Below are 72,089 nucleotides of genomic sequence, written 5' to 3'. Positions count from 1 at the left end.
AAAAAATGCAGCGGGTTTTAAACGTTTTAACAGGCGTCAACCGTCACCCTAACCTGAGACAGTAGTATAACATTACAACATAAAAAGACACACTATAAAATATCAATTAAAATTGCTTTACTCGATCAAAAAGACATTTAAACAAAAACAAGTAAGCATAGTTTACGCTGAACGAATAAGTTTGATCTATGACACAATGTATGTTTGCTTTATATGAACTCTTGCTTTCTATTTTTGATTGTATGTGTACATAACTTGATATGTATGTTCGGTGTTTGTTATGCTTAAGTTTAGTCGGTTTTAAAAGCTCTTCAGAGCTTATGTTTGTAATTGTATTGCGTAAACCTGTCACGAAATAGAAGTTCCTTCATAATATAAGTTCCAAATGGAAAAATATATATCTTATTTCCAATGGAAAATATATTACAGTATATGTTCCTAACGGAATAAATGGTATAGAATATTTGTTCCAACAGGAACAGATATTATTACATTGTTTATAACAAAGTTTCCAGTGGAACGTCTGTTAGGCGGAACAAATATACCTTGACATACCGACTTTAAATAAAGCTTCATGTCTTATGTCTCATTTTTGTGATTACGACTAGAAATTGCCAAAATCTACCAAACTGCAGTTTTGAGCTTTCTTTGGTATTTACATTTTGGTAATATTTTCAGATGTGCTCCCTTGTATTGTTGCAATTTCAAACCTGGACGTTAGGCAACCAACAATCAATCAATCAAAGTGTTCATATTAATCTGTTACACGGTGATTGAGGAAAGTTTGGAAGACATTTTGAAAATGACTGGTGTGAAATAAATTCAAAAGGAATTGGCCCAGTTTAATTGGTAAATTTTGCAATGGTGTATTAAACAAATTCAAAAAGAGTTGGCTTAACCTTTTCTTATCGCTGTCGGTTCACATTGTATTGATTTTCAATCAATGTGTTTTTGTTCTAAATATGCATGAAATGCTTGCCACTGAACGTTAATCAAACAAGAAACTATCAATCTCATCATGATGTATATGTGGTAATATGTCAATTTGGATACTTTTGCTTTTTGTATCATATTTTGATATTTGATATTATATATTTGATGAGTTAATAATTCTAATTCCAAGTACCTATTGAATAGTTTCTAGTCATGTGTAAGTGGTTATATTTATCGTAAGACTTTGATTGGGTATTTGTTTACTCTCTATGTTTTACTAGTTTGTGTTATGAAAATTCCCTTTTCTTTGTGATAATTGGTTAATGAAGTCAAATGTCTTTTTGAAGGGAAATTCCTTTATTTGGTTAGAATTTGCTTATATTTTGAACTGAATAGTGCTGTGCTGTTCCTTGATATAATTGGTATTAATATTTGGTGGACATGTTTGATTTTATCAAACGAGGTCAGTTTTCCCACATTCCTACTAATATACAATGTACTGATATGAATGAATTGTAAAGATGATTTTGTATGAATATAATGGTCAAAATGAATGATTTCAGATTAAAAGGTGCATTTTAAAGATTAAAACATATAAACATATATAAAATATTGGTTAAATTATAAACTAATTGACAAAGTCAAGATAATCATTTTGTAAGTATTTAAGCCAAATTATATGAATATCTCAGTTTTAGTGAAAAGAAGAAATAGTAATAACCTTATAACGTAAAAGTAAATAGATAAAATGGTTTTTGGTATCAAAATAATAATTTGTATGTTAAGACATATTTTTGTATATACACAAACTATTATTAACAAAAACAGTTAATATTATGTTTTAATTACAGATATTGAACGATACTGTTCCAATATTGTACTTGATGTAGTACCATAGGTTCCCGAGTTTGTTTGTATACAGGACCCTTTGTACCTCATACATGGTATGTTTTGTATTCTATTCATATGTGTGTGTGTGTTTTTTTGTTTGTTTGTTTGTGTGCTTAACATGGATCTTAAGTTCGGCTATAATATATTTTTAGCAAGCTTATTGTGTTATGTTGTTGTACGATTTGCTTTATGTGTACTAATACAAATGCAATGGTGTTAGCCATTATTGTTAAAATTTACATCAGTAGAATATTTGGCAGAACTTATTGTGAAGATGTATAATTCATGATGAGTTCAAAATTTCTCACGGTTTACATTTTTATACATAATTGTATAAGTCCAAAACATGGAGAACAACAGTTTTCCAGTAGGAAATAGTTAAGTACTGAATTTTTGATATTGTCAACTAAATTGAACAGATACTTTTCATTTGATACCTAACTTGCCAAAATGTATTCTACATAGTTTGATATTTGCGCCTATGTGTGGGTTCTAATTGTTTAAAATATGTACTACTTTCCAGTTCCAGTATGTTCTTTTTGACAGGGCCCGATTTGGTGTTGGTCTATCCGAATTATTTTGCAAAGAATTGTTATAATAACTTTTATAATATTATATTATTACAATGTAATTTCATTCATATTTCTAAGGTACAAGAGAGACGAAAGATACCAAAGGGATAATCAAACTCATGAGTCAAAAATGAACTGACAATGCAATAGCAAAAAATAAAACACGACCAAGAGACAAACAACAGCATACAAAACACAACATAGAAAACTTAAGACTAAGCAACATTAAACCGACTAAAAATCGGAAGGGTAAGCATGTCCTTCTCCAAATGGTGCACCCATCATGTTGCTCATGTCCGTACAAACCCGTCGATGAGTCGTATTCGGTAGGTCACAATCGAGGAAAAGAGGACAGGTGGTTACGACAATTGGAATATATCCGTCATTTCAAATATAGAAACGTCAAAACGGTCAACCAACTCGTGATGGCGTCCATACAAATTTCAAAGGGATAAGTTCAACTTCACCAATTAAAAATCTTGGTTTAAAAGCTTCCTTGTAAGCAGCAACCCTGAATAAAAGAAATCATGATATTAAATACAATCTTTGGTATTGTATCAACTGGGAATATATACACAATATCCGCGCGCTGCAGGAATGTTGCTACATAGAAATGGAAATTGGGAAGCTGAATTCATCTCTTTTTGTCGTAAAGTATTTTTTTTTCTCAACCGACCCTCATTATAAATTTCTAGATGTAAGTCAAGATATGCGGCAGATTTAACTGTAGATATTGTATCCTTTATTTCGAGTTCGACTGGATAGATGCGTTTTACATAGTCACCAAACTTTGAACTATTTAATAAGAGGACATCATTTATATAGTGGAACGTTAAACTAAAGGATAATTCTACCTTCTTTTACTCTTCTTAAGATGCTCCTGTATGAAGTCTGCCGTATATGAATAAAAGAACAACTTGGCAAGAAGAGGAACACAGTAGGTTCCCATGGAAATGCCGATTGTTTGTTGAAAAACACGTCCTTTAAACGTAACAAATATGTTGTCAATCAAGAAATTAAGTATCTTGATAATGTCAGTTTCAGAGATTTTTAGTTTGAATCCGAGCGGTTTTTTACAAAGTCCGATTTATCTCTCTCTAAGACAAGGTGGCTATTCTTTTTCATGAAACAAAGCAGGACCCATTTTTCAATTTGTCTGCTACTTTGGGATGGGGAATACTTGTGTAAAGAATAGAAAAGTAGAATGTTTTAATACTATTGCAAGAGGAAAGAGATTTAGATTATACTCCAATAGATCTTTGGATTTTTTGTATCATCAACATCTGGTTCACACCTTACCGAGAGTAGATAGTTTCACAATAACTCAGAAGTCCGGCTTTGCTTGCTGATACAATTGGTGTCAATAATTATCTATAATGAGGTTTCGTGAAGCACTTGGACAACCCAGCAATATAACGTTGTTTGTCAGGACACTGATGTAATTTAGGTATCCGAAACAGTGAAGGAAGACCCAGTTCTTCATCTTTGGTTGAAATTCCTAAATGCAGTTTTTAATGTGATTTCCTAACAAAAACGATGTTGTTTAGGGCTCTATATAACATATTTATCATGGAGGTATGACAGCAGTATTTTAGTCTTTAAAGACCGATGTAGCATGTCGTCGTGTGAATCTTATGCTACTAATGATGTACTTCTTCTAATAGTGGTAAAAATTTAGATTTAAGTTTAAAAGAGGAATATCATAATTATTTGAATGAGACATAAAAAGTTACATAGGAATCGAATTAACGTACATGAAGAGTAACTCATTGTTCGATTGTTCTTTTTTAACAAACCTGCAACTAAGATAACCTTTTCTGGAGATACTTCACTTCACTACAAATAATGTTGTTATATGAATTTATCCCTATTTTCATGGAGATAGACCATGGATTTTTCCACTGTGTAATATTCCTAATTCTGGACTGCTGGAATTTGCAAGGATTGCTCATAGATTGAGCTCAAACCATGCAAACAATTTAAGCATAGTACTACTAAGATAACAAAACTTTTGATAACAATTATTTTACAGCAAAAATACCTGAAGAATAGTGGAGATACAACACCACAAAATATTTTTCTCTGAACAAACTAAATAAATAGACAAATTTGAGTGTGGAGATGGCTTAAGGTTGTGTGGTCGTTTTAACAAATTAGAATTAAAACTGAATGGGTCACGATGTGTATTCGTCGTATGAATCTTAAAGTGTTATATGTCCACTTTTGATAAAAATGGAGATAGCTACATGTATATGTTTGATATCCAAGTGCAATGGTCCATCTCCCTATACAACAGTAATACGAGATTTCTATACCCTCATTCTGAAAGAGTGTGTACATTTTTTTTTGCGTTAAGTACATTGCCAGTCTCAATCTTCTACTGAGTTAAGTTAGTATTTTGAAGTTGTGTTTCCAACTGACGGATTTAGGCTCATGATATTTAGGGCCTTTGGATAACACATTTCGCATAGAGTTTTCAGGTCACCAGTAATAACGTGGTCAGCCAGATTATATATGAAAGGGGAACTAAAACAAGTGCAATAAGGAGGTTTAGACTTGAAGTAGTTAATATTTAGATCCTGCAATACGTGTTTTAATTGAAAATTTTAGCCGCAATTGGTTTGGTATATGTATATGGTACATATGGATCTTTAAAAAGGGAAAGTATTTTCGAGTGATTTATGAAGAAGGATATTGCCAAAGTTGATAACATAGAGACCTTTGTTGTTTAGTGCGACTTAATTCTTTTTTTTTAAACGGCACTATTGTAAAATACATTCAGGGGAAATTGTCCTCTATTCCTTTTACTTTCTAATTCTTTTTATAGGGTGATACTCGAATTTTCTCGTTTTAGTTACATTTTGAGCAAAACTGTATCTAGTGCCTTTTTAAAAAGTAATCTTAGTCCGATCATGGTACATGTACATGTGCTAAAGATGATGTGTAACATTGTTCGATAAAAGCCCTTGTGCCAAATTTCACTTCACATTCTGAAACATGTTCTTGGGGTAAAATAAACTAATTCTCCTATCTAAGTGCACGCGCCGAGCTTAATAGACCGTCTACGGACAAATGCATATATTTATTCAAATGTTTCAACATTATTCCTTTAGAAACCCACAACATCAACCTTTAAACACTTTTGTGTTGACACGATTTATCATTGATATTGCCGTATTTATAAATTCGCTAATAACAAAACTTTAATTTGTTTGAAATACTACGGATTTTCTATCCAAGAAATATATTACCTTAGATGTGCTATTACGTGGTACTTTATTTGGCCTCTCAACTTTTTTTATTCGAGCGCCACTGGCGAGTCTTTTGTGGACGAAACTCGCGTCATTGGGAACTATACATAAGTCAATAATATTTGGTAGGTAAATGGTTTATGTAAAGATAATAAGTCTATCTGACAAATTTTATATGACCCTAAACTTTATGTCCATATGATATATTCACATCGTCTTAACCTCATTTACATGCTCCAGTCATCTGGATATTTTTTCCGGATTATGTCAATTCTTTGGCAATTAAAAAGACAGGGAATTTGGATTTGGTTTGTGGGGATATATCAGTCTAACATGCCATATTTTTACAGCACTGAGTCGATACCTCTGTTGTCTGACTATCAGTTCCCGAAGGTATCATTAGCTCAGTGGTCAGTACTTAGGTACTGACATGATTTATGTTTGCTCAGTCTTTGATTTCCTATGTTGTGTTGTGTACTCTTGCTTGTCTGTTTGCCTTTTTCTTTCTTAGCCATGGCGTTGTCAGTTTATTTTCGACTTATGAGTTTGAATGTCCCTTTGGTATCCTTCGCCTCTCTTTTATAACAAATCTTTCTAAAATTGTCCGTTTAAATTTTGAAATTACAATGAAACTAAGGTTTCATCTCCAGTAGGCAAGGTTGGTCTTAGATGGATTTGGCTATTTGTTTAGGTCCTTTTCGGTCATAAAGTTCTTCAACTGTTTCGGTTCTTAAGAATTCTTGGCTTTCAAATATTCGGCTTTGAGCGTACCTGATAAATTTAAGTCCAGAAAAGCGCTTCGGACACATGACATTTATGACTTGTTGTTTTCATATTTTATATACATTTTTAGTTGGGCAAATTTTTTAGCTTGATTTGCAAATACTGGTACATGATATTATCAATATTTTGTATGGGAATTCATGAAAAGTAACCTTGCACTCAAATTCAAAGTTATTTACCTTTAAAAAAAATATTGTATCTGGAAAGAGTTTAGTGTGTCAGTTATATTTTGATGGGACGTTATGAACATGATAGATCATGAGGCATTCAAATTTATCAAATTTGCGTGAACTCTTTACAGTTGCTATACAAACTACATTATCCAGCATTAATAGTCCTATAATGTTCGTTTCTAATATATATTTGTGTGTAATAAACAATTTACATTGTTGTTATTAGGAATCCTGTAAATGATGCCAGTCTGTTACCATGGAGTCGTTCTGTCTGTTCATTGCTGTTTGTTCTACGGGTCACTTCAATGACATCACCCTTCTTTAGTTCTAAAATAGCTTCCATGTCAGCAGTGTTATAATTTTGTTGTGCAGTGCTACGGGCGACTTCAAACCCGTTTTTGTTCATTTGCAGATGAACTATATCATTACTTTGCGACATCCCTGTACTTCCGAAACGATACAATCCATCAAAATGCGCAATGAATTTTCCTGTTTTCGGATTATAACCTTTACCAATGTTAGTGTATACATGATCAAAAACTATTGTTTGGCTATGCTCGAGGTCGATATCTCTGGTTGAAATTGCGTAAAAAGCGATGATTCCTTGGTTAATCAAAGCTAAAAAGAAAAAAGAGAGAAAATATCAAAACAAAATTGACAGTTAACGGCAGAAATATGAAAAATAAATCATTTAGATTTATACGTGAAATCAGCCGATCATAATGGTTTTACTTTGTCAACAGTATGAGGAAATCAATATAAGGCCACCGTGCTAACTAGAAACACGAGACAACAGGGAAATATGAGGAAATATCAATCAATCAATCAAACAGCTTTTTTTCTTTCTTTTTTTTTTTTTGCCATTTATCTTCTGAATCACGGACACTGAGAGAACTGAAACAATAACCTACACCGAGCAGTCCTTTCTATAACTACGTGATATTCTGTAAAATTCACCGATAACCACTGCAAATGTCTAGAGTTGAATGAATAATTTAAATTGAAATAGTTTATTAATTCTGATATTTAAAATAAATAAAAAGTTAAGTTGGCAATAATTTATATGGATAGATTCAACAGTGTGATCACTTTTACATCGAACTTGTACGGGTTTCTTGAAAAATGAGACCTGTCATATTTAGTTGAGGAATTTCGTTTTGTAAAATCACCGAAAAGGGAGCATTTTCGGGAAGGATGGCACACAACATGAAAATTTGTTTTGTTAACTGGTTTTATAACTGATTATTTTCAAATGAACTCATTTTAGCGCTTTTGTTCTGGATTTAACTTCTTTAAGAACGATTAAATCCAAAGATTTATAAGCTAAGGCCGAAAAAATACTTGAATATTTGAGGTTCTATATGACCAAAAGGGGCCTAAAAAATATTGCTAAATCAATCTGAGGTCAACTTTGCCTATGCCTGTTGAAGTTGGAACCTCAGTTTCTTAGAAAATTCTTAGCTACTAGTAATTAACCGAGAATATAAGAAAGGTACAACTGTTGTTTCTTACAAGATTATAATATCTGTCTAATATTCTTACAGTAGTCAATAAATAATATTTAGTAAAGTTGCTGTTGTGAAATCTCTTACCGTTAGTCTTTTCATTGCTTGTTGAGTTCCTCGAGTCCATTATGACATCCAATATCTCGTCTTTTGAATCTTTTATAAGTTGAGTTAATGCTAAATGTAAACATAATGTATTACAGTACAATGATAGGATTGTGTAAAAAGATTTTGTGTTACCATACATAGAGCCTGTGTGTTTCAAATCAATTATCACAATATCAGTGAGAAAACAATACAGTTATTTGGTTTGTATTCTCATAACCCTAGAGTCATAAACACCTAGTTTTAACTTTATCTATTATTCAGTATAAAATACAATACTATTATAGACGAAATCAGGTTTTATGGAACCTTGTCTTTTGGATAAGAAAAAAAATTATCAAACGGTTCTGTGGAACCTTGGGGCTTGCCTGCGATTGCTGCTATCAGTTTAAAAGTGTAAACCTAAGTCCATTTATAAGTAACATATACGGAAATGATGCTATTTCTTGATTTTATAGAAGTTTATTTCTAAGTTTAAAAACATGAAGATTTAACAAATGTATTGATGTCTAAAAAATGTAATTCGAGACTGTATGTAAATGTTAATTGCAAAGAGAACAGGGCCCACTTATCAATAAATTATGGAAATGAAATATATATTTTCTAAATTTAGATTTGGTTATTATGTCTTAATCATAAACAGAATTCTGCCAAAGCTTCATAAAATTCTATAAAGATTGAACTAAGTTATTGATGTCTTTATAACGAAAAACATATTTTGAAAATTTTGCTGTTTGCTGTTGATACTGTCTGCTGATCATTAAAATGTGTCTACCCATTTTTCATAACATTCCGTAAATGTTGAACAAAGTCTTTTGAAAAAAAAACTATGTCCAAGTTTCATAAAATTCCATTAAGGTAACACAAAGATATTAATGTTGAAAAATACCTTTAACCACAGACTGAACTTAGATGTTAATAATGACGACGCTGGCAAAGTTTACTTTTACGTTTACGTTGTAAGTCTTTCTTTTGGCTTATGAGCTAAATTCTATATAATAAAGTGTATAAATTCCGCTTTTTTCATTAACTTTGCTTGATCGATATTTATATCCTCACTCTTTACAACACCAACTCCCTGAATGTTACTTTGAACGTGCTAACTCAAAGGGTTACGTATTCAAGAAGAAATTACAGCCTACCCAGCTTATATTTAAATCTAAGAGCCGACAAGTCCTCAACATGCCTTACTTTTAAATTCCGCCTGCTTACCAGATGCATTAAAAAAACTATTTTGAAAATCTTTGGTTTCATCTGGACGTGGACAGAAATCACGAATTTCAGCACTCAGAGCATATACCAGCAACACCCCCACCCCCGTCCTTTACGAGACCACATTTTTACGCTTACCAAAAGACTGGATATGCCCTCTTCCTTTTTCTTGTCCTACAGAAAATAGAAGATAGCTCATTCCGATCGCAAACGAATATCCCAGAATTAATCCGCTGACTGTATATACCAACGTACGATTTCTGCTCCAAAATGTCTGTAATCGGCTCATGCTTAGTGCGTTTACAATAAACTATCTGTGAAGCTTAAAGATGACTTCACACATTTATCCAATTAATCAGGGTTTTTCCCAAATAAACCTGTGCCACATAAAGACAGGCACAAAAAGTAATTAGAGTACTGTGTACTTCATATGATTTATACAATTTTAAGTAGTTTATAATATCAATTTCGAGTGCCAGAAATTGTCGTTTATATTACACTCGACAATTTTCTTTATTCTATGTGCATACTATTTGAAAATCGGCTGTCTTTTTAATCTACATATTTCTACATGTAAAAGTTTATTTCCAGATTATTCAGTACCAATTCTGCTTTCAAGGAATTATCTAGCAGACCAATTAGAAGTAATCACCAACATTTGTTCTATTACGGTAGCATAAAAGGTGGTTATGATGCAACATAGTACTTATTAACTGATTTTTTTTATAAAATGTTATAAGTCATCTCACTTTTGAAAAAAGATGCTCAATAATTTGCTTGCCCTATCAAAACATGCTAAATTTGAGAAAATGCCTTCTTTGTTAAAACAATTACTAGTATGGTAAAATTAATCTCATAGTTTTGAGGGATGGTAATAAAGAAATTGTTAATTAAAATAATGGGTATTTAATCTCTTTTCCACTAAGATTATGTGCAAAACAAGAAATTTCTCTCAACTGCTACCTAATAAAAATGAAATGAAAACAAGAATACATTCAATGTACATGGTAAAAAAACATACAATACATTAAAAAAAAATGTTCAAATAAACTCATCATAGATCAAAATTATACAGGTTTGTTACTTAAAACAGTATACATTCCTTTCCAAGGACTAAATCAAAAGCCAGTATACCGATATTTAGGTAATGCTTATGTCATAAATCCGGGTATAAAACGTGCAAATAACGAAATCAAAGCAATCTACTGTTATGCATACATCACTAGTCATACCATTTCAATGTCACACTATGCACACATCCTATAGTAAAAGTCAGGTGCATAACAAGACCGGTTCTGATGTTCAGTGAACATGTTTGATGTCAGAATAACATAAGTGAACATGTCTGATGTTAGGCCAATATAAGTGGACATAACAAGCAAAGGAATAGCGCTTTTATTCCTGTTCTTCATTTAAAAGTCACAGAGAAGCCTTCATCGCGGAGCAAAACAACTCTCACCTCACTGCAAGTTTAAGACGACCCCTAACACCGGCTTGAGCGGAATTCTTTGAAAAAATAAAATAAAAAAGTATGTTAATGTAATCGACTTGTGCAAATGAATATTTGTCGATATGTTAGTAGTCCAGTCATACTATGGTTATACCTCAAACTAATTGCAGCAGAAATGGTTTTTGCGGAATTCATCGAAATAGGGGAGAGTCGTCAATTTTGGCGGGGAAAAAAATCAAGATTTTACTTCAAATATGGCAAGATATGGCGCCCGTAGATTGAGAATGACGATATGGGAGACAACTCGTAATGGCCAACTGCAGATGATGCATCTAGTGTCCATCCTTTTCATTCTGGTAAGTAAATATAAGACTTATATATAAAAGTTTTATATGTATTTAGCACTCTTAAGAGTAAAAGCTGTCATGCATGCTATTTTGGATGTTTTTGAAGGAGGTAAATACACGAGAGGCGGCGAAAAGGGGTTGTTGTCTCTTTTCGCATTCCCCGTTTCCATTCTCAATTTTATGAATTTTAGAACTGGCGAGCAAATTCCCGTTTTGAAGCAAGCAAACAAACAGGTCAAACGATCGACAACAGGACGACAAAGAGAAAATTATCAGAGAAAGCTTTCCTGCAAATTTTTAGACAATTAGAAGAAATACAAGACGAACCTGCAACCGTAAGCGATCTCGTTCAGGCTATGGAAAACATATGCAGAGAGAAGGCGTATAGTGTGGTGCACACGAAAAAGACACTGCAAACTCATTTTGGATCTGATATCATCACGGAAGTAAATGGAAAGTCGAATATAGTGACATTCAGGAAAACAGCATCATCTTTACTGAACGAGTTTTACATTAGACCATCATCTAAGAGTCCAGAAGATGAAAAACTAACGATGGTAGAAACAGCAGCTAGGCTAATCAAAGCGCCCGCTAACATGTTTAACCCCGCCACATTCTATATGTGCCTGTCTCCTAAGTCAGGAGCCTGTAATTCGGTTGCTGTCGTTTGTTTCTGTGTATCATATTTGTTTTGCGTTCATTATTTTGTACATAAATTAGGTCTCTGGAGAGTTGTCTCATTGGCAATCATACCACATCTTTTTATTTCTATATTATGAGTCTTAGATATTCAAAATCTGTATGTCCGACTTCTGTTGATATGAACTCACAGAAAAACACCGTCTTTGTCTTTGTCCCAGATTCTTTAAGGACATTTCTAAGAGCGTTATTTAGTCAAAACGACTCTGTTGTTAAGTTGCATCTGTTGGTCAAGCTATAATTCAGGCAACTCGACCTAAACACTTATTGCACCGATACAACTCGCCCTCAGTGTACAAATCCATCAAGTCACTTTGAATAAAGGTTTTTTGGGCATTTTGAACACTCTTGGATTTGCTTCTTCTTACACAGAGGTTTAAAGATTTGAACTAAATGCTGCTGCTGCTGTTCATGACAGAACGGATACACAGATTGGGAATGACACTTTCGTTCAGTATATAGCTGATAACGTAGACCATAATCTGCGAACTTTGGATGGTCATGGAACATTTCTTGGTATGAGCATGATTGCAGCTGTAACTCCAGGATTGATTTAGACTTGATAAAGCTGTCACAAGGCTGTCCCCAACACTAAAGGAAGTCTCAGAGTTGGCGAAGATTAACATAGGCTATTATAAGATGCAACCTAGACAATTGTTACAGGCAGAGTTCGAAACCATGGATTATGAGCCGAATATGGTCGATACAACGTGGAAGTTAGTATGCTGGCCTTTGACATGCAATCGACCTAGTTGGTCAGTCATCATGCACAAAGTGATGGACGGTGATTACCCAGGAAAATATTCTGTTGTTCTTTTGTCAATGATAGACATGAATCCTAGTGATCTTACATGTATAAATTCCACTCTTAACTTCATAAGCAAGCAAGCAAAAGCTCAACATTGTTCATCTATTTTGACATTTGATCAACCCCTCTATTGGAAGGCAATACACATAATTAAAGATGAGCCATTGAATAGTCCTTTAAAGTCAGCTATCTTGCGACTTGGAGGCTTTCATCTAGAAATGAGTTTTGTAGGCGGCATTGGTCCCTTGATGGAAGGATATGGAATTACTGAGCTACTTGAAGCAGTGTATGCACCGAATGCAGTAACTCATATGACTAGTGGAAAGGCTATTGCACGAGCAGTAATTGCAAATATCCTGATAGACACAGCTCTCATGGCAATAATCTTGTCACACATATACGGCATACCGCTTCCAGATCAAATCGGAAATGAGAGTGGCACCATTGATATTAATCCGGCAAATTCCACAGATATATACATTACTGATATCAACGCTGAGGCCCTTTTGGATGAGTTGCATGAAGCAGATGCGATGTTGGATGAACTACTGAATGGGAACATATCCGTGGAAAAAGCACGGAAAATGTTTTATCAGATCAAATAAAATCTAGAATAGATAACTTTCGGGTGTCGCACAAAAGTGTTCGTACTTCACAACTACTCCGTAGATTCATCTTTATGTGAAATCATCACGGGTATACTTACAACAAATTTAGAACTTTAAAACAACACACCCTGAAGCATAAGATTTTCTACAATCAGTTATCATGTGATAAGACGGAGTGATAAATTCTGGACAGGTCCTCTATATGATTTGGTCATAGAACATGTACGGTGTTAATGACAAGCTTAAAGGCGACAGGTGGTATGACTTGGGGCAGAGGTATGTCAGAGGGCTAGCGAGCCAAGTGGATTTTATCTATGCCAGACTGCGCGGAAATGAACAATGCTTTACAAGAGTTTACAGGAGTCAATAATGGAACAAGTGACCAACATAAAGAGGGCGGGTATTGCAAGAGTACGTATTGACAAACAAAACGTGCGTTCAAATACATACTTTGCCGCCAACATCAAATGCGGCTTCATTTCATAGTCATAGGGCTTGTCTTGAAATGAAAATGTGGATTGACAAGGACAATTTAAATCCGTGTGAATGGGGTTGGAAAGTCGTTAATGGAAAGCTTGTTCCAGTTAAGTGTACAATAGACACAGCTCCCTCTGAATTACTCAACATTATTTGATGCAGTTGTAAGACTAACTGTGACACTAAAAGATGTACCTGTAGAAAAAAAAAACGGACTTGAATGTTCAGTAGCATGTTGCGAATGTAAAGGAACTGGTTGCACAAATTCGAACAAAACAGTTGACATGGACGATTAAGTGACAATTAACTTCAAAAGATCAATGTAGAATAAAAAAAACTTATTTCGCATAGTTTAGGGGTTTGGGTAAAAATTACATTTTTCCGTAATCTTAATAACGTTAATTTTTTGGTTGCAGGAAAAAGTATCATACCGGTCAATCGGTTTTCATTGTTGTATTAAGATCTATTGACTTGACAAATTTATCGTTATTTGATCTCCCTCAATGTTTAACATATATAAAGTATATGTTTCGGAGTTTAGTGTGACTAGATATAAGAAGATGTGGTATGAGTGCCAATGAGACAACTCTCCATCCAAGTCAAAATTTATAAAAATAAACCATTATAGGTCACAGTACGGTCTTCAACAAGCCGTCCATTTTCTCTGAACCAGTATACATTTTTGTTTAGGGGCCAGCTTAAGCCCGCCTCTGGCTGTGTTGTTGGCCTTGGGCTGTTTTCTGCTCTTTGGTCGAGTTGTTGTCTCTTTGACACATTCCCCAATTTTATGAGATCCATCGATTTAAGACTCATATTCTATTGTGAGTTTAATTTTTTTTAAAGAAATATAAATTCCCAGTTTTTAGCGAATTTTCACTGAAAAAATAACATTTTCACCAAAAGTTTCCAATTTCCCGCACTTTGAAGTTCATCATATTTTTATAAATTCATTGTTGTAATAAGATCTAAGTATATGTACAACAGTTCACAAAAATCAGATAGAAAATTTGAAGTACATTCTGTTGCAATTAGTTTGAGGTTTGGTCATATTTTGGCTAAAAAGACTAGACTATAGTTGAATTTTGTTCTAATGTTCTGCTGTTAAAGCACTGGATGGAAAGAAAGTTCATGTTTAACCCCGCCACAGTCTCGATGTGCATGTCTCAAGTCAGAAGCATGTAATTCAGTGGTTGTCATTGGTTGATGTCTGTCATATTTTTTTTTTATTGCTGTTTTATTATGGTTTTCTTTTTTGCATTGTTTTATATTTTCTTATATAGGGGCCTTTGATAGCTTACTATACGGTATGGGTTTTCCTCATTGTTGAAGACCGCTTGGTGATCGACCTATGGTTGCTTACATTGATTATTTCAATAGCTGCTACAGGTCGAGTTCTGGTCGAAAAGCATTAAAAATATTTTGGGTGCAACTCTTTTTATTAGATTTTTTCATTAAATGAAAAAAAAAAAACATCACGTCCCTTTGGAAAAAATCAGGTCAGTGATTTGCTTACTCTGTGAAAAAGTATAATTAGAAAACAAATATACATTCTTTGAAAAAACAAATTTGTCATTAATGTATTCTATATTTAGGATAAAGCTGTATGTATATAATTCAGTCATGATGAAATGTCAAAATCAAGGATCGTTTCCTTTATTGTAACAGAAATCATCTTCCTCAAGGTACGATGACACACTCTTTTTTCAACTTCATATCAGTCCTTTTTTAAAACAGCAGTATTGTAACATACATTCAGGCGAAATTGACCTCTTCTCCTTTGCTTTTCTAAATATGTAATTCTATAGGATGAAATTTTTATCGTTTTGGTAACATTATGAGCGAAACTTAATACAGTGCCTTTTAAAAAAGTAATCTTAGAATGACCCTTATGCAAAAGATGATTTGTTACATTTTTCGATAAAACCCTTGTGAAAAAAGGTTTACTTAACATTCTGTAAACACATTCTTTTGAGAAAACAAAACGTATCATTATACCTACCAGTAGGTCCACACGCAGAGCTTAATAGACCTTCTTTGGAAGACTAAAATTGAGAATGGAAATGGGGAATGTGTCAAAGAGACAACAACCCGACCATAGAACAGACAACAGCAGAAGGTCACCAACAGGTCTTCAATGCAGCGAGAAATTCCCACACCCGGAGGCGTCCTTCAGCTGGCCCCTAAACAAATATATATACTAGTTCAGTGATAATGAACGCCATACTAAACTCCAAATTGTACACAAGAAACTAAAATTAAAAATAATACAAGACTGACAAAGGCTAGAGGCTCCTGACTTGGGACAGGCGCAAAAAATGCGGCGGGGTTAAACATGTTTATGAGATCTCAACCCTCCCCCTATACCTCTAGCCAATGTAGAAAAGTAAACGCATAACAATACGCACATTAAAATTCAGTTCAAGAGAAGTCCGAGTCTGATGTCAGAAGATGTAACCAAAGAAAATAAACAAAATGACAATAATACATAAATAACAACAGACTACTAGCAGTTAACTGACATGCCAGCTCCAGACTTCAATTAAACTGATTGAAAGATTATGTCTTCATCATATGAATATCAGGCACAATCCTTCCCGTTAGGGGTTTAGTATCATACCATCATAACATATATGAGAAGAACATAACCCGTGTCATGCAGAATGCATATATTTTTTTTTCTTCAAATTTTACATTATTCACGTTTAGAAACTCAAAACATAAAAACTTTAAACACTTTTGTGTTGACATGAATTATCATTGATTCATGTATTGTCATATTTATACATTAGCTGATTTCAAAAATGTATTTGTTCGAAATACTATGGATTGTTTACCCCAGGAATACATTACCTTAGCTGTGCTCTTACTTCGTTCTTTATTGGCCTTTTAAGTTTTTTGATTCAAGCGTCACTGATGAGTCTTTTGTAGACGAAACTCGCGCCTGGCGTAGAAAATCATAAGCCTGGTATCTTCGGCGAGTTATACTAATTAAAAAGAGTCCAATATATAAACGTAGTACAAAATACATTCAGAAGGAATATAAACCTGTGGTGATATTCAATATGAATTATAACACATTATTTTAAAAGACGAAAGACAGACATTGTCAAATTCTTAGTGACTGACCAGAGACACTGCAAATTTACAATCCATTGAGAGACGTAAGTTTTCAGATAAAGTCTCTGTTCTATACATAAGTCATAATCCTATAATGTTTGTTTCTAATATATTTTGTTCGTTTGGCATAATCTACATTGTTGTTATTAGGAACCCTGTAAATGACGCCATTCTGTTACCATGGAGTCGTTCTGTCTGTTTATTGTTGTTTGTTCTACGTGTGACATCAATGATATCGCCCTTCTTAAGTTCTAAAATGGCTTCCATGTCAGCAGTGTTATAATTTTGTTGTGCAGTGCTACGGGCGACTTCAATACCGTTTTTGTTCATTTGCAAATGAACTATATCATGACTTTGTGACATCCCTGTACTTCCGAAACGATACAATCCATCAAAAGGCACAATGAATTTTCCTGTTTTCGGATTATAACCTTTACCAATGTTAGTGTATACATGATCAAAAACTATTGTCTGGCTATGCGCGAGGTCGATAGATCTGGTTGAGATTGCATAGAAAGCGATTGTTACTTGCTTTATCACAGCTAAAAAAAAAGAAATAACACATCAAAATAGACATTTAATGGCAGCAATATATGAAATAATTAAATTTAGATTTAGACGTGGAATCAGCTGATCATAACGGTTTTCTTTGTCAACAGTATGAGGACATCGATATTAGGTGGATAACTGGAAACAAGATACAACATTCCCATGATACAGGAAAATAAGACCATTGTCAATCGAACAGCGTTTTTATCGCTGCTGTTCAGCTTCTGAATCACGGTCACTGGAAGAACTGAAAGTATTGTCATATCGTAAATATGAAACGATAACCTACACTGAGCACTCCTTCTTTACTATTACTTGATATTCTTTGTTATTCACCGAAAACCACTACAAACGTAGTTTATTGTATAATACAAAATGAAAACAACACGTTATCAATTTTTCTGGATTTACCTTCATCAGGAACTCTCAAAGTCGAATACTTGAAAGCCAAGGATGTATAAGAACCGAAATCGTTGATGAGCCATATGGGGCAATATGCGTAATTGATTTTACATAGGCGGTAATGGTAACGTTTTCCTCTGTAGCACAGTCCATATCGTAAACTTAGATATGCATGATGGCTCATTTCGAAGCTGAGACATTTTCACATATGTGGTTAAGTTTTCGGGGTACAAAGTGTGATTCATTTTTCCGTAAATTAGCACACCCCGAAAATCCTTTCGTGATGCGGCTCCTGGTGGTAAAAAATCCCTTTTTTCACACAATAAGTTCTTTGAAAATTCAATACTTTGCATATATTTAATAACTGCATAGTTTTTACACATTTATTCTATGGTCTTCTACTTTTCAAATCAACACAAATGGTTAAGCTCAGTCAATTGTTAAAAATAGAAACATGTCCAATATCACTACACAGAGTTTTTTGTTTACACACAACTTTTGTGTTCCTCAATTTGAGGCGCATTAGGGATATTGACCCATATGACAAAAAAGGACCTAAAAAAATTTTCTTACTAAAATGTCTATAGTTGAATAAATAACTTAAATTCAAATAGTTTATTAACACTGATATTCAAAATGAAAAAAAAGTTTACGTTTGCAAAGTTTCAAATGGATGGATCCAACAGTGAAAAATCACCAAAAAGGAGTATGTTTGGGCAGGATCTCATACAACTTGCAAATAAGTTTTGGTAACTAATTGGTTTATTTTCGTTTCTCTAGAAGACATCAATTTACCGCAGAAATAGCGTTCATTCAAAAAGTGAAGCTGTAAAAGTGTATTTGATACATCATCTATTTATTTATTAGATTATTCAGAAATATTTATAAGTAGGTAAGTAAGTAGGTATATTATAAAAATAGGAAGATATGGTATGATTGCCAATGGGACAACTCTCCACCAGATACCAAGTTAACAACTCTTTGTCACCGTATGGCCTTCAGAAATTGTCAAAAACCATACCGTATAGAAAGCTATAAAATGCCTAAATGACTATGCAAACCAATTCAAACAGGAATTCAAACTAACGGCCTGAAATATCTACAAAACAATAAACGAAGATTATAGTATATGTCTAAAATGCTCAAAGTAGCCAATACATATTTTTATCAAAATATAATGTTGATTTATATTTCGATGAATTAAACTAGAGAAGAGCTAAAACCATGTATGGTCCTACATTGGTTCTACATTGGTCTCTGGTGGATAGTTGTCTCATTGGCAAGCATACCACATATTCGTATTTTTAAATGTAAGATATAAAGGAGAAGGAGGAGGGAAGCGGGAGAGAGGAGTGTTGCTGTTTTGAAATCACTTACCGTTAGTCTTTTCATTGCTTGTTGAGTTCCTCGAGTCCCTTATAACATTTAATATCTCGTCTTTTGAATCTTTTATAAGTTGAGTTATTTCTAAAAATAAACATGATACTAGTATATTATAGTGCCATGGAAGGTTTGTGTATTACTCCTAAAAGATTTATTGGTACCATACAAATAGCCTGTGTATTTCAAATGAGTTACCGCGAAAGTTAATACAATATCAGTGAGGAAAACCAATACTATTATTTGGTTTGCTTGCTCATAAATCTAGAGCCAGAAACTCCTAGTTTAACTATATTCATCATTCAGACCAAAATACAATTAGGAAAAAAAACAGGTTTTATAGGGCCTTGTCCTTAGAATATTAGCAATAGCCAAAAAGGTTCCGCGGAACCTAGTGTTTCGCCTGCGATTGCTGTTGTCCTTATAAAAGTATATTATGTTGATCGCCAAAAACTTTCTCAGTGGATATTTAGCGGATACAAAGTACATTTTCATGTGTAAAAATCATAATAACCCTGTATATATGTATATATAAACAAGTCTAAATTGAAAACAACGTTCAAACCTATGATTGCGTTGGATAGAAACCGCAATTTTTATACGTGTGCATGTAACAAAATTTCGTTGTAGAAGGGTCTAAATACAGCACAAACAACATTTTCCAAAAGACCAAAAGAGTGAAAAAATATATTTTAACAAAACGCACTTTGACTAGCCGGTCGAACAACTGATGTTCTTAAACCCTGCTGACTGCCATTGACGATTGCCATTGACGATGTATATATATATATATATATATATATAGATATATGTTAAAATATACTTTTTCACTCATTTGGTCTTTTGGAAAATGTTGTTTGTGCTGTATTTAGACCCCTCTTCCAAGAAATTTGTTTTGCATGCACACGTATAAAAATTGCGGTTTTTATCGTCGAAATCCGGATATGGTGTACAAACTTTTGCACCTCATGTTTGTGGTATACCATCTTTACCACAAGTTTATTGTTTTCTGTTTGGTATTAAATTAATATTAAGATCCATTTTGTACTGGTGATCAATTTATTTGGCAATCGCCAATGGCAGTCAGCAGGGTTTAAGAACATCCGTTGTTCGACCTGTTAGTCAAATGCGTTTTGTTAAAATATACTTTTTTCACTATTTTGGTCTTTTGGAAAATGTTGTTTGTGCTGTATTTAGACCCCTCTACCAAGAAATTTGTTTTACATGCACACGTATAAAAATTGCGGTTTTTATCCAACGCAATCATAGGTTTGAACGTTGTTTTCAATTTTGACTTGTTTATATTTTTTCCGTTTGGGCTTGTATTATATTTTCCTTCGGGTTTATATGATCCGTTCATCCTATTTCGACTCTTTAAAATTCAAGAGTCTATCCTAAATTGGGGTAAATTATATGGCCTTCCAAATACCATTTAATCCGGATATGGTGTACAAATTTTTGCACCTCATGTTTGTGGTATACCATCTTTTCCGCAAGTTTATTGTTTTCTGTTAGTAATTAAATTAATAATTAAGATCCTTTTTGTTACATCTGGTGATCCGTTTACTTGGCAATCGCCATGGCAGTCAGCAGCGTTTTGTTAAAATATACTTTTTCACTTTTTTGGTCTTTTGGAAAATGTTGTTTGTGCTGTATTTAGACCCCTCTACCAAGAAATTTTGTTTTGCATGCACTCGTATTAATATTGCGGTTTTTATCCAACGCAATCATAGGTTTGAACGTTGTTTTCAATTTAGACTTGTTTATATATATATATGTATATATATATATATATATATATATATATATATATGTGTGTGTGTCAGTTTCCTTCAAATTGACTTACTGTTGACCTGTAGAAATAGAACGGCATTTGTTCTGTTGACAGCTTTCCTTATATCCACTGAGGTGATATTTAGAATTCAGTTGTGTAATAAGAAGTACAGCTGTGCATGTAGTAATTTTGTGTCATGGGTGGATACCCAATTTCCTTTGTTTTTCCATTACAATATATACACGAGTTTGATGAAGGTTTACTTTAATCTCTTGTGCACTAATTACGGCAATTTGAAAAGGAAAATTTCATGAAAACTGGAAAATTTCATGAAAAAGAATTTACTTCTACGTGTGTATATATTCTGCTTTTTTTCGATTGTCACATTATAGTGACTTTTACGTTGCTTGATGGCTATGATAACCCTAATCTTTACAACACCAACTCCCTGAATACTACTTTGATCGAATAAGCTCACAAGTTTACGAACGTTAGAAGACATTACACCCTACCCAATATATATATCTATATCTAGAAGACTTACTCCTTAATTCTGCATGCTTTGCAGAAGCAGCAATAAAAAAAAAACAATTTTGAAAAATTTGGTTTCATCTTGACGGGGACCGAAAACATGATTTTCAGCATCCGGGGCAAGCACCAACAGACTACCACGAGACCAGTGAGGCAGTTTAATTTATTTTCAATAGTCTATATATATCTATATATTTTTACGCTTACCAAAAGACTGTATATGCCCTTTTCCTTTTTCTTGCCCTATAGAAAATAGAAGATAGCTCATTCCGATCGCAAACGAATATCCTAGAATTATTCCGCTGCCTGTATATACCAACGTACGGTTTTTGGTCCAAAATGTCTGTATTCGACCCATGTTTGGTGCGTGTATGATAACTATCCGTGACGCTTTAAGAAGACGTCTACGTTTATCATATTAATCAAGTTTTTTTTTCCAAATAAATAAGTGCGACATTAAGAAAGCCACAAAAAGTAATTAAGAGTACTTTGTACTTCATATTATTTAAAGGTAATTTATGTTAATACTAATGTTATGCAGACGACGGAAACCATTAATTAGTTTCTAAATTTACATTTTCCTAACCCTTGTGGAACCCCTGCATTACGATATTTTGGCTTGGTCGCCGTTGGTCAGTTTCTACGTAATGTATCTTATTATTACACATTCTTGCTGATCTACAGATCGATAATTTTGTAAAAAGATTTTTACTTTGTGATTTTTTATTGTAGTAGATTATTTCTATTTCGCATCGTTCAGCTATGGGACAAGCAGTCTTAACCCTTGCTAACCATTGTTGACTGTCTTAAAGTGAAAACATATTCAATACTTTCTAAACCATTGTCTTATTCTATTATTAATGGCAACCTATTGCATCGACTTGAATTTGACAAAAAAATTCTGGCATCTTTTGGTATCGATAGCTCAAGATATAAGGGACATAGCTATCGCATTCGTGAAGAATTTTGTACAGCTGAGAGAGGCTTGTCAGATTCACAGTCCACATGCTCAATAAGACGTTGGAAATCTTGCCTCTTTCAAAAACACAGTAGACATCATTTGAATAATAGGTTTGGTATTATACCTGCTTGGGCCGGTACAATACTTTAAAGAAGACCTCAATTGAAAAATTTATTGGCATTTCTGTCTCAATTACCTGTTTGTGTAGGTTGTTATAGAGATATTAAAAGCATTTTTGTTTTTCTTAAATTCTCCATAAAGTGTGTCTTCCATCATAAAAACTAATTTTTATGCACAAGATATGAATGAGGCATAACTGAACCGCTTGGGCCGTTAATTTTTATTATAAAATGTATGCTTAATTCAATCTCTTATCTATACATTTGTTTATATTTCTTGCTCATCTAGTTTGGTTTATTGATATGGAAGCAACATGCATGTTATTGAAGGTTAAAATTGTCATATAGTTGATTTGATAATTGTTGACAAGGACATTGTCTTAATCATTAATTTACAGGACTTGTTTGAGATGGTATTGTGTACTAGTCGTTCAATTATTATTCATCACATTCAGTATTTTCACGGGTGCTTAGTTGACCCCTATAGTATTCTGTATTATTGTATTATCGTTTTATGTTTTTCATTCATTATTATCGTGTTGTACAAATGTACCCGGTATATATTGTTTATTTTTGCATGAGAACATGCATTTTTACCCTGAATAAGTAAACATTTCGCAATTCTCCTTGTTGCTTCATTTTCTTGTATGCATTGCCAAATAAAATATAATAACATGAGCTACTCGCTGATCCATACAAGTGAATATTAAATCTCTGGTGGTTTGTATTTGGTTGTAGGAGGAAAGCATAAATAATTTTAAGTAGTATATAATATCAATGTCGAGTGCCAGCAATGGTCGCTTTCATTTACACTTGACAATTTTCTTTATTCTATGCACATACTGTATAAAAATCGGCTTTTTAATGTACATATTTCTACATGTACATGAATGTAAGTTGTTTTTTTCACATTACTAGTATTCAGTATCAATCCTGATTTCAAAGAATCATCTAGCAGAGCATTTAGAACACAATCACCAACATTTGTTCCATTACGGTAGCATACAAGCTTTTGAAAAAAGAGAACTTAGAAATTTGCTTGCCCTTTACAAATATGCTAAAATATAAAAACATGAGCTACTCGCTGATCCATACAAGTGAATATTAAATCTCTGGTGGTTTGTTTATTTTAAATAAAATTGAGAATGGAAATGGGGAATGTGTCAAAGAGACAACAACCCGACCATAGAACAGACAACAGCAGAAGGTCACCAACAGGTCTTCAATGCAGCAGAATGTACAGCTGAGAGAGGCTTGTCAGATTCACAGTCCACATGCTCAATAAGACGTTGGAAATCTTGCCTCTTTCAAAAACACAGTAGACATCATTTGAATAATAGGTTTGGTATTATACCTGCTTGGGCCGGTACAATACTTTAAAGAAGACCTCAATTGAAAAATTTATTGGCATATATTTCTGTTGATCTAAATTTTATTTAAAATTGAAAAATGACTCCTTTGTTAAAACAATTACCAGAATGGTAAAATTAATCTCAATGTTTTGAGGGAAGTTTATAAAAAGTAATAATTTAAAATTAAACGCGTCTTTAATGATCTTTTCCTCTGAGATTATATGCGAAACAATAACTTACTTAAAAGTGTTATCTTATTAAAATGAGAAGAAAACAATACATGCAATTTACAATTGCTTGTGGTAAAAAAGACAATTTTTTTTTCTTCTAACTTATACGGGTTTGTTGTTTAGGTAATACTTGTATCTTATAAATCCAGGTATAAAACAGGCAAACAATGAAACCAAAGCAGTCGGAATGCCTTTAAATCCAACGAGAGTGATACGGGGTGTAGTCATCTGCTGCTATACATACATCAGCCGTCATACCATTCCAATGTCACACTATTCACATGCCAAAATCAAAGTCAGTTAGTAGACATGTTGATGTTATTTGATTATAATGCGTCGTAGGGTTGCTGTCTCATTGAAATATACCGAAATTTCTTTTTATTCATATTGATCTGTGGTAACGTGATAACGTTAATTTTCAGTCGTCATTCCTTATAACCTTGCAGAAGCAGTTGTTTAAATGAGTGTATAGTAATGCCATTGACTTGTGCAAATATCTTTTTGTTTTTGTTTTGGTTGTGTTTTGTTGTAATTTTCCTGTTTTGCGGGTTCATGATTAACCTCGTTAATTTCTGTACTGCATGTCCTAATTTGTTTGATAGTTATCTACAAATCATACCACATTTCCTTAATTTTATATTCTGATTAACTTCAACAGTTGCTACTTATATTTATTGACGGAGATTAAAACGGGACATTTTCGTTATGCAAGAGGAGTGTCGGTTAACAGTAGACAATGATTTTAAAGAAGGGATTGTGTATAAATTTACACACTTGACAAAAACCAAGGAAAAGAAACAACTATTTTCTTGAATGAGGTTTATTATTAACAATGAAGCCATTGACCACAGTTTCATAATGGATGAAGCTGAAGTCATCTCCGTGAAAGTGTATTTGTGACGCATATATTCCATGTGTCCGTCGTAGCATAGATGTATAAACCCATAGATAAAGCTCGTCAAAAGTTCCCTACTGTTCTCTATTGTTAGATAAAAAGAACCATGACCAAATTGACTGTCTTTGATGTTCCATGTGTGTTGTCCTCAATCAAGTAACTCTAGCTACATCTCATTTCTGTTGATCTATATTGACCAGTACAGCAGAATAGATTTTCTTAATTATCTTCTCGAGTTATGTCCCTTCTGTTGTGAGAGTATGTCTATTTTTAGCGCACTGGACAGACAAATAAAATGGTGAAAAAATCGATGAAATCGGTCAGAAATTGCGCATTTTACAAGGGAAATATTGAACTAAATTAAAAAAATGTTTTTTTTAAGGCGTGTATCTTTATATTTTATAAAAACTATGTTCCTGTTAGTTCCAAAAATGGGAATAGCACGTTGTTGAACTTTCTCTTTGATATGCTTCATTAAGGTGTCGAACTGCGTCGAATTTGGGAAAAAATTAATAAGAAAGTACATTATTTTCTTTATTTCATCAGTTTTTCTACATTTTTAGAAGAGAAATTGTTTTTTTTTTTTTAAATCATTTTTATATTTTCGAATAAGTTATAGTTACTTAATCATAGATGTATTTTATACATCTATGGCTAAATTATAATAATTTCATTCAAGATGTTTATTAAATTAGTTTAAGTAAAGAGTTTTAGTGTGCAACCAAAACATTTCATGTAAAGCATGATAAATAAATATTATGGAGCAATATATTCAAACTTTTTCCATGTTTTCTATTAATTATATTTTCGATAGACTTGTTTATAATAGTTAACATCAGTGTTTAAATAAAGTTAAATTGTGATAAATTATATAAAATCTAAAAATGTAAATATGATGAAAACATTACTTCTGGCTAAAAAAAAATATCCGCATTTATTAATTTCTTTTCGAGAATAATTTGTAATATTGTTTTACCTACAAGAACATTATTTTTTCATCATAACCAAGTCATTCTAAAATATTTTGATTTTATTTCTTTCTGATTTTTAGCATGTTTTACTGTTAGTAGCTTTTGATTGTCAGTTTTCTATTTTCTAGATTGTCAATCCGCATCTCAATGACTAACTGGTTCATGTCATTATCAGATAAATGTGAAAGCCATTACAACGCACATAGAACCTTTGAAGTCAGTGTTGAGCTTCATCATCTATGGTCGTAGACACAATCCCATCCATTTTATTGTGAAATCATCGAATACTAATTATCGCCAAAAAATTAAATTACCATGAACAAGATAACGACTGCCCCTAGTGGAATAAGAACTGCTTACTCTTCATGTGCACATGGGTGTAACTCTTGTTTTCGGTTGGGTATCGTACATGTACGTTGCTCAATCTTTAGTTTTCTGTGTAGTGTTTTGTGGACACTGTGTGTGTTTGTCTTTCCTTTTTTCTTTTGTCCATAGTGTTCAATGGTCTTTTATTCGACTTGCGTTTTAACTGCCTCTTTGGTATCTGGTCAGCTCTTCGTTTTTGTCGAGCCAGCGACATATATGTCGCGAAAGTAAGACATATAGCAATCCTAAGTTCCGTCGTCGACGTAGGCAGCGTTAACATTTAGGTTCAGTCTGTGGTTAAAGTTTTTTAGACATCAATAGCTTATCAAACCTTCATGGAATTTTAGGAAATATGAACAGAAGCTTGATTATGACCAAAAGACAGTATCCAGGGCAAAATTTTGAAATTATTTATTTTAATTCTTCCGTAGTTTACAGATAAATGGAATTTTTTTAAACGGATAACAAGTTAATACAGACTGAGGTTAAAGTTTTGAAGTGTCAATAACTTTGTCAAACCTTCATGGATTTTTGGGAAATTTGGACAGAAGCTTAGTTTTGACTAAAATACAGTATTCAGAGCAAAAGTTTTCGATATTTAACTGAAAAATGGACTCAGGTTTTTTTAACATTTAACAAATAGGTACAGTCTGGGGTTAAAGTTAGTTACACATCAATTACCTTATGAAACCTTCATGGATTCTTATTAAACTTTGACAGAAGCTTTTTTATGATTAAGAGAAAATGTCTGAAGCTAACTTTTGAAAATATATTTTTTTCATTTTCTGTATTTTTCTGATAGACTTATATTTTTTACAGTTAGCATTTACAGACATTCTGGGATTAAACTTTATTGACATTATATATTGTAAACCTTTATGGATTGTTATAAAGCTTGAACAGAAGCTAATCTTCAAGACTAAGAAATAGCATTTAAAGAAAAAGTTTGAACTTTTTTTTTTTAATTCTGTATTTTACAAATAAATTGACTCACTTTTTGAGTCAACATTACAATTTTACACTGACAGCAGCAATTGCAGGCGAGATACAGGGTTCCGCGGAACCCCTTACGATTTTTTTTTTTATATTATTTATCATTTGAGTTATTCAATTTGGAAATGTATATAAAATCTTCATAAAAGGTAAAGGTGTACGGGTACATAAAGTAATTCGTTCAGTTAAATATAGAAATTAATCACATTTAAAATATTTATATGTAGGTAGATAAAAACGTATAGGTATAGGTTAAATAATCCGCTCTAGTTACCGTGAATTACACAACATTTTTGTGGTAATAAAAACCTGACGTCTATAGATCATGCAGATTTAGCTTTGAAATATTGAACAATTACTTTGAATTGAATCCAAAAAGACTACTTATGTCAAAACCAAAATAATGGAACTTTTCACCTTATATCAAGGACAAAAGAACTAAAAAAATGAAAAACATTTTGTCTTTTTTTAAAATTTTTGTATGAAGTTATGATAGAAGAATTTTTGTCTTTTTACTGGTGCATATATTATTGAACAACAATAGATATAAAAAGAAACTGACTCAAAACTATGTGAAACTTCTTAAATATGAGTAGTTGATTATTCGCTTGTTATATTCCTGAATTTGAGATTTTTTTAAGGTCTAGCTGTTTCCTTCTTTTACCAAAAAGACTCTGACATACTATTAAATGAAATATGTCATTAGAAAATAAAAGGATATGGAGTAATTGTACATGGGACAAAATCGCACACAATACTTAAAAAAAAATAAAAAATTATCAATGAACAGGGCTTTTATTCCTGTTCTTCATCTTGACAGTTGATGTAGGGTCTTCAACAATGAACGAATCATTTATACCCTACAATAAGGTCAGGACGGCCCCTAGCGTCGACTTAAGCGGTACTATTGATAAAAATAAACCACAGTTCACCTTCTTGCTACCCAACCGCCTCGGAGTGCCAACTTGTGCGATGCTTGTGTACGATGGTTCTCCAGTCGAAAGCACCAGGGATACAAGAAAAGTGCAGTAATTTTGAAAGACATCGATAGCCGCTAAAATATGCTTTGAAGTTACACATTTCGGGAGCGTTATTCATTTATTAATCAATGTCGCTTTTAATTTTGTTAGTAGAAATATATAAGCATGTACCTTACAAAACACAAGATTATAGTATACCAAACGGGTTTCCTAGGTGTTTGAAAGTACACGGGTCAATAAAGATTGACCTATCTATAGCGTTTTGACAGTATCTTGTTGGAACTGGTGTATCACATTACACATAATCTTGTTGGTACTGATGTATCAAACTTACGCATAAATTCTATGAAAAACACAACTGTTCAATACCATTTACAGGCGTGTAGGAGGTTCCCCCTTTTCATATTAACAGTGCATTTTATTTGATATAGGCGATGCCTTTCTTTTTTTAATTTTCTACAGACGAGTTGGACCTTCAACCATTTTTTAAATAGTTAAAATTACAAAGAAAAGTTACAATAATTATATATAATAGTATAACAAAAAGTTGTATCCTTTCCCCAAGCGTCTTTGCATCAATTAAGGGTAAACATTGGAGGGTGAAGCACCACACAACTCCACTTGATTTTAATGACTTTTTCCTATTGCTTATATGGTTAGTTATTATATAAAGACCTCCATTCTCACTCAGATTATCCCTACTAGGGGTCTATAAAAACAACAAATAAGTGCACTTTCCATTGAATAGAACTGGAATCCAGTAGATAACCAATCGTAGTTTGATTTTTAATGAGTCTAAGTATATACGCACAGAACATTTCTAGAGCAATTTTTGAATATATTCATTTAACGACATGCAATCCTAACTAAATAGTCACAAAACTCAAGATGTTCACCAAACGTTTGAAATAAGCTCTTTTGAGGCAAACTCCACCCACAATGAACATCTCTAGCATATGTTACTGAAAAATGCTGCAGTTTAACAATTTTTGGGTTCAGTGTGATCAGATCACAATAAAAATGTCTGTTTCATGTATGACTATGAGACCACTTAAGAATTAAGGAACTGAAGTCCATGCAGGACTAATTGTGTGAGTAACATGTAGGAAATTTTTGAAAACTTTTTTATATTTTTATTCAAAGTCACTAAAGGGGTTTGGTTTATGATGTGTTTTACTTCTAGTGGCACTCAGTATACATCTGTGAAACTATAAATAGATTTTAGGTGACGACCATTTGATATTGTGGTTGTGGGAGGGGGCAGGAGGATATTCTGCAAATTGACTTATTCATTTCAAATTGTTTTCACTTTTGTACACAATTATTTCATTATCTTTAGCATATTGTGGGTTGCAGAATAATCATTTTTATCCTGCATGCCTTGTAAATATTATTTATTTTCAGTTCTTACCAGGCCAGGATATTCATTCTCAAAATTCTCCCCCGGATCATCAAATGAACGTCCCATCATCTTCAATAGGTTGTTTAATATAATGTGTGATTTTTTTTTACCAAAATTTAAAACCACATTATGGGGTATATAGGACAGACACCGGATTCAATTACGTACATGTTTTTGTATATCCATTTTTTTAAAACTAACTATATGCCCAGGGACTTTCTATACTTCTTAGTATAGAAAGTCCCTGATATGCCTTAGTATTAATTGATGATATGTTGACTAGTTACGCACAAAGATGGTCTTTAACCTTAAGTACAAATATTTATATTCAGTAGTACGTCAATAATTAGCAGTGTAAAGACAGAGTTTGTACATATACGGCCCAAATGCAAAAATTAAAAGGCCAATAAACAAGTCTCACCACTGTGCTGGTAGTGTTTCCACTGGTGAAAATGTGTATAAACTGTTGACAGTGCAAAGTAAACGACCCAAAACATTCAAAGTTAATGAACCATTGTTTTTATGTTGTGTGTAGTTTCGGCATTGTCAGATTGAGGAGGGTTCGCTCACAAACTTAGTAAACACCACCATTCTATATGGGCCTGTCCCAAGTCACATGAGTTGCATGTAATTCAGTAGTTGTTGTTTGTTGTTGTTTATCAGATTTGCTTTTTGTTTGTTGTTTTGTATATTAATCAGGTCGTTAGTTTTCTCATTTGAATTGTTTTGTCATTTCAGGGCCTTTTATAGCTTGGTTTGCGGTATGGGTTTTGCTCATTGATGAAAGTTGTATGGTGGCATATAGTTGCGAACTTTTTACCTAATTTGGTCTCTGGAGCAGTTATTGTAATTGGCAATCAAACCACATCTTAATTTTACATGACTGAAAATACAGGGTCAAATAACCTTTGTGGAGATGATAACTGCAAACAAAATGCCATGGACTAGAGTGGTTCTCATTCAATTCACTGGTGCCTGTAATTGCTTACATCCACTTCATTTGAACATTGGTGGATAGTTGTCTCATTGGCAATCATACCACATCTCCTTATTTTCATACTAATAAATAAATGTGGATAGTGTCCACATGTGGACACAGATGATGCCCCCGCTTGCATATCATATAGTTATAAAGGGACATAACTGAGGAACGGTAAAAGTGACGCTACCCAAATTTGAACTTGATCGGATTTTTGTGGTAATAAGCATTGTGTATAAGTCTCATAACATTTAGTTGAGGCTAACTTAAGTAGAAAACAGAAACTAATAAAATGCTCCGCAGGGCGCAGCTTGATACGACCGCAGAGGTCGAACCCTGAACAGTTGGGGCAACAAGTATGGACACAACATTCAAGCTTGATACAGCTCTGAATTTGGATTGTGATTAAATATTTGACACAGCATAGGTTTCTGACACAGAATGAATGTGGTCTTAGAACTTAAAAATTTTATTAAATTGGACATTCACCTATTATGGTCCAATATCCAAAATCTAAATACATGGTTAGATCAGCATATCAAAGAACCCCAAGAATTCAATTTTTGATGAAATCAAATAAAGTTTAATTTTGGACCCTTTTGACCTCAATGTGGACAAAGTTGATAATGGGGCCCAAAAATCAAAAATCTAAATACATGGTTAGATTCAGCATATCAAAGAACCCCATATATTCAATTTTTGTTGAAATCAAACAAAGTTTAATTTTGGACCCCGATTTGGACCAACTTGAAAACAGGGCCCATAATCAAAAATCTAAATACATGTTTAGATTCAGCATATCTAAGAACCCTAAGAATACAATTTTTGTTAAAATTAAACTAAGTTTAATTTTGGACCCTTTGGACCTTAATGTAGACCAATTTGAAAACGGAACCAAAAATTAAGAATCTAAATACACGGTTAGATTCGGCATATCAAAGAACCCCAATAATTCAATTTTTGATGAAATCAAACAAAGTTTAATTTTGGACCCTAAGGACCTCAATGTGGACCAATTTAAAAACGGGGCCCAAAATCAAAAAACTTAATACACGGTTAGAATCAGCATATTAAAGAACCCTAAGAATTCAAGAATAAAACCCCACTGAAATTGGTCAAGAAATAAGCAATTTATACGAAGTATCTTCTTTTGCACAATACTGTGCAATTGAATATTTCTTGCTATTGCGCAATACTGTACAATTGACAATTTCTTGCTATTGCGCAATATTGTGCTATTGGATATTTCTTGCTATTGCACAATACTGTGCAATTGAAGATTTCTTGCTATTGCGCAATACTGTGCAATTGAAGATTTCTTGCTATTGTGCAATACTGTGCAATTGAAAATTTCTTGCTATTGCACAATACTTATTATATAATAATTTACACATCCTGTTTGGTGTGTATCTCCTACCATATCATTATTATTTGCTTTTAAATATAAAACAGAAATAACCAACTTAAAATGGAAAATTTTAAAAGAAAAAAAAAAGAAAAAAAAAGGAACCCCCCCCCCCAATTTTTTGAACCCCCTTATGATTCATCACCCCCAAACTCAATCCCAGCCTTCCCTTTGTGGTATGGTACCTTGCAGTACAATTTCAGAGAGATCCATACACTTGAACACAAGTTATTGTCTGGAAACTAGAAAATTTCTTATTTTTGGCCCCTTATTCCTAAACATTTTGGGCAATTACCCCCAAACTCAATTCCAGCTTTCCCTTTGTGATATGGAACCTTGTAGTACAATTTCAGAAAAATCCATACACTTACACACAAGTTATTGTCATGAAACTAGAAAAATGCTTGTTTTTTGTCCCTTTTTTGGCCCCTAATTCCTAATATTTTGAGGCAATTACCCCCACCCCCCCCCCCCCACCCCCCAAAATCGATCCCAGCATTCCCTGTGTGATATGGAACCTTGTGGTACAATGTCAGAGAGATCCATACACTAACACACAAGTTATGTCTGGAAGTTAGAAAAATGCTTATTTTTGGCCCCTTTTTGGCCCCTAATTCCTTAACTGTTTATACCATAACCCCCAAAATCAATCCCAACCTTCCTTTTGTGGTATTGAACCTTATGGTAAAATTTCATAGAGATCAATTCACTTCAACTAAAGTTAGAGTGCGAAAACCAATGTGTCTTCGGACGACGCCGGACGACGACAACGACGACGACGACGCCAACGTCATACCAATATACGACCGCAAAAATGTTTTGCGGTCGTATAAAAATTCAGCAATTTTTCTATCTGTAAACACGCATAACTCTAGAACGGTTGTGTTTAAGTTTTATAACATTTGGTTGAGACAAACTAAAGTTAGAGAACGGAAACGAAAAATTCAGCAATTTTTATGTTTATAAAGGGACATAACTCAAGAATGGTAAAAGTGTCGCCACCAAATTTCGTACTTAATCTGTATTATGCAGTAATAAGCATTGTGTATAAGAGTCATAACATTTGGTCGAGGGAAACAAGAGTTAGAAAACGGAAACAAAAAATTTGTAATTGATCTTAGTTTTGTGGTAATGAATATTGTGTATAGGTTTCATAATGTTTGGTTTGGGCAAACTTAAGTTACAGAATGGAAACAAAAAATTTTGCAATCTTTCGATTTATAAAGGAGCATAGCTCAATAATGGTTAAAGTGACACTACCCAAATTCAACTTGATCTGTGTTTTATCAGTGGAGGTCAAAATTAAATATTGCATTGTATAAAGCATTGATTGTAGTTGATTCAACTATAATCATGGACAAAGGAAGATAACTCGCTGGGGCGCAGCCTGATACGACCGCAGAGGTCGAACCCTGAACAGTTGGGGCAAGTATGGACACAACATTCGAGCTTGATACAGCTCTGAATTTGGATTGTTATTAAATATTTGACACAGCATAGGTTTCTGACACAGAAAGAATGTGGTCTAAGAACTTGAATTTTTTTAATTTACCTATTATGGTCCAATGTCCAAAATCAAAAAACATGGTAAGATTCAGCATATCAAAGAACCCCATACATTCAATTTTTGTTAAAATCAAACAAAGTTTAATTTTGGACCCCTACTTGGACAAACTTGAAAACTGGGCCCATAATCAACAATCCAAATACATGTTTAGATTCAGCATATCAAAGGACCCAAGAATTCAATTTTTGCTAAAATCAAACTCAGTTTAATTTTGGACCCTTTGGACCTTAATGTAGACCAATTTAAAAAACGGGAATTAAAATTAGAAATCTAAATACACGGTTAGATTTGGAATATCAAAGAACCCCAATATTTTAATTTTTGATGAAATCAAACAAAGTTTAATTTTGGACCCTTTTGACCTCAATATGAACCAATTTGATAACGGGGTCCACAAATAAAAGATCTAAATACATGGTTAGATTCAGCATATCAAAGAACCCCATATATTCAATTTTTGTTGAAATCAAACAAAGTTTAATTTTGGACCCCAATTTGGACAAACTTGAAAACTGGGCCAAAAATCAAAAATCTAAATACATGTTTTGATTCAGCATATCAAAGAACCTCATATATTCAATTTTTGCTAAAATCAAACTAAGTTTAATTTTGGACCCTTTGGACCTTGATGTAGACCAATTTAAATAAAATGCTCCGCAGGGCGCAGCTTGATACGACCGCAGAGGTCGAACCCTGAACAGTTGGGGCAAGTATGGACACAACATTCAAGCTTGATACAGCTTTGCATTTGGATTGTGATTAAATATTTGACACAGCATAGGTTTCTGACAAAGAATGAATGTGGTCTAAGAACTTAAAAATTTTAAATTGGACATTCACCTATTATGGTCCAATATCCAAAATCTAAATACATGGTTAGATTCAGCATATCAAAGAACCCCAAGAATTCAATTTTTGATGAAATCAAACAAAGTTTAATTTTGGACCCTTTTGACCTCAATGTGGACAAAGTTGATAACGGGGCCCAAAAATCAAAAATCTAAATACATGGTTAGATTCAGCATATCAAAGAACCCCATATATTCAATTTTTGTTGAAATCAAACAAATTTTAATTTTGGACCCCGATTTGGACCAACTTGAAAACTGGGCCCATAATAAAAAATCTAAATACATGTTTAGATTCAGCATATCAAAGAACCCTAAGAATTCAATTTTTGTTAAAATCAAACTAAGTTTAATTTTGGACCCTTTGGACCTTAATGTAGACCAATTTGAAAACCGAACCAAAAATTAAGAATCTAAATACACGGTTAGATTCGGCATATCAAAGAACCCCAATAATTCAATTTTTGATGAAATCAAACAAAGTTTAATTTTGGACCCTTTTGACCTCAATGTGGACAAAGTTGATAACGGGACCCAAAAATCAAAAATCTAAATACATGGTTAGATTCAGCATATCAAAGAACCCCATATATTCAATTTTTGTTGAAATCAAACAAATTTAATTTTGGACCCCGATTTGGACCAACTTGAAAACTGGGCCCATAATCAAAAATCTAAATACATGTTTAGATTCAGCATATCAAAGAACCCTAAGAATTCAATTTTTGTTAAAATCAAACTAAGTTTAATTTTGGACCCTTTGGACCTTAATGTAGACCAATTTGAAAACGGAACCAAAATTTAAGAATCTAAATACACGGTTAGATTCGGCATATCAAAGAACCCCAATAATTCAATTTTTGATGAAATCAAACAAAGTTTAATTTTGGACCCTTTGGACCTCAATGTGGACCAATTTAAAAACGGGGCCCAAAATCCAAAAACTAAATACACGGTTAGATTCAGCATATTAAAGAACCCCAAGAATTCAAGAATAAAACCCCATTGAAATTGGTCAAGAAATAAGCAATTTATACAAAGTATCTTCTTTTGCACAATACTGTGCAATTAAATATTTCTTGCTATTGCGCAATACTGTACAATTGACAATTTCTTGCTATTGCGCAATATTGTGCTATTGGATATTTCTTGCTTTTGCGCAATACTGTGCAATTGAAGATTTCTTGCTATTGCACAATACTGTGCAATTGAAGATTTCTTGCTATTGTGCAATACTGTGCAATTGAAAATTTCTTGCTATTGCACAATACTTATTATATAATAATTTACACATCCTGTTTGGTGTGTATCTCCTACCATATCATTATTATTTGCTTTTAAATATAAATCAGAAATAACCAACTTAAAATGGAAAATTTTAAAAGAAAAATTTTAAAAAATGAAAAAAAGAAAAAAAATGAAAAAAAAAAAAATCCCCCCCCCAAATTTTTTGAACCCCCTTATGATTCATCACCCCCAAACTCAATCCCAGCCTCCCTTTGTGGTATGGTACCTTGCAGTACAATTTCAGAGAGATCCATACACTTGAACATAAGTTATTGTCTGGAAACTAGAAAAATGTGTTTTTTGGCCCCTTTTTGGCCCCAAATTCCTAAAATATTGAGGCAATTACCCCCATCATCAATCCCAGCCTTCCCTTTGTGGTATGGTACCTTGCAGTACAATTTCAGAGAGATCCATACACTTACACACAAGTTATTGTCCTGAAACTGTAAAAATGCTTGTTTTTTTGCCCCTTTTTGGCCCCTTATTCCTAAAATATTGAGGCAATTACCCCCATCATCAATCCCAGCCTTCCCTTTGTGGTATGGTACCTTGCAGTACAATTTCAGAGAGATCCATACACTTGAACACAAGTTATTGTCTGGAAACTAGAAAAATGCTTATTTTTGGCCCCTTTTTGGCCCCCAATTCCTAAATATTTCGGCTATTACCCCAAAACTCAATTCCAGCTTTCCCTTTATGATATGGAACCTTGTAGTACAATTTCAGAAAGATCCATACACTTACAAGTTATTGTCATGAAACTAGAAAAATGCTTGTGTTTTGCCCCTTTTTTGGCCCCTAATTCCTAAAATTTTGAGGCCATTACCCCCAAAATCAATCCCAGCATTCCTTTTGTGATATGGAACCTTGTGGTACAATGTCAGAGAGATCCATACACTAACACACAAGTTATGTCTGGAAGTTACAAAAATGCTTATTTTTGGCCCCTTTTTGGCCCCTAATTCCTTTACTGTTGGTACCATAACCCCCAAAATCAATCCCAACCTTCCTTTTGTGGTATTGAACCTTGTGGTAAAATTTCATAGAGATCCATTCACTTAAACTAAAGTTAGAGTGCGAAAACCAATGTGTCTTCGGACGACGCAGGACGACGCCGGACGACGACGACGACGACGACGACGTCATACCAATATACGACCACAAAAATTTTTTTGCGGTCGTATAAAAACGGGACTTTAAATTAGAAATCTAAATACACGGTTAGATTTGGAATATCAAAGAACCCCAATAATTCAATTTTTGATGAAATCAAACAAAGTTTAATTTTGGACCCTTTTGACCTCAATATGAACCAATTTGATAGTGGGGCCACAAATAAAAAATCTAAATTCATGGTTAGATTCAGCATATCAAAGAACCCCATATATTCAATTTTTGTTGAAATCAAAAAAAAAAATTAATTTTGGACCCCAACATGGACCAGTTTGAAAGCTGGGCCCATAATCAAAAATCTAAACACATGTTCAGATTCAGCATATCAAAGAACACCAAGAATTCAATTTTTGCTAAAATCAAACTAAGTTTAATTTTGGACCCTTTGGACCTCAATGAAGACCAATTTAAAAAACGGGACCCAAATTAAAAATCTAAAAACACGGTTAGATTTGGCATATCAAAGAACCCCAATAATTCAATTTTTGATGAAATAAAACAAAGTTTAATTTTGGACCCTTTTGACCTCAATATGAACCAATTTGATAGCCGGGCCCACAAATAATAAATCTAAATACATGGTTAGATTCAGCATATCAAAGAACCTCATATATTCAATTTTTGTCGAAATCAAACAAAGTTTAATTTTGGACCCCAATTTGGACCAACTTGAAAACTGGGCCCATAATCAAAAATCTAAATACATGGTTAGATTCAGCATATCAAAGAACCCCATATATTCAATTTTTGTTGAAATCAAACAAAGTTTAAATACTGGACCCTATCTTGGACCAACTTGAAAACTGGGCCCATAATCAAAAATCTAAACACATGTTTAGAATCAGCATGTCAAAGAACCCCAAGAATTCAATTTTTGTTAAATTCAAACTAAGTTTAATTTTGGACCCTTTGGACCTTAATGTAGACCAATTTAAAAAACAGGACCCAAAATTAAAAATCTAAATACACGGTTAGATTTGGAATATCAAAGAACCCCAATAATTCAATTTTAGATGAAATCAAACAAAGTTTAATTTTGGACCCTTTTGACCTCAATATGAACCAATTTGATAAAGGGGTCCACAAATAAAAAATCTAAATACATGGTTAGATTCAGCATATCAAAGAACCCCATATATTCAATTTTTGTTGAAATCAAACAAAGTTTAATTTTGGACCCCAATTTGGACCAACTTGAAAACTGGGCCAAAAATCAAAAATCTAAATACATGTTTAGATTCAGCATATCAAAGAACCTCATATATTCCATTTTTGCTAAAATCAAACAAAGTTTAATTTTGGACCCTTTGGACCTTAATGTAGACCAATTTGAAAACTGGACCCAAAATTAAAAATCTAAATACACTGTTAGATTCGGCATAACAAATAAATAAATGTGATCAAAGATTTTACAAATCTAATGCGCCATACTGTGCAATTAAAGATTACTTCTTGAAATTTTTCAATATTTGAAATTTGAAAAAAAAATAATATTTGAAGAATAATTCTTTTTAATTTCTGAAATCTGAAATGTGAAAAAATTGACCCCCCACAATTTTTTTTATCCCCCCCCCCCTTTTTTCCCAAAAAAAATTCTTTCCCTCAAGATATGGTCATAATTTCAATTCAAATTTCCAATGGAGTTGGCAACCATAATTACCCATTTAAATTTACCATAGTGCTAACTTAATCTATTTTATAATAGAATTAATAAAATGCTCCGCAGGGCGCAGCTTGATACGACCGCAGAGGTCGAACCCTGAACAGTTGGGGGAAGTATGGACACAACATTCAAGCTTGATACAGCTTTGGATTTGGATTGTGATTAAATATTTGACACAGCATAGGTTTCTAACACAGATTGAATGTGGTCTAAGAACTTAAAAATTTTAAATTGGACATTCACCTATTATGGTCCAATATCCAAAATCTAAATACATGGTTAGATTCAGCATATCAAAGAACCCCAAGAATTCAATTTTTGATGAAATCAAACAAAGTTTCATTTCGGACCCTTTTGACCTCAATGTGGACAAAGTTGATAACGGGGCCCAAAAATCAAAAATCTAAATACATGGTTAGATTCAGCATATCAAAGAACCCCATATATTCAATTTTTGTTGAAATCAAACAAAGTTTAATTTTGGACCCCGATTTGGACCAACTTGAAAACTGGGCCCATAATCAAAAATCTAAATACATGTTTAGATTCAGCATATTAAAGAACCCTAAGAATTCAATTTTTGTTAAAATCAAACTAAGTTTAATTTTGGACCCTTTGGACCTTAATGTAGACCAATTTGAAAACGGAACCAAAAATTAAGAATCTAAATACACGGTTAGATTCGGCATATCAAAGAACCCCATATATTCAATTTTTGTTGAAATCAAACAAAGTTTAATTTTGGACCCCGATTTGGACCAACTTGAAAACTGGGCCCATAATCAAAAATCTAAATACATGTTTAGATTCAGCATATCAAAGAACCCTAAGAATTCAATTTTTGTTAAAATCAAACTAAGTTTAATTTTGGACCCTTTGGACCTTAATGTAGACCAATTTGAAAACGGAACCAAAATTTAAGAATCTAAATACACAGTTAGATTCGGCATATCAAAGAACCCCAATAATTCAATTTTTGATGAAATCAAACAAAGTTTAATTTTGGACCCTTTGGACCTCAATGTGGACCAATTTAAAAACGGGGCCCAAAATCCAAAAACTAAATACACGGTTATATTCAGCATATTAAAGAACCCCATGAAATCAAGAATAAAACCCCATTGAAATTGGTCAAGAAATAAGCAATTTATAGGAAGTATCTTCTTTTGCACAATCCTGTGCTATTAAATATTTCTTGCTATTGCGCAATACTGTACAATTGACAATTTCTTACTATTGCGCAATATTGTGCTATTGGATATTTCTTGCTATTGCGCAATACTGTGCAATTGAAGATTTCTTGCTATTGCGCAATACTGTGCAATTGAAGATTTCTTGCTATTGTGCAATACTGTGCAATTGAAAATTTCTTGCTATTGCACAATACTTATTATATAATAATTTACACATCCTGTTTGGTGTGTATCTCCTACCATATCATTATTATTTGATTTTAAATATAAATCAGAAATAACCAACTTAAAATGGAAAATTTTAAAAGAAACAAAAAAGGAAAAAAAGAAAAAAAAGGAAAAAAAAATAAATCCCCCCCCCAAAATTTTTTGAACCCCCATTATGATTCATCACCCCAAAACTCAATCCCAGCCTTCCCTTTGTGGTATGGTACCTTGCAGTACAATTTCAGAGAGATCCATACACTTGAACACAAGTTATTGTCTGGAAACTAGAAAAAAATGTGTTTTTTTGGCCCCTTTTTGGCCCCAAATTCCTAAACGTTTAGGGCAATTACCCCCAAACTCAAACCCAGCTTTCCCTTTGTGATATGGAACCTTGTAGTACAATTTCAGAAAGATCCATACACTTACACACAAGTTATTGTCATGAAACTAGAAAAATGCTTGTTTTTGCCCCTTTTTTGGCCCCTAATTCCTAAAATTTGGAGGCAATTACCCCCAAAATCAATCCCAGCATTCCTTTAGTGATATGGAACCTTGTGGTACAATGTCAGAGAGATCCATACACTAACACACAAGTTATGTCTGGAAGTTACAAAAATGCTTATTTTTGGCCCCTAATTCCTTAACTGTTATTACCATAACCCCCAAAATCAATCCCAACCTTCCTTTTGTGGTATTGAACCTTGTGGTAAAATTTCATAAAGATCCATTCACTTAAACTAAAGTTAGAGTGCGAAAACCAATGTGTCTTCGGACGACGCCGGACGACGCCGGACGACGACGACGACGACGACGACGACGACGATGACGCCGGACGACGACGACGCCAACGTCATACCAATATACGACCACAAAAAATTTTTTGCGGTCGTATAAAAATATAGTGTCAAATCTTTCATATGGATTTTTTTGTAAAAAAAAAGATGCAACATTTGCAGATATTTTTACTGGTCTACCTTTATAAATATGCATTTCTTTAAACATAATTTAAAAGCAGTGTAAGGGAAGTAACCAAAACGTTGTATTTGGATTACCTCCCTTACACTGTTTTAAATTATCTTTATTGTTCATTAACCATTACTTTATACATAATTTAAAAGCAGTGTAAGGGAGATAATTTCAATGATGTATTTGATTTATCTCCCTTACACTGCTTTAAATTGTTTTGTAATAAAGTATTTGTCCATTAACCAGGACAACCTTGTTTTTCCCCCTTTTTTGCCCCTAATTCCTAAACGGTTTGAGCCATAACCCCCCAAAGCAAATCCTAACCATCCCTTTGTGGTATGGAAACTTGTAGTATAATTTCAGAGAGATCCATACACCATTCCACAGTTATTGTCTGGAAACTAGAAAATGCTTATTTTTGGCCCCTAATTCCTTAACTGTTGATACCATAACCCCCAAAATCAATCCCAACCTTCCTTTTGTGGTATTTATGGTCAAATTTCAAAAAGATCCATTCACTTAAACTAAAGTTAGAGTGCGAAAACCAATGTGTCTTCGGACGACGCCGGACGACGACGCCAACGTCATACCAATATACGACCACAAAATTTTTTTGCGGTCGTATAAAAATTACTTGATATTTAGAAGAAAAAAAATTTAGCAATTTATTTTGTCATTTTTCCATTTATAAAGGGGCATAACTCTAGAACGGTTAAAGTGACGCTACCAAAATTCAATCTTGATCTGTGTTTTGATGTAATAAGCATTGTGTATAAGTTTCATAACATTTGGTTGAGGCAAACTCAAGTTAGAGAACGGAAACCAATGTTGGGACGTACGTATGTACGTACAGACGGACAAGGGTAAAACTTAATGCCCCCACCGCTACCGCGGGGGCATTAAAACTCTAACATGTAAATGGTTCGCCAGTTAACGCCTTTAGCATTCGTTTGCACCTGTCCCAATTCAGGAGCCTGTTGTTCAGTGGTTTTGTTTATTGACGTAGATCACAAGTGTTTCTTGTTTCTCGTTTTTTTTTATAGACAAGACAGTTGGTTTTCCTGTTTGAATTGTTTTACGCTAGTCATTTTGGGCCCTTTATAGCTTGCTGTTCGGTGTGAGCCAAGGCTCTGTGTTGAACGCCTTACTTTGACCTATAATTGTTAACTATTTACACATTGTGACTTGGATGGAGAGTTGTCTCATTGGCACTCATACCACATCATCTTATTTCTATGAAAACATTTCAAAGTCAATAGCACGAATAAGACCATAACTGAGGGGATGGGGCCAAATATTCCCTATGGAAATCAGATGTGACAATGCTAATACAACTGCACACTTGACATCATTTACTAATTACCACAAGTGGTCCCCTTCAACTGACTTATCACAAACTTTTAACAGGTAAACAAAACTAAAATTTCAGTCAAGACCAAAACTGAGGGTAGAGGCCATATAATCTCCATGGAAATGAGGTGTGCCAATGCTAATACAACTGCATACCAAATATCATTGATCTACCACTTGAAGTTGCCTTTAAAATGACTTTGTCATTTGGTCTCTGGTGGAGAGTTTTATACCACATCTTCTTATTTTTTTAATTAATAACAAACTAATATATTGTTGTTGCTGCCAACAAGAACTGCCAAACTATTTAAATCAACATCAGGGACAGCAACTTCAAAATACATGTAGATCGAGATTTTTTCTAAAATAAAGCCTGTTGTGCTGACCATGTTTTTCATCATTAGTTTTTATAAACTTGCTTTAGTTTTTGAGGTATTAGCCAAAGACTGCAGTTAGGTCCCATGTTCTATTTTAAGCTATGCTAGTCATGTTCGTTGATCAACCTAAAAAAACCATCTCAAACTTCAAAGTAAACATCCTATAGATGAAGCAGACTAACTTTGATTGCAATCCATAAAGCAGTTTCAGAGAAGAAAATTTTTTAAAGAAAATTTATGGACAACAGACAGATGCAAGGTGATGGTTAAAGCTCTGAGCCTCACATGTTTCTATTTACCAGGTGAGCTAAAAATATGTATTGGTTGCAGATTTTAACTTGGGATTTCTTCCAAATATAGTCATTTGGTCATCTGGTTGAGTTTAAATCACATAGCATGATCATAGCGGTCTTATATAAAAATAAGAGGATGGTGGTCCTTTCCACTAAAGACCAAATAATGTAGAAAACAACTATAGGCCACCATGGAAATCAGATGTGCTAATCTAATCACATTCATAACTCAGATCCATAAAGCATGTTGAAACATGTGTAGCAGGATCTGCTTACCCTCCCAGAGCACCTGAAATCAGCCCCAGCTCTCTATGGGGTTCTTGTTGCTCAGTTTTTAGTTTTTGTATGTGCTGTTTTGTTTACTGAACATTGTTTTTTGTCAAGACGTCAGTTTTTCATTGACCAGAGTTTGAATATCCCTTGGTATTTCCTATTCTCTTTTGAAATAGGTGTTTAAAACTAAAAATGATCAGAATCAAATGTTACATTTGTAACTAGTCTTTGCTGATATCAGTTATATTGATTCATTTCCACCAGATGAAGGTTTAAATAATTCAACAATAACTTCAATACAATCTAAATAAATGAAAGAAAAACTGATTATTTGCTTATCTGGAAAAACACAGCTTGTTGAATTTCATTTTCATTTTCACTTTCATTTTCAGTATGCAGATTCCAATTATAAGATTTTTTTTTAATTTTTTTTTTTTTTTTTTATGAAGGTCATTGACTTGCATGACTCATAATTGACATTAACAGTAATAAATCAATGTCAGTGCATGTAAACATATCCAAGTTACTTGTTTTTCAATGTTTTATAATATTTCTTCTCCATTTATTTTAACATAAAAAAAACATGTACTTGTGTAAAACAATGACTAAAACTGAAATGTTCCTGAGACCAGGCCACATAAATTTGATTTCTAAAATTTTATCTCATTGCACATTAAAAGGGCACAGCAAAAAAAAAAAAACAATTTAAACCAAATTTAAAGATTATGTGTGTTTCCTCTGCCTCTATTTTTTTGTTTTGTTTTCTTAATCACATTGATCTAAAACAAATCAGAAAATTCAAAATACCAAGATTGAATCATTATAAATTCAACTTTGGTCGAAATAGTACAACTAATTACTTTTTACATATTTTTATTTGTTTTTGGTTTCTTCAATCATTTTATCACTTAATATTAATCTTTTCCAATATATTGGACAGGGTTGAAACACACACACTTTAAAATGGCCTAAATTTGATACAGTCAAATATATTTTTATAATCATTTTTTTTAAATTCTGTATGGGGGATTAGTTGGCAGATGAAAAAGCTAAAAATCAACTACATGTGGCCTATTGAGATTATTATTGGGCTGCAACCACTGTAGCTAATGCACCAAGTCCCATTGCAGTATAAACAAGTCCTTTCCAAATTTTATCTTCAACAGCTCCTTGCTCAGGGAAATAATCCACAAAGGCATCCTAAAAATAAATACAATAAAATATTATATATGTACATTCTAAATACCATCCTAACCTTTAATATTCAGATATATAAAATGTATTTTCAAGGTAATTACTCTACTTTTGGTTGATTAACTTCTTGTCATCAGACATTATCAGATACAGCAGTCATCGTGGTCAAAGAACTTCAATTTTTGTTACTTTTTTGTAAAAACATGTACATCTACACTGTACACAAAATGGAAAACAAATCATGTTCTACATTAATGTGCATTTTTTTCTTTATTAATAAAGTCTTACTTGAATAAACTTAATTACAGTCACAAAAAATTAAAATGTTCGATCCAAATCAATAGCAATACTACATTGCTACATGAGAACAGGTACCATGGTAGTACTGTACATTTTATAATTAAAATTTAAATGTTTTAGTTGACTGTATGCATCTTAAAAATTGGGTTTTTTTCCCGTGTAAAGAGTCTATAAACATGTAAATGTATCATCATGATCATTCTGAAACTTGAACATGTACCATTTGTTTACATTATAATAATATACATGTAATAAGTACTGGTGATTCATACACGTTATATACATAAACGTATATTGAATGTGTGTCTTTTATAACAACAATTACTTTAAATGCTTAAAGGACATGAAGGAGGTATAGCAGTAGAATGCAAAATGTACTTGGTCTATAAAATTCCAAAATTCATGTACATGTACCTATAAATAGCCCAATTACAAGAAATCATTTAAATATCCATTTAAACAAAATATGCCACTTTTGATCTTTATATCCTGTTTCACATACATTCAACATAAATACCTGGCACATGTACATGTTTAAAGGTTTGATCAGGTGATCAGATCACCTCACTTCACCCTTTGGCATGTTTGCCAAACATCTTTTTTCATATTCATATACCATAAACTGAATAAACTGAATAAACGTTTTGTGTATATTATACTGAATGGTCATAAAATGCTTGTAACATGTACCAATAGATACATTGTACATGTACAAATGTACATATTTGTAACTTCATGTCCATGGTGTACATTATCTGATTGACATGAAGTTATGTTTGTTAATTCAAGTCTGTTCACTTCATGATTATTGTACATGTTACACTGTACAGTCAGTCAAACGCAAGTGGATAGTGGGGACTGGCTGTCAGACTGCATGTACATGTATATGTACAGTTCTAGTGTACAGGTTACTTCAAAAAAAGGACCCAGTTTACCAGTTACCATCATTAAATTAATTTATAAATTCAGAGACAAAAAGTATTAGACACATAAGAAAATTATAGGAATATCAGTCTGTGGCCTAGTAGATGGAAAAGATTTTGGTGCAGACTGACTGAATATTTTTGAGATGTAAATTCTGACTTGAATGTTTGTACTTCTTCTTCTCTCAGTATAAGCTTCCTTTGTAAGGAACACCAAGGATAAAATCCAAGTATTGGTTATATTTACATATGTTTTTAAAAGTTAATGTCTAACGGTATTAATTATTATACACAGTACTAAGAACTGAAGAAAAGCCTATTATTGTAACCCTTTAATTATACAACAGACAGGGATCCTATTAATTAACTACATGTACATGTAGGTTTTGACTTGGCATGACATACATGCAAAAGATGCAAGGTCCTTGCATGTATATGCAAATGTATATGCATACATCATTAAATATATCTCAAGACACAAACATGTACAAGTATAATTTATCATATAGAATATACATATAGATGTCAGTTTTCTAGTTCTTACATTCGGCAAAATAACATAATACATGTAGGAGATAACGTACATTTATTCCTGTCCTGCTCTGAATGCCATTGCAAGTGGAAAATAAGACTACAGCAACTTATTTTAAAATTGAAGCTCAGTCATGCAAGTTTCAATTGGAATTTTGGAAAAGGGATATGGGTAGAGCTTGCTTGTGACTGGTGTGGTGGTAAAAGATCTAATTTTGATTCTTACCCATCCTCCATTATCAAGTATCCATCTACCAAGTTTATTTGCCACATATTTTCCAGCATACAGTGAAATTCTTTCATCACAATCTGGACAGGATTCTTTACAATGCTGTGCTAATCTTGCTGCAAATGTGTATACTGCCACTATTCTCCCCCAATTTATTTGCCCGTCTTCAAATATTTCATCGACAACTGAAACGAAAGTTGGAAAAGCGTTTGTTTCTGTTATTTGCAACTTATTCACCATTCCCTTGAAAGCAATCTTATGGCGATTTGAAAGTTCGTGAACAGTTCGTCTCATTGTTTTACAGTACTTATTGGATGGTTTCTTCTCCTCTTTTTCATAATTCATAATCACGTCCGTTGCAATTGTTTCTGACATTGTTCTTACATTTTCCAAAGGCGATCCACTACCCGGTGTTTGTGTTTCCTGGTCTAATTTATTCATGTCCTGTGACAATCCTCGAAATCCTGGCAACAAACCCAGTTGTTTATGAATATCGGCGAAGAAACTTGTTTTATAAGATCCATTTCCTCCACTATTAGAAGGGTCCATCAACGAGATCCCTTTAGTCGACATGATTGTCCTGTAAATTAACGGGGACTCGCCGTACTTTGGGCGAACTGTCCCTATATTCTTGATCTGTAAGTACGAATTAACAAAGATGGCTGAGGATCAACATCGACTTGAAACGACTTTTTATTGGTTCATACTAATCAAATGCGCAAGGCAAAACAAAGTGTTATTTTTAGTACCGAAGACGTCATACTTCTTATATTTAATTGGTCATTTATTTCAGGATACACCAAAACAATCATTCTGTATTTCACTCATGAACCAATCAGAAATTCTGATACAAAATAAGACCAGAAATAGCTGAAACTTTATTTACAGGGCTGTCCTACAGGAAGAAGTCGATTAAAAGTTTAGAAGAAATCCCTAACGCATCTGGTAAGATATTGATCAATCTATTTCCTTACGCGTAACAAACTGAAACTATGGGACTAGTCGTCAGACATAAATAGAAACTGTATATTTATGGACAATTGTAACAAGAGTGATAGGAAAGAAAAAAGGGGGAGGTTTGAATCAAAACAGAACAAGACATGAGTATTGTCGGTATCGGGTCCGTTCGCGCCCAATACACGTTCGCACCCTACACGTTCGCACCCCACACGTTCGCCCCCTAGGTCCGTTCGCACCCTACACGTTCGCACCTTTTTTTTTATTCAAAAACCTGATAAATTTTTAGATGTTTTGTAAAATATTTTTATTTTCATAAATAAAAATTCGGGAATTTTTAAATGAAATATTGTTTTAAATTGATTTGATGATTAATTATTAAATGTTAATTATGGTATGATTACTGCTAATTGGTATTTATACACAGCCTAATATGATGTTATTGTTGGGTGTTTAAAAATCATGATTGTTGTCATGGTTGTTTTAACTTGCTTTAAATGTAAATACTGCATGTATTTAGCTTGGTCTGAGTAAAACTTTGAAGATTTTAAATAAAAAACATGAAAGATGATTGTTTTTAACAGCTTGGCTCCTTTGATCTCATGTGTGTCAGAATCTCACTTTATTCATAAACAATGAAAAAAAATATTTATAGCAATACACTATCCAAAACATGATTACGAATTATTCAACATATAAAAAAAAACGTTGTCAGAATCCCATTTCCTTTTGAAACAATAAAAAAGAAATATTTATAGCAATACACTAACCAAAACATGATTAAGATTTTATCAACACCTAAAAAAACGTTGTCAGAATCTCACTTTATTTAGAAACAATGAAAAAAAAATAATTTATATATATATATATATATATATATTTGTTTTACATGCACACGTATAAAAATTGCGGTTTTTATCCAACGCAATCATAGGTTTGAACGTTGTTTTCAATTTAGACTTGTATATATATATAGATATATATAGAGCAATACACTTACCTAAACATGATTAAAAATTATTCAACACAAAACTAAAATACTGGTCGTCAGAATCTCACTTAATTTAAAAACAATGAAAAAAAAATGTTAATAGCAATACATTTACCATTTACCATGACACAAAAAAAACCTTGTCAGAATCTCACTTTATTTAGAAACAATGAAAAAATATATATTTATAGCAATACACTTACCAAAACTCGTTTACAAATTATAAAACACAAAACCAATAAAAATTGGGCGCGAACGTGTAGGGTGCGAACGGACTTTGGGTGCGAACGTGTAGGGTGCGAAAGTGAAAGGGGGGCGAACGTGCATGGGGGCGAACGTGATTGGGCGCGAACGGACCCGGATTCAGTATTGTCAAGACATGATCATGTCGATCCGGCCCCACGTCGATCCGGCCCAAGTCGATCCGTCCCACGTCGATCCGGCCCAACGTCGATCCGGCCCATATTTAAAGTCGATCCGGCCCCAATAAAAAAAATATATTTATAAGGAATAAAAATAAAGATATATATTAATTGTGATTCATAAATGATTATGAATTTTATTATAATGTAAAAGGTGTACGGTAAAAAAAATGGCCTTTGACAAATATTTTCTTTAGATGAATATAAAACAAGTTTTCAAAATTATTGGGTATAAATATAATAAAAACGTATATAACAGAATTTAGTACAATCAACAGACATCAACATTAATCAGCAGTAATTAGCATTTTCTTTCAATTGACTGTGATCTTAACAAGTCTTTCATCCTGTGTAATAACAAAATTAATAGTTACATACACAACGGTACAAGCCGATCCCCAAGCTGATACATACAAACTTTGTTTTTGTTTTAAGTTCTTAAAACTTCTCAAATTGAGAAATGTAGCTATTCTGTGTGTGAATTAAATAAAATAAAAATCGCCATGACATTCAAAGTTATCATGGAAAATAACTTCATATTAATATGTTGAAGCTGCTATACAAACAGACACAATCACACTCAGTTTCGTATCGATTTAAAATAATTCTTTGACTGGTTCACCAATACTTCACTTACCTGTTGTCATCCATCATCGATACTTTTTGCAAAATCCATTTATACTGTTAAAAATCCTCCAAAGTCAATATAGTTTATTCATATTTTATTATGGGGCCGGATCGACTTTGGGCCGGATCGACGTGGGCCGGATCGACTTGGGACGGATCGACTTTGGGCCGGATCGACTTGGGGCCGGATCGGTTTGGGGACGGAACGACCGGATACCTATCTATATATATAGTCTAACTTTACAAATTCTTGCAGTGACTTACAAATTGGAAGCCAAAGTCAACGATCTCACTAGTTTACAATATTGGACGATGAAATATAGTTGCAGAACCGTACTTGTAGCTCTTAGTCTTATGATATATGTTTTTGAATATTTGAAGACTATACATACCTACTTTAGTATACATGTAAGATGCAGTTTAACTATACATTTTTGTATGTACATTGTTAACTATACATTTATTGAACTGCATATAAACTGTACATCTCTGCTGAGATGCATATAACTCTGAAGCATATAAACTGACTTTGCATCTCTTAAGATGTGTATGATAAAGGGGAGAATGGGGGGGGGGGGGGGGGGGGGGGGTGTACGTTCATAATGAATAACAGTAAAAAATCTTGCAAAATTATGTTTAAGGTAATTTTTAGTGCATGACGATAAATGTACATTTTCTATATGATGATAAAAAATTCAACTGATTTTGACGAATCTGACATGCTAATTTTTTTCCCAAAATAAAGGTAACTGATTATTTGAGACCTCTGATGAATCACATTAATTTTGACTAATCACGATTGAATTTTAACCAATTTGATGTTAATGGTAGCCAAAAATGACCGTTTGAGCCTGACAGTTAAGGGTATTCCTACCCTCATAACATGCACATCTTTTATCATGTTTTATGATGCATATAAACCAGGGTTTCCCCTGGGTCAATTTTCTTTTTCGCCACCTCTTTCGTCAAAACAATATTTTTTTCACCAACTTACATAAACAAATTTTTGTTTTAAATTTTCCTACTTGCTAAAAAAAAATTAGGTTTGCATCATTGTTGTGTAATATATTATTATTCTACATATCGTTTTTTTAATCTTATCTTCTATGTACATTGTAATAATAAACCCTCATTATACATTGTTATATTTTGCTTTTTAAATGATACTGTAAAATGCAATATCAATCATGAAATCATCTGATTTGAGTTCTGGGAACACGGGATTCATCTTCAATAAGTTATTTGGATACTTCCCGTCTAGTTGAAAGATAAAGGCTAAAGTCTGCGATTATTCTTACTTTTGCACAATTTTTTCATAACAACAGTTTTCTTTTCGGCACCAAAAAAATAAAACGTTGAGATGTAAAACTAAGCTCCGAACACATGCACCATTAAAACGATTGTAAAGTGCCCACTTCAAAATAATTATTTCTATTAAAGTTAAAATAAAATAAAATTTATTTATTTTTATTTATTTTTATTGACAACCCTGCATACCATCGGGTATCCTCTTTAGTGACTCTACCTTCACTTCACCACAAAGGGGTTGGTTCAGTAGCTTCTTATTCTTATTCTATTAAAGTTGTAAAAAATCCTATAGGTGACAAGTGAAGCCATTTAACCATACAATTTTATTCTGGCTATTCCTACATTCTGAATTTTATAGGTAAAATAGTAAAATTTTATGTTGGAGTTCCCAAAATTTTTATGTAACCAATAAACAATGGGATTATGTAGGATTATGTTGTAACAACACTAAACTTATGAACCAAGGTAAATCTTGTGGAAAATAAAGTAAAAGAATAGTTTCTATTGCAATATTTTATTTAATAATTTCATTGCACATTTTGTTTTAAATAATATTTAAAAGCACAATATGAATTTATAGGCATTCACAAGCAATTGAAATTATTTAGGTGAAAACATTAATATATACAAGTAAATGATATCAATTGAAATATTTGAGTTACACTACATATTCATTGAAACAAAGCACCAAAAAGTATGCTTAATTGAGGTTAAAACAGAGCACTAACACAGTAATACATTGCACTTAATTGAACACACAAGAGAATACAAAGTCTTAATCAATGTGCAGGGGATCATTCTGTTACTTTGTTTTCAGTGTTTGAATATAAAAATAAGAAGATATGGTATGATTGCAAATGAGACAACTCTCCACAAGAGACCAAATGACACAGAAATTAACAACTATAGGTCACCGTACTGACTTCAACAATGAGCAAAGCCCACACTGCATAGTCAGCTTTAAAAGGCCCCGAAATGACAAATGTAAAACAATACAAATGAGAAAACTAACAGCCTAAGTTATGTACAAAATAATGAACTAAAAACAAATATGACATTATGTTACACAGCAACAAATGACAACCACTGAATAACAGGCTCCTGACTTAGGACAGGCACATACAGAATTTGGCGGGGTTAAACACATTTGAAGCTCCAAACCTCCCCTAACCTGGGACACTGGTGTAACAGTACAACATAAGAACAAACTATAAAAATCAGTTGAAAAAGGCTTACTCATCAGATGGATACAAATAGAAATAAATCTAACAAAAACACAGAGTGGAAGGCTTTTCTTGTCTCAACAACTTGATCATGCTGAAGATGTTTGGGTGAGGTGCACGTGCATTGACTAACTTCTTCCGTTTACTATGCCAACCTTCTAAATGATTTGTTCTTCTAGGACCTTCTGTTTTTGTTTAAAAAATCATGATTTATTCAAATAATGAAGTTAATTAAATATTTGAAGCTAAGTTGAAAGTGTTGGTTACTATTAAACACTTTTACTACCTTTTTGTTTTAAATAGGTTTTTCCAGACTTTTAAATGCTTTTACTACTTTTTTTTTAAATAATTTTATTTTCCAGACTACTAAATGCTTTTACTACCTTTTCTCTTAAATAATTTTATTTTCAAGAAATTCCATATTTGAAACACTTAATTATAACACTATACTTGATACATATTTTCAAACAACAAAAAAAAACCCATTTTTTTACATAAATTTCATAGAATTATTATTTTTATTTAATTTCCACAGGTAAAGTTACCTGTGACCTAATTACATGTAGACACTGATGACTAAAAACACATATTTTGCAATAACAACATCTATTGTTCTTCCCATAATCTCCCATGTAGGGGGCATATTGCATTTCCGCTAATTTTTCAAAGTTCCAATACTACGTTTCCGGAAACTTAAAGTATACGTTTCCAGAAATTGTATTTATTTCTTTTCCTGAAATTTTCCTGGTAGTAACTTATTAATATTTGAATATATGTTAGATAAATTATTTATTTCATATTTTTATACAAAAAAAGTTCTGATCTTATATCTGCAATATACTAGATATAAAGTGAAAGATGATGATATTGGAATTGTTATATTTTTATGTTTCACCAACTTGAAATGTCTACGATCGTCTATGCAATGAAATAACTAATATTTTCATAGATGGCACAGTTAATTATTCAATACATGGGTGTAAAATTGTAACTACATTCCTCTTGTGTTTGCGCTACTTCCACTTTTATCAAAATGTGGGATCTGCTAATTGATGTGTGCACTTCCCGAAGACTAACTCTCCAGTCCGAGGTAGATCATATTGACTTTGAATGTGCAATGCATACTGCTGTTACAAAAATTTCATGCTCCTACAATCAGTTGTTGCAGGTTTCATTTAGGACAAAGTTCAAGGTACTCCTTTAACTGGCCACCCGCTGATTGATACTTGGACACAAACAAAGTTTGTGTAGATAAGATTGAAACAACAGCAGGGATCCAGATAAGGTACTGTTTACTTATTTTCTTGGAAAAGTAAGGTAATTATTTCCGGAAATGTAGACTTTTTTTTGCGGAAACGTCATCTTTTTTTCCCGGAAAAGTAATGCCAATTTGCGGAAATGTAAAACGCCGCATGTAGGAATAGCCAGAATAGTAAAATACAAAATGTAGGAATAGCCAGAAGACACCCAATCAAGACCTTTATTAATTAGTCCATTGTAGGGGATATCTGTCATTTGTCTGTATTAAAATGCAATCAGCAAACATTATATATATTCTTTATTCTCACAAACCAAATTACAAAGGTATAGAGATAATTATACATGTTTCAATACAATTACATAAATAAATAATGTACAAAAGTACATAGAGGCATTCACAATTGTTCACCCAGAAAAGTTCAATTTGTTATTGATCTCCTTGATAAATTTACATAGTTCATTCAGTTCTGTACATTTTTTGGAATTCATTAAGTCATAAAACTTCAACGTGTTGGGTCTATTTCTATAATGGAATGCAATACATTGTTTTCTACAGTTATCAAAAGCTGAAAATTAAAAATGTAATGGTTTTCATCACCAATGGCATCTAAATTACACAATACACACTTTCTGTTAAAATTCATCTTTCTATGTTTAGCCATCTTCCAGTTTCTATTGGAAATTTCATGTTCAGATTTCGAAATTTAAGAAATAAGGATATCTGCCTGTCATCCAAAATACTTAAATAATTCTCAAACTCCAAAGTATCTTTAAATAAACGTTAATTTAATGCTTTTGGTGATTCCTGTAGGCTTGCTAGCCAATTTTGTTTGAACTGATCTATGAAGTTCTGTTTAATGGTTACATGTAGCCATGTTTTGTTAACAAAAAATATGTTGGGGGTTATGTTACCATGGTTACCAACAGTTTAGGAATTAGGGGCCAAAAATAAGCATTTTTGTAACTTCCAGACATAACTTGTTTGTTAGTGTATGGATCTCTCTGACATTGTACCACAAGGTTCCATATCACAAAGGGAATGCTTGGATTGATTTTGGGGGTAATTGCCTCAAAATTTTAGGAATATGGGGCTAAAAAAGGGGCAAAAAACAAGCAATTTATTAGTTTCATGACAATAACTTGTGTGTAAGTCTATGGATCTTTCTGAAATTGTACTACAAGGTTCCATATCACAAAAGGAGGCTGGATTTGAGTTTGGGGGTAATTGCCCAAAACGTTTAAGAATAAGGGGCCAAAAATAAGCAATTTTCTAGTTTCCAGACAATAAATTGTGTTCAAGTATATGGATCTCTCTGAAATTGTACTGCAAGGTTCCATATCACAAAGGGAATGTTTGGATTGATTTTGGGGGTAATCGCCTCAAAATTTTAGGAATTAGGGGCCAAAAAAGGGGCAAAAAACAAGCATTTTTCTAGTTTCATGACAATAACTTGTGTGTAAGTCTATGGATCTTTCTGAAATTGTAATACAAGGTTCCATATCACAAAGGGAAAGCTGGAATTGAGTTTGGGGGTAATTGCCCTAAATGTTTAGGAATATGGGGCCAAAAAGGGGCCAAAAAACAAGCATTTTTCTAGTTTCCAGACAATAACTTGTGTTCAAGTGTATGGATCTCTATGAAATTGTACTGCTAGGTACCATACCTCAAAGGGAAGGCTGGGATTGAGTTTGGGGGTGATGAATCATAAGGGGGTTAAAAAAATTGAGGGAGGGATTTTTTTTCCTTTTTTTTTCTTTCAAATTTTCCATTTTAAATTGGTTATTTCTGATTTATATATATAAGCAAATAATAATGATATGTTTTGAATAGGTAATTTAAAAAAAATTAAGTTCTTAGACCACATTCATTCTGTGTAAGAAACCTATTCTGTGTCAAATATTTAATCACAATCCAAATTCAGTGCTGTATCAAGCTTGAATGTTGTGTCCATACTTGCCCCATCTGTTCAGGGTTCGACCTCTGCGGTCGTATCAAGCTGCGCCCAGTGGAGCATTTTATTTTACATAAATTTCATAGAAATTATTATTTTTATTTAATTTCCACAGGTAAATTTACCTGTGACTTAATTACATGTAGACACTATTGACTAAAAAAACATATTTTGCAATAACAACATCTATTGTTCTTCTCATAATCTCCCATGTAGGAATAGCCAGAATAGTAAAATACAAAATGTAGGAATAGCCAGAAGACACCCAATCAAGACCTTTATTAATTAGTCCATTGTAAGGGATATCTGTATTAAAATGCAATCAGCTGATTATTGATTATCTGTCAAAATCGCAACACTTTACAAGTTCAAGGTAAAATCCCAGTATAGTCTGATCAGGGAAAAAGTCAGAGAAACCCGAAAAATATAAACAAGATGGACAACGAACCCCTTATATATATCTTTCACCAAAGTCTCGCCAGTAATGAATTTTAATCGCCACAATTTTTATTTTTTTGCAAAATACGAAAATGGCAACCGCAGCGGAAACCCTGATATAAACTGTACATTTGTAAAGAAAAATATTAACTGTGTTTATATACATTTTCACAGATGTACAGTGTAAATGCATCTCAACAGAAGTACATTTTATATACAGGTTATCAGATGTACAATGAGTCTACAATTTATATACAGCTTTACAGAATTACAATTTATTTGTATCTATACTTATATACAGTTTATATGCATCTTAATAAATAAACATCAATATTGCTTGTACTAAAGTAGCTGTGTATTGAATGTCAGGATATTGTTAAAAAATATGTAAATCACTGGCAAAAAAAATATAAATGCAGCATGTATAATGTGTGTATTAAGGCCATACAAAAATATTGTTGGGTTCCACTAATCCTGTCAGGCCTTTTTTTTTAACAGATGAAAAAAAAAAAGACTCTCTTTTGTCTTTTAATGACAATTATCCCTTGTGCTTAAATCTGGTAAAAGTAAATAAAAGACAGCCACAAGATTGGAGCTAGAGTTATCTCTCTTTGTACATATGTTTTAAATTTGACTACAAGCAGGGACAACTATACTGTCCCTGCTACAAGTAAAACAGCAAAGCACTCAATTCTACTAAACTTGGCCCAATTTATATTTTTGTAAAGCTGATGTCTATCTATTATATAAATTTAAAAATCTGTGGAGAGAGTTATTTTAAAAACATGACAATATATTTATATGATAAAGACTGATACATACAAACATTTATATGCAGAGTCATATTATAGTTAATACATTATTTGTACATGTACCATACAGCTCTTTAATCCTTTTTTTCAAACTACTTTTTACATACTGACATAAAAGTTCTGTTTTAGTTTTTTCTCATTTTTAGATTTTTTCAATCATGGTTTTATATGTTAAAAAACGTATCTATATAAAAAAAAAAGAATTTATGAATTACCAAAAGAGGAATGGTGTTGGGATGGTTGATACTTCTTTATTGTTATTAATAGAATAAAACATGAAAATCTAAATGCAGTGGCATAGCTTCCATTGAGGCATTTCCTCAGGGAACAATAATTGAAAAAAAAGAAAAATAAAACTAGATACATATGATCGTCTCCTTTATAATTTTTGAATAGCTTCTTCCAGGCAAATTAGAGCTATATTATATATATATATACATAGAGCTACAGATATATTGTGATTCCTAGATTTGTTGTTTCCACAATCTGACACCATGCACATTATTTCAATGTATAATGAAAAAAAAACAACCTCAGTTTCTTTGCATCCAATCATCACAGTTTTTGTTTCTTTTTTCATGATTTACCTTCATTAGGAACACTAGTACTCAAATCACAAAGTTTGAAATCCTTGGTTGTATATATACACATGTACTTGACGAGCTATATGACCAACAGTGAAAAACAAACAAAAAAAGAAAAACTATTTTTATATATAGGTCAACTTATCTGAAAGAGTGCCTGGATTTACATTCATTAACATGACCAGGAACATTCAAACCTCAAAGTTTGAAAGCCATTATTGTATGACTAAAAGAGAACAACAAACAACAAAAATAGCGAAAAACCATCTTGGAAATGCATGTTATTGGCCAAGTACTGCCTGCTGGACTGTTGATACGTTAGGTGACTTAAAGTCTTATATTTATAGATAGGTAGTCTATCATTGGCAAAGGCATATTAACCTTACCAAATGAAACTTTTCCACAGATTCATCTATTATTCAATCTATTTAAACTTTTGTCAGTTCTATTGTCCTATTGAATAAATACAATAGCTATTGTTCTCTGTGTATTTTTTTCACTGGGACCTTTAAATTTCTTCTATGAGAAATCCATCACTCATTTATTAATTCACCTGAGTAAAAAAAATCTCTTCTAAAAGATGAAAATACATGTTTTACATTAAAATGAACTGCATGTGATTTTGTGTTTATTCAATATCCATTATATATTTTCAATCTGTTCAATGTTAAGTGATTCAAACATTAATAAAAGTTAATTTCTGACAAAATTTTCAACATTGTTCCTATTTAAAAAAAAATTTGTGTGTTTGACAAATAAAAACTGGAAAATGATGATGTTTAAATTAAGGCCTTCTTAAATATATTCTATAACTAAAGTAAAAAAAAAAACCAAAATGCAAATTTCAGTCAGAACAATGCTAAATAAAATGCTCCGCTGGGGCGCAGCTTGATACGACCACAGAGGTCGAACCCTGAACATTTGGGGCAAGTATGGACACAACATTCAAGCTTGATACAGCACTGAATTTGGATTGTAATTAAATATTTGACACAGCATAGGTTTCTCACACAGAATGAAAGTAGTCTAAGAACTTAAAAATTTTAAATTACCTATTCAAACCATATCATTATTATTTGCTTTTATATATAAATCAGAAATAACCAATTTAAAATGGAAAATTTGAAAGAAAAAAAAGAGAAAAAAATCCCCCCCCCAATTTTTTGAACCCCCTTATGATTCATCACCCCCAAACTCAATCCCAGCTTTCCCTTTGTGGTATGGTACCTAGCAGTACAATTTCAGAGAGATCCATACACTTGAACACAAGTTATTGTCTGGAAACCAGAAAAATGCTTGTTTTTTGGCCCCTTTTTGGCCCCAAATTTCTAAACGTTTAGGGCAATTACCCCCAAACTCAAACCCAGCTTTCCCTTTGTGATATGGACCTTGCAGTACAATTTCATAAAGATCCATACACTTACACACAAGTTATTGTCCTGAAACTAGAAAAATGCTTGTTTTTTTGCCCTTTTATGGCCCCTAATTACTAAAATTTTGAGGGAATTACCCCCAAAATCAATCCCAGCCTTCTCTTTGTGGTATGGTACCTTGCAGTACAATTTCAGAGAGATCCATACATTTGAACACAAGTTATTGTCTGGAAACTAGAAAACTGCTTATTTTTGGTCCCTTTTTGGCCCCTTATTCCTAAACTTTTTGGGCAATTACCCCCAAACTCAATTCCAGCTTTCCCTTTGTGATATGGAACCTTGTAGTACAATTTCATAAAGATCCATACACTTACACACAAGTTATTGTCATGAAACTAGAAAAATGCTTGTTTTTTGCCCCTTTTTGGCCCTTAATTCCTAAAATTTTGAGGCAATTACCCCCAAAATCAATCCCAGCATTCCCTTTGTGATATGGAACCTTGTGGTACAATGTCAGAGAGATCCATACACTAACACACAAGTTATGTCTGAAAGTTACAAAAATGCTTATTTTTGGCCCCTTATTCCTTAACTGTGGGTACCATAACCCCCAAAATCAATCCCCACCTTCCTTTTGTGGTATTGAACCTTATGGTAAAATTTCAGTGAGATCCATTCACTTAAACTAAAATAAGAGTGCGAAAACTAATGTGTCTTCGGACGATGACGACGACGCCAATGTCATACCAATATACGACCACAAAATTTTTTTTGCGGCCGTATAAAAATTTGTCAGAAATCAACATTTTATGATTAGATCAGTATTTATATTGAACAGACTGAAAATATATTATAATGTAACATGGTAATTATCACAAGAAAAATTGCAAAGTAGTTCTCTGGAATTATATATGTCTTATGATTATATATCATTATATTTGGAAAAAGCACACATCATACATGTCATATTACTGTTCAATAACATGTCAATCTTTATCATGTTTATAAGGATTATAATGAAATAATTCACCCAAAAAACACTTTTCTGATCCATTTATACATATATATATATACACTAGATACATCTACAATGTATGCTTAGGCAGGCATGAAAGGTTGAATGCATAGTTTTTGTTTCTTTTGTGGTTTATATACAATATGTAAGTAAAATATATGTTGTATAAGAATTATGAAAAGAAAGGTCTTTTGTTTTCTCAACAAAAAATCATTTTATATTTCCAGTAAACAATTGACACTATGGGATCTCCTGCCTCAGATGATGAGGAACCTGAAGAACCAACCAAGGTACATGTACCCCAGCACTTGTTAGAACATTTGAAAGTTAAAGCAACAGGAGAATCAGTCAAGTCAGATAAACGACCAAAATCTGCAGATGCTGCTACCAGGACTGTTGATAATATTGATTCCACACAAAATAACAGTACACAAGATATACAAAATCAATACCCATTATCAAATCAAGAAAGACGATCTTCTCTCCCACCTGGATTATTAGAAAGTGGAGAGATAAATAGTTTATGTGGACAAATGTTACGATACATGGGTGATGAGCAATACTCTATGGCTTGTGGTCGGCATTTGAGATGTATGGGTGACCAGTTATGCTACAATTACTTCATTAGAAATGTAATCAGAAGTTCAGGGGAGTTTCAGCACCAGAATCAAAATTCTCATGCATTGACAAATTCCCATTCTACACCAAATTTATCAAAACATTGAATGAAGAATTGATTGAGTGCACAGTATTTATACACGTTATGTCAACTTTCATTGATGTATTTAAGCTTATCAGCATGAACATGAGTTTTTTTGGAACATGATTAGACCAGAAAAATATACTGTGTTTACTGAAAATATAGTGTGTTGACTGTTACATGATAACGTCCTTGAAAAAAATATGGTCGGGATTTACAGTTAGCTTATTTTTTCAAAAATTACATGATTAAAAGAAATAAAGACAGTCAGTCAGAAACCATAAACACAAAATATTATTTTTGGTCTAATAAAATATAGCAGGATGACTATCCAAATGGTTTCACACATAGATATTAATGCAGCATGTATGTTTATGATGTGTATTGATAGAAAAATAAGGTAAAAAAATTGTACTTTTATTTTGAAAATTTTATTGACATTGGGTGTAAAAATTTTAAAGCAGGCATTATTTTTAGTAGGAATTTACAGTTGCTAATGTTGTTTGTTAACTCCTTTTTCTACCTCGACTTCATGAAGAGCCTTTAAAAAATGAAACCTATGCAAATCAAATTCCATTTCATTGTTTACAATGGGAGACAACTCAATAATTTTAGGTTTTAATTATGTTGTATATTAAGTTATTCAAACATATCAAAGATTATATGTATAAAATATTAGAAATATAGATGATGTATATCAATCTGTCCAAAAAATTGAGACTTGTCTTTTGACAGCTTTTTATATAAAATACTTATGTAAAATATGTAATCATTTACTAGTACATGTTGTTATTATTTAAACAAATATGTACATACTATTTGAATTTTTACATTTACATGTATATTTAAATGTAATATGTATATATATATATATATAAGTGCCTATAAATAGCAGCACATGACATACAAATCTATGGGAGTGTGGATTAATCAGTACAGAGATTAATTCAATTACACAAATAAAATTATAGATTGCCTAACAATGTAATTTTAACACATATTTTACATACTAAATAGTGTGTTAAGATTACATTGTTAGGCAATCTATATATATATATATAGATCCTGATTATTAAATGACTTAAAAATTAAATTATTCACTTTATTCATTATAAATAATGTATATTCAGAATGACTTTTAAGTATCAATTCAAAGATAAAAGGAAATGAAAAAAAGAAAGGTCTTTTGGGTTACTGTCAAATTTTCAAATTTTCCATAAATTTTTATGTCGCTTATTATCAGCGGTAAGCCGTTGCTCTTAGGGGCAGATTTTATACACCAACACCATAAAAAATCATATATAGACGACACGATCCTTTGCATCCGTATATAGAACCCCAATGCTGAAAAAAACAAATAAAATAACCAGGTTTTGTTTCAAACATATTCCATTTCATAAAAAGCCATCACACTCAATGGTTTACACCTTATATCTTTTCAATCAAGTCTATTGCACCAAAAAGGAAGGATTTAAATGATTGAAGAATTTATTTTACAATAGTGTGCTTTAAAAATTACATACCGCAAAAAGTTGGGTGTGAAATGACCCAGGCAGAACCATAAAGAAGCGGATAATACCAAAAGGACATTCAAAACTCATAAGTCGAGGATAATCTGACAACGCCATTGCAAATTAAACATGAGTATAAAAACAACAGTCTACAAAAAAACTACACAGGAAAAATAAAGACTGAGCAAAACGAACCACATAAAAAGCCGGAGCCGATCTTTGGTGCTCTGGAAGGCAAGAGATGCTCTGGCTTTAAAAAAGTTGGAGCCAGAAAAATCGCCAGCTGCTATATTTTGTTGCCAGTTTGAAAAGTATGGAGCCAGCTAGATTCTTTATTTCCTTTACCGAAATTGAAGCCACGTTCAATTTAAAATTCTTATGCACTGTTCATCATTTAACTTGAAGTGATGATTTGTCATGTAATGTATTGCCGTTATTTAAAAAAAAAATCCTGTCAGTGAAAGAACAAAACCAACAGGTTCACTAACACCAGGGTCAAAGCTAGGATTTTGAGGGCTTAAGTCACGTATTCCATATAATATATAAATACATTAATAAGTGTGGAGCTATCTGACCAAAAGGGTCAACTTTGCCTGAGGTAGTTGAAACCTCACTTTCTTAATAATTTCATAATTCATCGATGGAAAATGAAAGAAATAAAGTATGTTATAATTTGGAAAACGTGTGCAAAAGGTAAAAAATCAAAAATAAGGACACGTCTATGAAATAAATTTTAAAGATATCAGTTGAGGGATGTTCAAATCTTATAAATCGATTAGGAAGGTACAGATCAAGGTTACAAAAAAACCGAGGGGATAGTGTGAACTTCAAAATGAGACATACCGGGTGCATTGACAGCGTAAGCGTCTCCTACTATGTACACAGTTCACATTTAGCCTTTTCATCCTTTTCTAATTTTTTTTTGTAATGGTAAAACATTTGATGAGGCCATGTCACTGCCATTATGGAAGCTTCGCCACTTACAACAAACACCGTAAACGTTGGGTTCAAAAAAAAGCAAGTCAAGGTGGACATATGAGGTATGATTAGAGCAAAACCATCTAGACAAAATTAATTGCTCTCCTAAGGTACACCCATGGGTTGACGGTGGGAAAGAAATATGATCACCTGGAGTTCTTCCTCCAATGGTAAAACCAATGCTACAAAAGCGCCAGTTTGGCTGCTTTGCAATTGTTTTATGCCTTGTATGGATAGTGGCATGCTCTCTGCATACTGAAAGGCCATTGCAACAACTATCTGAGGGTAACGTTCCCTTTTTATAGTGACAAAATAAATTTTCCGCTATTCAGCACGGTCTACCAACTTTCAGAATCTAACTAGCTACTGGATATCTTGTTAACAAGTTCTTGTCCTGAATATGCACGATATATTTGTTTTTAGACGTTAAGCAGACTAACGGACTCATCTACTACTAGTTTATAATATTGCATAGATAACATAAACACACGAAAGTTAGGTAAACCGAAGATAAGAAAGAAAGAAATATAAGGTTAATGATAAGAAGTCTAACAGAATGGGACATGTTACAAATTTGTGTCTTATTTTCAAGGTTTGTATCCTTTTTAAATGAGTGCATTAGTGTTGTTACAGTCTCATGGACAACATGTTTTCTGTTTTTTTTTATGTATGTTATAAGTTATAAGCAAATCAATTTTATTTTACTGTTTTGCCATTCCTTGGTTCTCGTCGTCGTCGTCGTCCTCTGAAACCAAGGGACCATTTTCAAACAAACTTTGGTTTAATGATCCGTAGGGTATTTAGTATAAAGTTTGTGTTTTTTGTTCATGACTAAATATAAAACAAAGATATAAAATGCAACAAATTGTCTAGTGTATTGAAAAAATAAATAAATAGGTACTAGTAGCAAAATTATTCAGAATATCGATCAAGATCTACCGAATTCCCATTTTCCCATGATGATTTTATCCTTATTTTCTTAGCGATAATCTTGAAAACTATAAAAGAAATTGTAAACCGAAGAGATGATAAGCAAACCCAGTTGTACAAATAAATCAACAACCAAAATTGTCAATCGACTCTTTTATGAGTTATTGCCCTGAAATAATCAGCCTTGATAGTTTTGTTTTGTGTTTTTGACTATTTTTATGGCAACTACAATGGAGAGAAACTAAATAGTGGGAATGATTAGCAAGATAAAATAAATGAAAACAACACGTTATTAATTTCATGCGTACGAAGCGCTTTTCTGGATTTACCTTCACCAGGAACGCTCAAAGCCAAATATTTGAAAGCCGAGGATGTATAAGGACTGAAACAGTTGAAGAGCTATACGACCAAAAAGTACCTTAAACAATATCCAAATCCATTTAAGGTCCACTTTGCCTGAGGGAGTTGAAACCTTAGTTTCTTTATAATTTCAAAATTTATAAACGGACAATTTTAGAAAGGTTTGTTATAAATCATGTCAGTACCGAAGTACTGATAGTCCACCAGCAGAGGTATCTACCCAGTGCTGTAAAATAAATGAAAACAACACGTTATTAATTTCATGCGTCATAAAGTTCTACAAATACGTATATATAACAGAAATTGTCAATCGACTCCTTAGAGTTATTTCCTTTAAATGGAGTATTGTTTGCACATTTTTAACGTTTTGGAAACTATGATAGATAGGGAGAATCTATATGGAAAAAAGATCACAAATAAAGTACGAAGCTGAAGAGCATTGAGGACCCAAAATTCCGAAAGATTTGGCTAAATATAGCTAAGGTTATCTATTCCTGGGTTAGAAAATCCTTAGAATTCGAAAAATTCAAACAGTTAATTTATGATTATGACCATATCAATGATAAATCATGTCAACACAGAAGTTCTGACTACTGGGCTAGTGATACCATCGGGAAGAAACCTCAACTAGCAAATGCATCGAAACTGTCAATCGACATTTGCCAAATATGTTCACGTAAGATCAAGTCGAACACAGGGAATAACTACTACCGCTTGAAAATACAGTTTTCCTAAACTAATCCATATTTGTTTTTAAAGATTTCCCTTTTAAATGAATTCAGCAGTGTATAAAACATCCGCATGCTTCAAACAACCATCGTTAACGTTTATCAAAGATCTTTAATAGATTATACCATAGAAATAAAATTTTCCCGACAGTTCAGGGGTGGGGTAATCATTATCTGTAATCGTAATCTATTGTCATTGATTATACCTTTTTAAGTCATCGACAGTAATTTGTAATCATCAAAGTTTTGGAATACAGCAAAAATGTGATGAAAATATTGATTATGTTTCGATAACATTTCGATTACTTAAGTAAAATAGAACCTAGTTAAAATGCACATAGACAACTTATGTATTCTTCAGTTTATAAAATTGAGAATGGAAATGGGAAATGTGTCAACAACCCGACCAAAGAGCAGAAAACAGCCGAAAGCCACCAATTGGCCTTCAACACAGCGAGAAAATCCCGCACCCGGAGGCGGGCTTCAGCTGGCCCCTAAACAACAATGTGAATTAGTTCAGTGAAAATGGACATCATACTTAACTCCAAAACATATAAATAAACTAAATTACAAATCATACAAAAGTTTAAAAGAAGTCCGAGTCCGATGTCAGAATAGATAACAAAAGAAACTAAGTAAAATGACAATGATACATAAATTAACAAAGGACTACTAGCAGTTACTGACATGCCAGCTCCAGACCTCAATTAAACTGATTGAAAGATTATGTCTTCATCATATGAAATTCAAGCACCATCCCTCCCGTAAGGGGTTTAGTATCATACCATCATAAAATATATGAGAAAAACATAACCCGTATCATGCCAACAACTGGTTTTAGAATAAATGTGTTTTTTTCCGATGCAAAACCCTATTAGTGAATCAATATTTATACCAAAATATGCCATCTTTAATGACCTGACAACAGTATCTAACTATATCCCTTCTGAATAAGTCTGTTTCAAGGTTTTTTAAGCTTTTGAGGTGAATGCCGACATTTTTGTGCTTTGTAAAGAATATTACCATACAATATTGGATGTGAAATACCTGAACGTTTAAGATGTCTGAATGTTGATTTATATTTACGAATGATGTCCTTGTACCGATGATAAAATCTAGTAAAGTTTTGACTAGTTTGTGATATCGAAAACCCTGGTGTAATAATTTTCCCGTTATACAGAGATTTCTTTCGTTAAAATCAAATACGTTGTTACATACACGAGCGAATCGAACAAGTTGAGATATATAAACACCATAAAATGGTGACAAGGGAACGTCACCATCTAAAAATGGATAATTAACAATAGGAAATGAAAAATCATCTCTTTTATCATAATTTTTGGTATTAAGCTTCCCGTTAAAGATATAGATATCAAGATCCAGGAAAGGGCAGTGTTAATTGTTAGTATTAGCTTTATTTAAAGTCAGTTCAACAGGATAAATCTCTTTAGTGTAAATACTGAAGTCGTCATTATTGAAAGCCAATTTATCATCCAAATATCTAAAAGTGTTATTAAATTTTTGTATCAGATGTTGTTTCGATGGGTCTTTGCTGATTTTAGTCATAAATTGTAACTCCTAACAATACAGAAACAGGTCCGCAATAAGTGGTGCACAATAAGTCCCCATTGGAATTCCGATAACTTGACGATATACGGAATCTCCATAGCGAACAAAAATGTTATCTAGTAAAAATTCAAGGGCAGTTATAGTATCAAAGCAGGTCCAATTGACATAGTTCTTTTGTTTGTTGTTACTAAAAAATTACTTAAAAGAGTTTGAACACATATATTCGCACTCTGACTTTTTGAATGCCCATTTAATTAGGTGTGTGAATTTTTTCTAAATAAGATTATGAGGCAGAGTAGTATATAGGGTAGAAAAATCAAAACTTTGAACAGATTCGAAAACACCAATATAAGCATGTAATTTATCAAGTATTTCTAGCGAATTTTTGACACTCCAAAAGTAATTAATTCCACTATTTTTAAAGGCATTATTTGAACAATTTATTACCAAGTTTTTGATCGTACCAAGTGTATAAGTAAGTAGAATAGACAGTTTAGTAGTGGAACAATGGCTTGAAGACGAAATAAATCTATATTTGTAAGGTGTTTTGTGCAGCTTTGGAAGCCAGTACATAGTTGGAACTTTCATTGTATTTGGTTCTGCTTGTAAAGAAGTAGCTAAAAGTTTATGTGTGTTACAGATGTCATTTTTCCGAAAATGGAGTCAGTTGGAATGTTGGTGAATTCGTGATTTCCTTTTTCAGAACCTCAATGTAAAATTTATGTCAAACAATAATGATATTATTATCAGCCGGGACAAACCAAATTCCTTGGCGAGTTCTTTTAGCTTATGTTTGATACAAGAAATAGGGTTATTATGGTTTTTGTTAGGAGTAAAATGTTCTTTAAAATGTTGTGTACGTATATCAGTTATGTTCATTACTGAATTAAAAAAAGAATCTAAGGATTTCTTGTCAGCTTTTTCTCGTTTTATTCATTTCGAGCAGTAAATACGGAGTGAGTCGTGGATGATGTTACGACACTCATTCCAATTAACAATTGACGGGGGACGATATTTAGGTCCTTTACTGAGGAATGATTTCAACTCTCGGTCACGAACGATGTTAAGGTCTCCTGTTATAACATGGGAACTGCGGCCATAAATGTACTCAGAATTACTGCAATTTCATGACGTAGGTGTATTGTCATTGATGTTTACATCTTTACATACTTGGCTATAATTAAACACATATTTTCGGGTAGATTTTTTGTAAACATAACAAAAAAGAGGGAGTTCAGTATTATCAAAATAGCCAGGAATTTGTTCTTTAACAGAATGATCACTAAAAATACCGGCAATATTTACAAAATCAAAACCTTTATTGACATATTTGAATTTAATCAAATGTTTTTTTATTATCTTTAAGGCGATCAATTTGGGAAACAGTTTAGAATAACAATATGCAATTATAATTTGGACGATTTCATACTTAGGACTGCAATATGGAATTGTGTTGCAATCTTCTAAAATTTGATGTAATTTATTAACAGGTAAAGAACAGAGCTTGGTTAACAGATAATGTCTGCCGTTGTTTTTTGAAATAGAAATTAGGTCCGAAATATTTGTATTGTTGGTACGAAATTTTCTTTGATTGCGATTATAGTACTGATAAAATAGAACGTATAAATATGACTTCAGAGTGTTGTCTCAAGCTGACAGCTTGATTGTATTACAATTCCTCAAAGCATATTTATCAATAAGCGTTGGAGTAATGTCTTTAAATAGATAAACCTGTGATTCATTATAATTTTATGAAATAAAGATTAAGAAAGGACCAAAAATGGTCCAGGCAATGAACGAATGTATTGAAATTCTTGTTTAATAATGAATACATGTATCTCATTTTGACACTAGAAATATATATTGCTTATAAATATAAACAGAGAATAAAGAAGGCTTATCTTCCTCTACTGATCAGACCATCAAAAACTTTCAAACAATGACATGCAAACTTTGTTTTGATTTCAATTGTGTTTAGATATGTGTTAGATTTCCATTATTGCCCTAAGTTAAAAAAAAAATTACTTCATTGACAGTTTTATAACCTCTAATTAGGGAGATTATCCAACAACAAAAATAATCTAGTTATACTTTGAAATTTAAATCTATTGAAATAGCTTATTCTGCCTTTTTTTATAATGTTTTTTTTTTCAGAGGAAACTTCAAACATTGTTGATGATGTAATGAATTTTATTCAGATATGCTTGTCAATAATGAGAAAAAAACCTCAAAGCTAAAGTCAGTATGTCAGCAAAATTGTTCAAAATATGAATCAAAAGACCTGAAAATAAATAGAAGTGATTGATGCAATGGTCCGTGCCGATTTGGGATCATCAAGAAGAATTTGCATTTAGAAAACAACTGTCAACATAACACTTGGAAACGATGAATTCTGTTTTTGTAAAGTTTTAAATTTCAACTATAAATACGTTAAGCAGCATAAGTGTGTTTAACTTTCGTTGTTAATTTGTTTTATATTGTAGCATGTAATTGAGTGTATTCGAAAAATAATGTAATTAATCTTGATAAAGTTTCGATTTCTGTTTCGATTACAATAAGTAATCGATTGTAATCCATAACTTCAAAAATCCGAGTTATTGATTCTTAAAATTCACAAAGTAATCAATTAATGATTGATGGCTTTTGTCAGTAATCATGTTCATCCCTTCCTTACCTTAACCTCCACGCTACTATTCCACCCTTTTCTATCTTTTGCCGCTGTTCTGGCTACGTTCCAGCTTGTCCATCCTTGTTGGTTCCTTTCTTTCTCTGTTGTTCTTCTCCATGTAGTTTTTGGCCTTCCTCTAGTTCTTTTCCCTTCCGGAGCCCATTGTAGTGCTACATAACTGTTGTTGTCTCTTTCACGCCTTAATATGTGTCCTATTCATGTCCACCGTCTCCTTCTGATTTCACAACTGATGTTTCTGGTGTTAGCAATTTCGTTTACTGTTTTGTTTGATGTTTTACTTTGCCATCTTATTTTTAGGATCTTTCTTAGGCATTGGTGTTGTACAGTATTCAGTTTCTTTTCTTCGAGGTTTGTGAGTTTCCATGTTTCACATCCATACAATAATACAGGTCTAACTAATGATTTATACAGGTGTATTTTTGTTTTTCCGGCCAATTCCTCTTGCATACCATATATTTGCCTTCTGTATTCTGTTCTTGATGTCGCTACATCCTCCTCCCTCTTTGTCCATGACTGCTCCCAGGTATGTGAACTTGTCTACCTCTTCTACTTTCTCGTCGTATAATGTTATCAGCTCTTTACTCTTTGTTTGCTTGGATCTCAGAGTTTTACACTTTTTGGGGTTAAGTTTCATTCCAACTCTTTCAGCTTCTGTTGTTAATTTCTGCGTTTTCTCATCAAGGTCGCTAAGTTTTGAGGAAAGAAGTGCTATGTGGTCAGCAAAGTCAAGATCTTCTAGAACAGTATTAAAATTCCATCTTATCCCTCTGGCTTTGTCTGCAGTTGTTTTTCGCACGATCCAGTCTATGACTAGAAGGAAAAGAAAACCAGACATTAAACATCCCTGTTTCACTCCTGATTTTAATTCAAACCATTCTGATGTTTCTCCCTGATCGATGACGGAACACTTAAATCCTGTACATATTTCCTTTATAGTTCTTATGATCTTGCCTGGTATTCCATAGCTCTTCATGATCTTCCATAGACTCTCTCGGTGGACTGAGTCAAATGCTTTTTCAAAGTCTATAAAAAGTATGATTAAAGCTGACCTCCATTCATTTGTTTGCTCAAGTATGTTTCGAAGGATAAAAATCTGTTCGGTTGTTCCTCTTTTTGATCTAAAACCTGCCTGCTCATTCCTTAATCTTTTGTCTATTCCTTCTTTTATTCTTTCTATCAGCATTCTGCAGAATACTTTACTGAGAACAGGTAAAAGAGTAACTCCCCTCCAGTTGTTACAATCTGTCATATCGCCCTTCTTAAAGATCTTGCAAATCAATCCCTTTCTCCAGTCTGATGGCCATTTTTCGTCTTCCCATAGGCTCTTAAATATTTCTGCTATTTTCTCTGCTGTTAGGTCGATGTCTGCCTTTATTAGCTCTGGTGTTACGCTGTTTATTCATGCTGACTTCCCATTTTGTGTCTTCTTCAATACTCTTTTAACTTCAGCTACTGTCCATTCTCCTATTTCAATCTCGTCTATTATAATTTCAACCAGATCTACATCTTCCTCTGAAATTGGATGAAGAGGGTCTTGCCTATTTAAAACTTCACTAAAATGTTCTACCCATCTATTCAGTATATCGTTTCTTTCACTTTTCAGTTCTCCTTCTTTACTTTTTACTCCTGTGTGTTGCCTCTTTCTTTCACCTGTTAGGATTTTAGTGATATTATATAAATCTTTGCTTCTGCCATTTTCTGCTGCTTTTTCTGCATCTTCAGCCATCATATTGTACCACTTCCTTTTGCCCTCTCGAGCACTTTTCTTAACACCTTTGTTTTTCCGTTTGTATTCTTATTTAGTCTCGTTTTTAATCTGTCTGATCTAGTACCTTCTAATTTATTTTTAATTTCTTTTCTTTCATCCACCATTTTCCATGTATTGTTGGTTATCCATTTTTGACTAATCTTTTTACTGCTCCCCAATACCTGTTTAGCTGCCTCAGTGTATATCTCTACTGCTCTTTCATATTTTAACACTGGATCTTCTATGTCACTTTCTTCCAGTACTTGAAATCTGTTTCTCACTTCAAGATTGTACTTTTTCCTTACCTCCATATTTTTTAGCTTGTTTAGGTCATATCTCTCTTTTTTGCTTTTTTTCTTGTCACCTGTATTTCTTGCCAGTTTTGATTCTGATCTTTGACCTTACTAAGTAGTGATCAGTATACACATCTGCTCCTCTCATTACTCTTGTATCTAATATTGATGTCATATCCCCACGTACCATTATATGATCTATCTGATTTGTTGTTTTTCCATCAGGAGATTTCCATGTTACTTTGTGTATTTCTGTGTGTGGGAATATAGAGCCTGTTATGATGAGGCCGTTGATTTAGCAGAAATTGCATAATAATTCCCCATTTTCATTAATTGTCCCACATCCATGTTTTCCTAACACCTCTTGCATATGGCTGTTGTCTCTGCCTACCTTTGCATTCATGTCACCCATAACTATAAGCATATCATTCTTATTGCAGGATGAAACATTATCTTGTAGTTGTTAGAAAAATTCTTCTTTCTCTTCCTCTCTTGCATCATTTGTTGGTGCATATGCTTGCACAACTGTCAACTTCTTATACTTGGAATAGAATCTTACTTTTATCATTCTCTTGTTGCTTGGTGTCCATTCTATCAATGATTTCTTACCTCTTTCATTCATCATTTTAGCTACTCACTTGACTTAATGTTCATCATCCCCGACATAGATCACTGTGTCTCCACTTTGAAGCTTGGTTTCACCTGATCCTTTCCATCTACTCTCACTGATACCTAATATGTCAATACCATAATTTTTCATTTCCTTTGCTACTTGTGCTGTTTTTGATATGTCTGCCATTGTTCTTACATTCCAACATCCTATGTACGTATTCTGTTTTGGCGCTACTATGGAACCTATCGGCTTTTGGGCTTCCTTTCGGCTTTCCCCCAAATGTGTCATGTTTGATTCCTCAGCAGTACACCAGTTTTGGGTTTCTTCGGCGTTTCGGATTTCTGTAACAAGCTCGTTTTTACAGAGCTGGGTTGTTAGCCCAACGTCCAACCTCCGCTCCAGTGGACCGGGTTCA

At 32.9% G+C, this 72,089-nt stretch overlaps 3 protein-coding genes and 3 long non-coding RNA genes across 6 annotated transcripts; 2 read left to right on the top strand and 4 right to left on the bottom strand.

Moving 5' to 3' along the window:
* Positions 1-5,768: 5,768 nt before the first annotated feature.
* On the bottom strand, positions 5,769-9,805 carry LOC127733172 (complement C1q subcomponent subunit B-like). Its single transcript, XM_052242523.1, has 3 exons — positions 9,564-9,805; positions 8,196-8,285; positions 5,769-7,221 (listed from the first exon to the last, which is right to left on the bottom strand). The coding sequence occupies exons 1-3, from the start codon at positions 9,712-9,714 to the stop codon at positions 6,812-6,814; spliced, it is 651 nt and encodes a 216-aa protein (XP_052098483.1). The 5' UTR covers positions 9,715-9,805; the 3' UTR covers positions 5,769-6,811.
* Positions 9,806-16,608: 6,803 nt separating this feature from the next.
* Positions 16,609-21,950, bottom strand: LOC127733174 (complement C1q subcomponent subunit B-like). Its single transcript, XM_052242524.1, has 3 exons — positions 21,775-21,950; positions 19,260-19,349; positions 16,609-17,473 (listed from the first exon to the last, which is right to left on the bottom strand). Exons 1-3 carry the CDS (start codon positions 21,923-21,925, stop codon positions 17,064-17,066), a joined length of 651 nt encoding a protein of 216 aa, XP_052098484.1. The 5' UTR covers positions 21,926-21,950; the 3' UTR covers positions 16,609-17,063.
* A 12,470-nt stretch (positions 21,951-34,420) lies between these two features.
* Positions 34,421-44,187, top strand: LOC127733225 (uncharacterized). Its single transcript, XR_007996926.1, has 2 exons — positions 34,421-34,472; positions 38,847-44,187. It is a non-coding gene; the product is annotated as an uncharacterized LOC127733225 (long non-coding RNA).
* On the bottom strand, positions 34,466-59,657 carry LOC127733188 (uncharacterized). Its single transcript, XR_007996873.1, has 3 exons — positions 59,190-59,657; positions 38,147-40,858; positions 34,466-37,223 (listed from the first exon to the last, which is right to left on the bottom strand). It is a non-coding gene; the product is annotated as an uncharacterized LOC127733188 (long non-coding RNA).
* LOC127733171 (bcl-2-like protein 1) lies at positions 43,941-47,290 on the bottom strand. The gene is made up of 2 exons (XM_052242522.1): positions 46,592-47,290; positions 43,941-44,617 (listed from the first exon to the last, which is right to left on the bottom strand). The coding sequence occupies exons 1-2, from the start codon at positions 47,165-47,167 to the stop codon at positions 44,501-44,503; spliced, it is 693 nt and encodes a 230-aa protein (XP_052098482.1). The 5' UTR covers positions 47,168-47,290; the 3' UTR covers positions 43,941-44,500.
* On the top strand, positions 47,370-61,035 carry LOC127733186 (uncharacterized). The gene is made up of 2 exons (XR_007996871.1): positions 47,370-47,539; positions 59,784-61,035. It is a non-coding gene; the product is annotated as an uncharacterized LOC127733186 (long non-coding RNA).
* The last annotated feature ends 11,054 nt before the right edge of the window (positions 61,036-72,089 follow it).

Source organism: Mytilus californianus, unplaced genomic scaffold (assembly GCF_021869535.1).
Source record: "Mytilus californianus isolate M0D057914Y unplaced genomic scaffold, xbMytCali1.0.p SCAF_3, whole genome shotgun sequence".
NCBI lineage: Eukaryota > Metazoa > Mollusca > Bivalvia > Mytilida > Mytilidae > Mytilus > Mytilus californianus.
The sequence above is the reverse complement of the archived record's forward strand: the minus strand, read 5'-3'. Positions and strand labels throughout refer to the sequence as shown.

Coding starts and splice junctions, on each gene's coding strand:
- LOC127733172 (XM_052242523.1), bottom strand. CDS start 9,714: ATGAGCCGATTACAGACATTTTGGAGCAGAAATCGTACGTTGGTATAT. Junction 8,286..9,563: donor AGGGCATATCCAGTCTTTTG/GTAAGCGTAAAA, acceptor GTTTACATTTAG/CATTAACTCAACTTATAAAA. Junction 7,222..8,195: donor AAGCAATGAAAAGACTAACG/GTAAGAGATTTC, acceptor TTTTCTTTTTAG/CTTTGATTAACCAAGGAATC.
- LOC127733171 (XM_052242522.1), bottom strand. CDS start 47,167: ATGTCGACTAAAGGGATCTCGTTGATGGACCCTTCTAATAGTGGAGGA. Junction 44,618..46,591: donor TACTTGATAATGGAGGATGG/GTAAGAATCAAA, acceptor ATTTATTTTTAG/GATGCCTTTGTGGATTATTT.
- LOC127733174 (XM_052242524.1), bottom strand. CDS start 21,925: ATGGGTCGAATACAGACATTTTGGACCAAAAACCGTACGTTGGTATAT. Junction 19,350..21,774: donor AGGGCATATACAGTCTTTTG/GTAAGCGTAAAA, acceptor GTTTATTTTTAG/AAATAACTCAACTTATAAAA. Junction 17,474..19,259: donor AAGCAATGAAAAGACTAACG/GTAAGTGATTTC, acceptor CTTTTTTTTTAG/CTGTGATAAAGCAAGTAACA.